Source organism: Miniopterus schreibersii (genome assembly GCF_964146895.1).
Source record: "Miniopterus schreibersii genome assembly, chromosome: 19".
NCBI classification, from domain to species: domain Eukaryota; kingdom Metazoa; phylum Chordata; class Mammalia; order Chiroptera; family Miniopteridae; genus Miniopterus; species Miniopterus schreibersii.
Window position 1 is genome coordinate 29,132,398 of NC_138119.1, and position 72,089 is coordinate 29,204,486.

Here is a 72,089-nt window from a genome sequence, read left to right on the forward strand (position 1 = left end):
AGATTTGTCTGGGGTCTAAAGATAAAAGGAGGGGTGCTGTGTAATTTTATGATGCTCTTGCCTAATATCGGGAGGCAGTGGTGGGATCCCACCTCTCCGCTCCTGTCTCTCCCCCACCGCACTCCTTTCCCACCACTCTCCAGGGGAGGCAGGCCAGTTCTGCCGCAGTGTTTCGCGTCTCTTCCCGTTGGCGAGGAGTCTGTGAATTGGCTCTGAGCAGCCTGAGATCCTCGCCGACCGAGGAGTCCAGGGCTGTTTGGAAGAGTCCGGTGTCTCTTCCTTCAAGGAATTTGACAAGTCTCAGCCCCTCCAGCACTGATGTAGCAAGGGATGGCTAGGGGTGTTGGATCTGGAACATGAATAAAGAGGAGGGATCGACTTCGGTGCAGCTGGGGAGATGAAGAGGAGCGGGCCAAGTCCCTCAAGATGTGTTGGCTAGAGTCTGGCCAGCGCCGGCTGCAGGGCTGGAACCAGATGGGGCTGCTGGCCATGCTCAGGAGCCTCTGCTCTCATGTGAGCCGTGTGCATCCCTGGCCCGGCTCTGGGTGACCGCCGCTCCCATTCATAGCCCTGCCTTTGCCCAGATTGGGATAACCAGGGTGGGAAGCAAACTGGCAGTTGGTTTTGCTCCTTGTGACGCAGTTGTCCCTGTCACCTCTGATGTTTCCAGAACTCGGATCGGTGCTTCCCTGTTTGATTTTCCTATTTGTGTTCCTCACCTAGTTCCCTTCTCCCTGCTCACCAGCCTGGCTCCTACTGACACGACACGGGGCATTATGTGTCGCAAGTCAGGCTGGCAGAACAGTTGACACCTCCTGGGGGGGGGGGGCGGGCCAGGCATATCTGGCACTTTTTTCTTGACCTTTGGATCCTTGTGGTCTGGAAGCCAGGAGGCAGGGTGGGGCCTTCCCATCTGGGTCCAGCAGAGGTTAACAGAGCTGGTGGCGCTAGAGCTGTGGTGCTGTGGCTTGGCCAGCGGGCGTTGGGGGCGGGGCCCTGCCAGGGGACCTGATTGGTCAGCACCTTCTCGATTCCATTGAATTCTGGTCTGGTCAGGGCTGTGAATTGTTTAATGCATGTCTTGGCTCTGTCCCCTGGCACCAGTGCCCCTGAGGCTGCAGCCACAGCTTTCAAGAGGATCTGTACCTTGTGCCGGTCACTTTTTTGGGCACGTTGCCTCCCTGTGAGATATGTAAGAGATACTGCCCTTCTCCCCTAGCTGGCTGTTCGTGAGAGGCCCTCAGTTTGCTTTGCTTTTCTGGATTTGGAGTGCCTGTCTCCTTCCACGGAGCCGTCTGTGGGCTAATAAAGCAAGGGAACACCTCCAGGCCCCAAGGCCTGTACAGAACCTGATGCAATCATGTTGAGCCTGAGCAGGGGAGGAGTGGGGGGCGAGGAGGGAGAAAGCCTCGTGGGGAGATGGCTGTGCATTGTCTGACCACAGGATTAAGGCCAGGAGGGTGTATCCAATGTTCAACCAGGACTGCCTGCTGTGGCCTAGAACAGATGTGTGTGTGCGTGGAGCCCAGACCAGGGTCTGCGATGAGGCACACAGGCATGAGAGGGGCACCAGACTTCTTGGTCTTGGCCTGCAGTCCCTGCAAAGGGAAAATGACCTCTGTCAAGAGTCCCCGTTTGCTTATCTGACTTCACTGTCAGAACCACCATCTGACATAGACGTCAGTTCCCTTTTATGGTTAAAGAAACTGTGACTATTAAGTCACATAACCAAGGTCACACACTTGGTAAATGGGGTTCTTGAGATTTAAACCCAGGCACTTCCAAAGCCTATACTTGTTTTTCTCCCTCTTGGGCTGACCTGGACATTTCGGGGACTAAGACCCTCAGAGGACAGGCAGCCAAGAGAACTCATGTGAATCAGAGTGAAAGGCCAGGCACCCAAGGGGACTTTGCAGTTACTGGATCGGCTGTGCCACGTCCCTTTTTGGGGAGGCAGGGTACAGGACGGTTCTTTGGGGTATCCACGGACAGGCGGGGCTGAGCAGGCAAATACATGCCCTCCACAAATCTGGATTTGGCCTCTGCTATGTGCCAGGGGCTCAACTAGGTGCTGGGGAGGCAGAACTCAGTCACATTCTAGTGTGGGAAAGGCCATAAATAATAATAAATAGAGTGAAAGGGTATATAAAATCATGGAAAAGGACACCCACGCATAAGAAAGGGGAGTGCACATATTGGTCAAGGAGGGAATTTAAGACCCTGAAGAACCTCAGCCACATGGGGAAGCTCTAGTCATCGGGCCTCCAGAGAGTTAGAATTGATATGGATGCCAACCCCTCTCTTTTTCTAACACCTAGAAAAAGCATCCAAGGTCCCCATAGCTTAGAGGAACTTGCAGTAAGTCGGGGACCAAGGTGGCCGTAGACATCAGGCCTTTGGCCTCCAGCAGACTCGGGGTTTTTTCCATTAGCCATGGCTGCTCTTGGCTCCTGTCTCCCACCCTCGGCAGGCACCAGCTGATGTCTCTCCCTCGGCCTGGTCACCATGCCCCTCTTGTCCACACAGCCCAGGAACGCTCAGGTTAAGGCCTTGCAGAGTCACTGGTAAAATATGTGCCTGGGGGAGGCAGAACCCTGTGCTCAGCCTCTCCTGCCAGAGCACGTGATTCAGAGATTGTTGCGACAGGGAAGGGGCAGGCAGAGGGGAAGGGGCGAGAAGCCACCTTGTGTTACAGATGCTTGGACGAGTGTTGTTTTGAGAGGTTGAGGCAGGTTGGCGGCCGGAGACGTGGGAGGGATATTTCTAGCGCGTGCGGCTCCTGGGCTCGGGACTTGTTTACACGGTAGAAGTGGAGCAGCGGCCGGCCCACATGAGTCCGGCCACGTGAGTGCTTCTTCCCTCCTTGCCCGTGGTCACTCCTGCCCCCCACCCAATCACCGAGACTGCCACCTGCTGCCAGGGATCTGGTATTGCACAGGACACAGCGTGGGTCCTGGTGGAGTGGGGTCTGGGAAAGTGGGCTGACGTTACTTGTGTGGAAGAGTCAGCAGGCCTCGGCTCCCGGGTGAAAACTCGCTCACTTTGCCTTTTTGGGACTTACTTTCATTATGGAGAAAATGGGGGGGGGGTGTTGATAAAGAATCTTTTAGGAGGTTTCTGCCGACTCTGACATGGGGGTTCCCTGGATGTTCGTGGAGGAAAACTAGACCTGAGTTACAGAAGAGGGGAGGGATCTTGAAGACCTGCAGTCAGCTGCAATCCTGTTGCCATCTATTAGGGCAGGTGGGTGGAGACAATTCTCAAGGACCTCCTGCCCTAGAAGTGAGTGGGAAGAGGCTGGAGATTACGTAAAGGTGGCTGATGAGGATCGTCCAGGTGACAGAGGTCGTGGATGCTGGCTCCCAAGAGGCTTGTCTAGAGATGGGCCAGTGTGTGGGCTGCTGGGGGCCGGCTGTGCTGCTGGGGGTGACTGAGATGCCGTGCTCTAGATACACTGTCCTGTCTGGCCCTGCGTCCCGGAGAGGAAATGGGACTGCAGGTTTTGTGTCCTGTACCTTCCCTGACACGTCTGTTCAGGGCCTGTGCCCCTTGCTGTCAGGAAGTTTTCCTTTATATTTAGCCTCTTTTTTTCATGTGGTTTAAGCCCTTCTATTTAAAACGAGAGAGCGAGAAGAAAAAAAAACAAAAACAAAAATATCTCAGAGCCACCAGTTCCATTTTGTCTTTTTAGTCTTGAGTCACAATTCAAAGGTGCAAAAATAACACGCGTGCAGGAAAGCCCAGGGCCCAGGTCTTCCAGGCTGTTGAGCAAGGCCAGCCTGAGGCCAGGAGGGCTGGGACCTGGGACTAACTTCTGCAGGGCAGCCTCCATCCCCAGTGTCCACTCCTTCTCCAGGGCTGCTGGGTAGGAGCCCCTGGGGTCAAGGATGCACATTGTGAAGCCCACTAACCAGAACGCAGAGCCATAAAAATAGCTACATTTCTCCAAGACACTGCCTGCTTAGTAGACCCTTACCTGGGCTTCATCGCTGTGAGCCCACCACCCTTTCTCCAGGAATGATGGAGTGAGCAGGGATTTGGGCTGGGACTCTGGCAGGAGAGAGATTGATCAGCAACCATCATCTCACACGCACCATATGATGTTCACAGTTCTTTTCACATTTTCCAGCTCATTTGGTCCCCACACAACCCTGTGAGGGTGTCCCCTGTAGTTGATGAAACTGAGCCAGAGAGTCCTGCCAAGATCTAATCGCTGGTACCTGCTTAATTTGGGTCACCCACCCAGGTCCCCTGATTCCAGTTGTCATTTCCTTGGATTTCTGTTGTGTGCTTCCACTGACGAGTGGGGCAGGCGGCAGGGATGGGCGGCGGGTCTCAGGCAGCTGCCTTGATCTCTGTAGGCTATAGGTCCCTTCTCAGAATATCGGGGGTCTCCCGTTCTCTGGTTCTCTCAACAACTTGAAAACTGGCTGGCGCCTCTCGGCTGGGAAGCCAGCCACTCGCCCTGCGTTTCTGGTGAGCTTTCTAATGCATCACAGCGTCTGACACAGCTGTACTGCACTTGTGCGCATCTAGTCAGTCCTGTTTCCGCTAAGTAGCCCTCTTATAAAGGAGGCCTTGTTGTGGGACCTTTGAGACTTTTTTCCGACAGATTTGTGACGTATGCCCAGAGCTTTGCCCAGCACGTGCACGCGCTGTGTGTGGTACCTGTTCGCTGGAAGACGGACGCACAGTGCTGCTGGAAGAATTGGCTGATGTACAGTGTAAAGTGAGATAGTCAGTGTTTGCTTCATGATTGACTTGAAGAGGCAGACCTTACCCGTGGAGAGGAAGGCGGGTCAGAGAATTCTTGGGCATCAGTGTTCCCTGAATAGTGAGTATGGCCCCCCATTCTTTATAGGGGGGCTGAGGCGAGCAGGGAACAGCACGTCTTCTTGGCCCGGTGGCCCTCTGCGTGATCCTCAGTTGAATAGCCAGAGTTTGTATGAAGGGGAAGAGAAGTGTTTTATCTTCATTTATATTACCTGTAGCCAGGATGGTTCAGGTTTCATCTGCCCGTGTTCCTTGAGGAAGGCTTAGGATTGGACAGGGCAACATGCATGTTTTTGTGCAGGTCCATCCATCTCTCCATCTGTAACCCCTGAACCCAGCCTCAGCTTGTAGAGAAGCCCTGTGATGGGGAATCCACTGGGTTGCTTTGGTGGGCCGAAACCTTCTCTAAGGTTACGTGTGGAGGTTCCTCCCCTTGATCCCAGTTTTTTTTCTGTCCACCTAGAGGAGGGAAGGATGGCTGAACCTGCACAGAGAGGGTGATTTAGGCTAGACTTCAGGGAGAACCGGCTGAGGCCCTTTGCTGAGGGCTTCCAAGGAACGACGAGTCCTCATTATCTGAGGGGGAGACTGGATGTCCTTCCAGCCCGGGGTCTGTGGGACTCTGAGGCTGCCTGGAGCAGCATGAGGTTTGGGTGCCAGGATCCAGAGTGCACTCTGTGCTCTGTGACTTCACTCTCTGTCTTTCCTTCCTGCCTTAGAGACAAGGCTAAGCTGCGGGGGGCAGGAGGGAGGGTTGGACCTGAAGCTCTCACCTGGTTCCCCCTTGCAGAGACAACTTCTGGAACTGACCTAAAAAAAGGACACCGGCATGTTGCTCCCCCCCCCCCCCGGAAAAAGAGCCCTGAGCTGCTCTCAGCCTGTCTCTGTAGCACCCACCCTGAGTTCCTGCAGCCCTAGGGACCTTTGCTAGGCATTGGAGATGTGGGGGGTGGGACAGGAGGCAGGGCCAGACATGTTTGCTGGGAAGAAAGTAGGAGGCAGAAGAGGAATATCTCCGGCAGATCCACCACTCAGGGGGCCACTGGCATTACCTGCTATGCCGAAGGCACAGGTGTGTGTTCAGATGTGCATATTATTTAGAGGAAACCCAAAGTCTGAAATAAACCAGTTAGTGGCTAAATGAAGTTTGTATTAGGTACAAACCATACATCCTCCTTCGTCGTTACTCCTGCAGATTCAGCTTCGAATGTCCTGACAGGTGGGGGCGTTTCCGTGGGCCCTCCTGTCTGTAAGATATGCTTATTTTATGTTGACTTTTTGTCTCCTTTGTTTTCTGTGTTCACTCTCACTTGTTTGTTAAGTAAATGTGAATATTTGTCCAGGCATTTGTGTTATTTGGGGGCGGGGGGTGAGTACAGTTCTTCTTGTGTCTCTGACGTCATTGGATGTATTACTGTTATTTTGAATGTGAACAGACCACAAGCTCACTGCAGAGATGAGCCGTCTCTGAGCCAGGGTGGTGCCTGGGGACCGTCCCCTTCCCCACCTAGCCACCCGAACCCCTGAGGACATGAGAATCAGGGGTGTCTTTGCCCACAGCAGGCCATCTTTTTGGGGTGGGGGTTGCTCAAGCAGGAATCCCCCAGACACTTTAGCTGTTTCTTCTTTTCAGCTTGAGCCTTGCAAGTCTGAGACCACGTGTCCCCCTGCCCGGTGAGGAGGGGACAGGGCCAGAGGGGACGGGAACACCAGCTCTTGGCCACCGGCCCCTCAAGACAGGTGGACTCTGTGTTCAAAAAGGAACTCATTTAATCTTTTGGCCCTAATGGAAGTTATTTGTATTTTTTCTCTCTCTTTTCCCTCCTCTCTCTCCTTCACCCCCCCCCCCCCCAGGCCTCCAAAAGAATTTAATCTGCTGGACAACAAACAATACTGTTATAAAACTTGGAAAACAGGAGGGCGAGGCCTCCCCGACAAGGAGAAGGGCATGCCGGGTAATAGTGAGGGAGCCTGCCAGGCCATGATGGAGCCGGGCAAGAGCCCAGTTGGCTGCGTACCTGGGCGCCTGCCCCTGCCTAGCCCACCAGCCATGCCATCCCCAGTCCAGAGGGGAAGGAACTGAAACAAAAGTGGGGGCAGAGAAGCGCTCGAAAAGGGGAAGTTGTATGTGTTCCCCGTTCTCTGATCTGATGGGAATGCACTAGACTGTGAAACTTCCTCCACCCCCCCACCCCTCCCTCCCTCCCTCTCCTCCCTCCCTCCCTCCCTCTCCTCCCTCCCTCCCTCCCCTCCCTCCCCTCCCTCCCCTCCTTCTCCTGCCTCCTCCTACCACTCACTGTTCCAGGTTCTGAGACTGGCAGACAGAGGCCCTGATAACAGAATGAGGCTGGCCTAGCAATGTAGGCACAGCTACCAGCCCGGCCAGCTTCAAGGGAAGCCGGAGAGGAAGGTGCTCCAAGTTGGCTTTGGACTCTGGACCTACCCTCTGTCTGCCCAGCCTCCCTCCCTCCAACTAGAGAAGTGGAACCATGTCACAGTGTGTGCCCCCGTCCATGTGCTCAGCCAGGTGTGTGCCCAGGTACTGGGTAGAACCGCCACTCGGAGGTTAGTGGATACGTCCGGGCTTCCTGGTGCTCCCCAGAGATGCTCCCGGGAGGATGTCTGACGTGTGGAGAGGCTGTGCTCTCCCTCCAAGAGCAGTGGGGCCCGTGCTTCCAGGGCCGGGGCATGCCGAGGGAGGGCCTCGTGGGGACAGGAATGTGCTCCCAGCAGCAGGCCTGAGGTGCTGTGAGTGGGGCGCCCGCGGGACACTGTGTCTGCTAGTTAATTACTCTGCCTGGGGGGGGGGGGAGGCTGGGGCCTGGGGCCTCTCTCCCTTGACCTCCAGAGTTAGATTTTACCTGAGACTGAAGTTTCACTTCTCAGTCCATCTTCACTGAGTCAGGGAGATAATTTGGTGGTTTTTCTTTGGATCCACCTTGGTTTGGACCTGGGAACTGTGTGGTGGGCATTGTGTTTGTGTAGCGGACCGTAGGCACGCGCCCTTTTCCTCCTGTGGAGAGTAGTAGCTCAGGGCTGTGCCCATCCTGCTCGGCTGGGGCTAAGCTGTTCTTTGGGGGCATGGAGATGTCCGTGCTCCGGCCCTCACTCCGTCCCTCCTCTTTCCCTTTGCTCCCCACTGCCTCCTACTGCCTCTCACGCCCACTGCACCCGAAGGGCAGGGTAGCCATGGGGCACCCTCCCCTCCAGCCCGCCAGCCCGCCCACCCCAGGGTTTCCTGCCCTGTACTGAGTGGGAGATTTCCAGACCCAGGATCCTGCTGCTGGTGTCGAGGGAAGGACAGAGGACCTGACTGTGTGGGCAGCCGCTGCCTGGGAACACAGGCTTCCATACCCCGGCCTCAGGGGAAACCAGAATTGCTGATGCTGGGCCCCCATACGCTGAGGAGGCTGAGACTTCCAGCCCTGACACCTCAGTGGGCATCTGAGGGGCTCAGTGGTCCTGGAGCATGTTATTCCTACTCTGGGATCTGGGGCCTGGAAGTGTGGTGGTCCCTGGCTGCTTAGCCCTCTTTTGGGGGACAAGCTGCCCAAAAGAGAGAGCCATCTCCATGTTCCCCTCCACCTCAGGCTCCCATACTTCTGTCCTTCATTTTATTGCCCTTTCCTCTGATTCATTAACCACAGCTAGTTGGCACAAGCCTCACCCTGACAGCTCAAGACAAAATGTCCAGGACACTGGGCCTGGGCTAGAGCAGGGAGTGACAGGAAGCTGGGCTGGGCCTCTCGGTTCATACACAATGGCCTGGGACTGTCTGGAGGGCAGAAAGTTCCTCTTTTTCAGAAGGGCCTTCCCCAGGCCCCTCTCTCACCAGGAGGGCTCTTCCTCCCCGCCAGGAGCCCTGAAACCAGCATTCCCAGTGTTAGGAAGAAGCCCGATCTGGGCTCTGCTTCCGGCACCCCTCCCCCGCTCTGGCTGGAACTTGCGTCAGTCACGTAAGTAGCTGTGACTCAGCACCCAGCCCCGTTGGGAGGGAGAAACTGCTGCCTCCAAAGAACCTTCTCAGCGTTCTGGATCTGGACGTGTCGTGGTCGCGCAGAACGAACCAGCCGCGTTAGGTTCCTGGGGCTGAACACCGTTTGTTCCGTGGGTTTGGTTACGGATGTCATAAACAAGGATGCCTCTCTTTCCCATTTCCCTCCCATGTTATTTTTTGGGCACCATGCTGGGCGTACAACTTTTAGGACTAAAAGACACAGCATCTTTTTATAGAATGAAGGAGAAACGTTCCTTGCAGTCAGTCCCCAGACTGTTCTGTAACCGACAGCCATGAACTGTATTTAACTCTCAGATGTGTGTGTTTGGCCTGGATAGTTGTTGTTGTTGTTGAAGTGTCTGATTCTGCATGCCTCTAGCAAAGTGTAGCCTCCCTGGTCACTCTGCTGTCGCCGTTTCTCTGTCTTAGGTTTCCTGTCGAGCCCTGGGATCGCGTGAAGGTGGCCAGTCTGCGCTGACCTTCTCAGAGGAACGCTGAGGCCCCTGCCAGGGAGGTTCTCACAGTCGGGGCCCAGCAGGAAGTAAAGGCGCTGGGTTCAGATTCACTGTGTGGTGACCTTTCCTCCACATAGGTCCCTGCCCAGGCTGAGGAGTGTCCTGGGTGTGGGGGAGGTGTGGGTACAGAAAAACCCGCACAGAATGTGGGCACAGAATGTGGACACAGAAATGCACCGGGGCTGCCGTTGGCTCCCGAAGCCCCCTTTCTGTACGGTGGCACCTCCCAGGGTGACAAACCCACTCTGGGGAGGTGCTTTCCTTCCCAAGCAGCCCGCCCAGCCCTTTTCCACTGGCCGGTGTGTTTGAGGCCATGACGCCAATGTGGGAGGATCCTGCAACCCGCAGGTGACAGCAGAGCCCTCAGCAGGGTGGGGCTTCCCTGGGCTACCTTCTTACAGACCTAGGTGTTGCTCAAGCTGGGTGCCAGGGAGGGCAAGCCCCCTCCAGCCCTCATCAGACCTCCGGCGATATCCGACTAGGGAACAAAAACAGCAGCTTGTTTCAGGTGAGTCATTGCTCAGCAGACTTGGAGAGCGAAGCCTGGTTCTGCTGGGAAAGTTGAGACCTGAACAGACAGTTTTATCCAATAGGATTGGAAGGGCAGAAGGTTTGGTACTAAGATCGCTTGCTTTCTTCTTCTTTCAGCGTGTTCACAGTGATACCTTGTTAATGACGTTTTTCTCTCTTCTTCCAGAGAACTAAGGGTATTTTAGAATTGAGAAGTTGGGAGCCCAAGCTCTGGCTGTGTCCCCTAGTTCCTCAGTGACCGTGCCCCTGTGCTGGGTGCAGCCCTCCTCTGAGCTCCTGGCTGGCGTTGCCTGGGCAGCAGGGGGGACATGAATTAATCACCCTGATGATCAAATGACAGAAGCGTGTTCTGAAGGAACAGAACCAGATGCTGGGAGATGGTGACTTAGCCGAAAGCTGGGCTGAGGGCAGGGTGCGGGTGCTTTCCTGAGGAAGAGATCTGAAGGAAGACCAGCGGGGTTCTGGGGGAGAGGGGTTTTGGGGGGGTGGGGGCGTGGACAAGTGGTAGCAGCGGGAGAGTGGATGGAGAACGTTCCAGAAAGGGGACAGCATGTGCAGAGGCAGGGTGCTGCCGGGATCACTGAAGGATATCTGTGTGACAAAATCCTAGGGAAGGGTCTTACGGGGGCTGGCGATTGGAAATTGCTAAGAAAGAAGCGTGTGGCTGAGGTAAAAAGCAGGAAAGCTGAGAATTACCAAACGTAGATCTCTTCATTTTATAAGCTGCAGACCCCATGGTAATGACTGTCATTTAACACTCACTCCTGGCCTCAAAACCCCAGCCGTTTCGGTTAACAGGCCCCGCTGCTGACGGCGAGTGTCCTCCGAGCACTGCGGTCAGAGCCGGCCCCAGCGCCCCGGCCTGTGGCCGAGGCCTTGCCGAGCCCCACAGGCCGCGCAGCCCGGTGCTGGTGTCAGAACCGCTCGTGAGTCATCACAGAATTATGGGGAGGTTCGTCTCCAGCGGTCCCCGCTCCCACAGCCATGCCACCCGCCAGGGTGCAGGAGAGCAGAGCAAGCTGCCCCACCACCGGCCCTCGCCGCACCGGCGCGCTCCTGCCTCCACCTGGGTTTAACACGTAGTCAGTGACACCCCACTTCCATGTAGAAACAGTGCCGTGAAATCTCCTCCTGCACCCCCAGTCTCCCCATCTTGCTATAATTAAGTTCAGCAACAGAAAGAGCTGATAATCCAGCTATGGAGCAGGCGGCAGAGGGGCAGGGACAGACGTTAGGGTTAGATCTGGGATCTACACCATTAGTCATGTGACTGGACAGGTTAGTGAACCACATTAAGGACCATTTCTTCTGCAAAAACGGGAATAATACCTCCTCCGGATGACTGTTGTGAGCATTAAACAGTCCAACTCAGTGTTCAGACGTTACCTCCTTTTCCTCCCCAGAACCTAGAGGCCTAAAGGACTGGTAGGGAACCCGAAAGAGACCCGTTCTACCGTGTCTCCTCTTTCTCAGGGTTATGGCCTCAGAAGAAAGAGAGACATGTTTTCTTAGCTTCAGACACCCAGAGGAGATGGGAAATCTAACTTAAACACAGTTTGAAAATCTTATTTTCAGGCAAATGTTGAAAACAACACAAAACACAACTCAATTCTTGTGTTAAGAGGATTACTCAGTGCAATTTCAGGACACCAGATTTTTGTGTCGCCCCAGAGGTTAAATAAGGTTGCCGATGTCGTGACACTTACTAATGCCTGGGAAGGTGGAGCCCGTGTTTTTCTCGATTCGGGCGCAGGGATGGAAGGGTTGCCCTGGCCCAGGTGAAAGTCTCCTTTGTGGAGCCGCTGGAGCCCCACAGGCAGACGGGGGGCTCGTTTCCTGTGTAGCATCTCACCAATGCAGGGAGTACTAATGTAGACATGCATTTTAATAATAACTTTGGCTATTTTATCTCATCGTGTGAATAATAATTTGTAGGGACTAGTGGAATTAAATTAACGCAGAGCTGATGGATTTTGTACTCTGCGTCTGTGTGACGCGTCAGCTGTGACTTCCGTCCTCCTTGAGCATGACCGTGGACACTCCTCTCTGCCTGTCAGATGGATCGTGATCTTGCTTGACGCCACGAGTGGAACTGCAAGGAGACATTCTCCTCGGCTCGGAGGCTGCGTCTTCTGATTGCACATCTCCCTTTCTTCAGTGAGACCCTCTTCTTCTGGAAGCTGGTTTCACATGGTGGCTTAGATTTTTCCATCTTTGTATCTAGCACCATTTGAAATCAGTGTTTTAGGAGTAAGAATTGCAGCACAGCAAAGGGCCGACGACAGGAGCTGTTGCTCTGGGGACTGGCTCCTACTCCTGCCACCCGAGCCGGGTCACGACACAGGCAACGTGAAAAGCAAAGCACAGCCTTGAGTATGTTGGGTTTGGGGGTAACGGTGTGGGGGAGGGGATTGTGATTGAAGACACTCAGAGGTTTGAGCAGGGGCAGAGGTGGTGATCCTTTCTGTGGATAGGTAGCCACAGCCCCCTGATGGCAGGGCCTTTGAGTGCGGCGATGGGCCCTGCTGGATTGGGTTCTTGGTTGTATAGGGCAGGGGAGAGGTCTGTGCACCTGGCGAAAGTTTTGTCCACAGCAGCACTGTCCACCTGCTCCCAGTTCCGGGGACACTCAGCTGCATTTGCAGCACGGCTGATAGCAGACCTGCCACCGGCACTGTCGAGGTGCGGGACCCCCAGGAGCACCACTGGACCCATCTCTTACACAGGCTGACCGATTTCTCCTGGTGTTCAGAGTCTGTTTTTGTCTAGCACCATTTGAAATCGGTTATGATGTAGGGGGAAAAGCAGCAGCCTCAAAGCCTCGTGCCAAGTCTGCTCAGCAACAGCCTGTGGTTTCCTGGAAGATGGATGGGCAGAGAGTGGGGAAGGAAGGTCACACTCTTTCCTGCTAACTTCTTTAACTGCATTTATGATACTTTATTGCCTAGATAGGAGATGATTGAATGGATTTTTAAAAACAGACCAGTGTAATTCATGGGAGGTCCTTCGTTGCATTTTACTGAAATGTGGTCGTGCTGTAAATTTTACGAATTGGTTGCTTGTTGACTTACCTTTCTCTTAAGAAGAGACTATTCATGCATCTGAACTTAATAAATACATTATATTCAATTGATCACGTCTTTGTTTTTCATTATTTTCCACTCATAGTTCTGCCATGGTGAGAAGTGGGGACCTGAAGAGTTGATTTCCTGTGCAAATCTTACCTGCATTATAAAGCATTCGAGCGGCTTACAGTAAAAACTAAGCCCATTAAGACAAAAATGGAATTCTAGGAGCCAAGAAATAAAAATGAGAGAAAAGACGGAAATGATCGCCTGGGGCTAGGGAGGCTACTTCTGGTGGGGAAACCGACCTGGTTGGTGCCAGGCAGGCAGTGCTCCTTCACCTGCCCTTAGAGGGAGCAGCCTGGTGATGCCAGTTGCAGTATAAGCTGTGCAGCAGGTCTTCTCTTGGTTCTCAGTTTCTATTCACCCTTAAGACGGAACGAGTTCCGCAAAGGTATTCAGAAGTCAGCCCGACCTGGCATTCCAGGGGGCGAGACGTGGGATCTTCAGGTGGCAGGGCTGTGGTCCCTTCCTGGATGAGCTTTCTGCCTGGCCAGCTGGGAAGGACCTGCAGCACTTCATGCCAGCGGCTGTCGGTATGTGGCAGCGACTCCTGATGGCTGCCCTGCCCGCTGGTGTGAGGTGGGGGGGTGACGCATCTGCTGGGAATACGCCCCTGTGTGGGCCGCCCCCTGCCTGCAGCTCCTGTGCTGTTGCAGGCTGTCGATCGAAGGTGCCATGTTCTAATCCCCAGGGTGTGGCGGTGGGAATAGTTAAAACCCTGAATTGTTTTAGTCTCTTCTCTGCTGAGGTAGGCTGCAGCCGTACCTATGGGGCTAAGAGCTTGGGGCCAGTTGTAACAAATTGAACAAATTTTGCTCAGTGTACTGTGTCCCAAGCTCCAGCCTAGGTACTGGAAAAAAAAGAGAGACATGGATTCTGTGGTCAGGTTGCTCTGATTCCAGTCCCCAGGTGACTAAGTAGAAAAAGTTCGAATTAGTGAGCAGAATGTTTCTTTTGGACACATCTTGAACCTGGTTTTCGAGGCCTTGCTTTCCAACTAGGGAGAAAATGCCTTGTCAGCTGGGGTCCCGCTTAGCTGGGTTGTGCCACACGGTTAGCTGTAGGCGTGTGAGTGGGAGGGCGTATTGGACGGAAGGAGCACTCAGCCTCCCGCAGGTTGTCCTGGCGGTATTCCCATCTGTGGGAATAAATGCTGATGAGTTCTTAAGAAGCCTGAGACAGCAAATCTGAACACAATTAGGTGAAATAATGTGTCGAGTCTCGAACCTGGTAATTCTGCAGGGAGGTGGTGGCCCAGGCCTCATTGAGAAGCTGGCATATCGTTTCAGGGGGTTACTAGGCAGACTAGCGTGTCCATATTTTGGGGGACTTAAGAGTTTTCCCGAACACAAGGAAAGTTGTATTTTGGGTTTATTCTAATGAGACAGCACCACCCTCCCTTCTGATTAGATTCTCAAAGGAGCCTTTACATTAGTGACTCTTAGCCTCCAGCCTTACAGGTTCTGGCTTAACTCTTCTAGGAATGGGACCTGGGCGTTACTTTCTGCTGTTTGTTTTAAACTCATCCCATGTGATTTTGATGCGTGGCCAGGGCTGAGAACCACTCATCTGTGCTCTTGCTTCTAAAAGGCTTTGCTACTCAAAGTGTTTTCTGAGGACCCATGGCACTGGTGGTTCATTTCCTGTGGCTGTGGTAACAGATCACAGGAAACTGGGCATCTTAGTCTCTTCGGGCCTCTATAAAAAACACTACAGACTGGGCAACCAGTAAACAACAGGAATTTATTGCACACAGCTCTAGAGGCTGGGAAGTCTAAGATCGAGGCGCTGGCAGTGTTGGTATCTAGTGAGAGCCAGCTTTCTGCTTCATGGACGGTGCCTTCTAGCTGTAAGTTCACATGACGGGGGTGAGGGGACTTTTTGGGTTTCTTTTATGGAGGCACTGATCCCATTCATGAAGCCTCAGCCCTCATGTCCTAATAGCTTCCCAGTGGCCCCACCTCCTACTACCATCAGCTTGGGGGTTAGGATTTAACAGAGGAATTTTGGAGGGACTCAAACATTCACACAGTGTCTCAAAACAACACACATTCATTCTTTTAGTTCTGGTCTTAAGTCTGAAATCAGTTTCACTGGGTGGAAATCAAGGTTTTGGCAGGACCACGGTCCCACCAGAGGGACTAGGAGAGAATCCGTTTCCTTGCATTTTCTAGCTTCTAGAGCTGCGATTTTTTGGTTTGTGGCTCCTTCCACCATCCTCCAGGCCAGCAGCACTTTGCCTGAGTGGCCACATTGCCTTCTGCTGTAGTCAAAACTCCCTCTTCCTCTTAAAAGGAGATTGTGATTACATTTAGGGCCCCACCTGGATAATACAGGGTACTCTCCACATCCAAGATCTCATCTTCAAAAACCCTTTGCCGTGCAGGTAACATCACAGGTCCCAGGTATTAGTACCCCAATATCTGTGAGGCCATGGTACAGCCTGCCACACACAGCAGAATGTGGAACTCCCAGGAATGCAAACACTGGGCCCTGCCTGAGACCTACTGAATCAGAACCTGCATTTTATCAAGATAACCTTGTGATTCACCTACACACGAAAACTTCAGAAGCTGGATTCTATGGGATCCAACAGAAAGATTCATAATTGAGTGCCATGTCAAGTGCAAATTGAAGGAGTATTTTCCTAGGAGCATTTTCAGGTGGCGGTAGGTGATCAGAGACCAATCATTTTCCCGAAAACCATAAATAACTGCTCATCCGAGGGACAGTAGTCTCCAAAATTCTCAAGGAAGCAACAAGCTGTAAGTTCCAGGGGAGCAGAGCTGTTTCCAATATTTGGGACAAGGCTTGCCACTGCAACATACAATAATTCCGTTTTTTTTAAAGCTACGTAAAAGTAATGTAACCATAAGTGGCTCCTCCTGCTAATATCAGTGATACTACCCCTATGCAGGTTTTCTTGGGTTAGCAAGTCAGGAATCAGGGTGCATAGTGCTCTCGGTGTGATCTGTTCTGAAGATAATTTTTTCACTTTCTGCTGGTATGTAAAGGAGAGGGAAGGAAAGTAGTTTACTGACCACAAACCCCAGTGTTGTACTTCCTCCATATTAAGCAATAAGGGACAGAGTTTAGACATTTAAAAAATTTTAATTTCACAGAAGGAAACCAGAAAAGAGCTAGTTAACACTACATCCAAAAGGAAATGACAAAGGGCTTCTGGTAATTAATGACTGAAACCTCTGAATAAAGAATTTAAAGGGCTAAGGGGTTGTCAAACACACTAACTGTCCACACGAGGGCAGCAGTGCTACGATTTACAAAAACAAAAAACAAAACAGTTTCATTTTAGTGTAACCTTTCATGGATGAACCTGGAAATGAAAGCAATGTAGGTTAGAAGAAAAAATGAGTTCAGTCACTCAATTTTGCATGATTTCAGGAAGTCAGTACACTAGGGTTAAATCCTGTTCCTGAGTACAAATATGCAAATTCTTAAAATATGTAAAAAAGTTTATTCTGAGTTACAAGATTAGGGGCCAGGCATTACTCAATTTTAGAACACCAGAGCTGCCTACTTTCCTTAAACCTAGAATCTACTTCACCAATGCAAATGCGAATTCCTCCTGTCCCAGGTCTTTTCAGCATTTTTGCAGACAACTTTTGTTGTTAGTCACCTTGAATGTTCTCCCTATATATTTTATACCAATATACAAATATAAAAAATAACCTCAAGTTAAAGCCACATAAAATTTGATAAAATGCTTTATTTATAGTCAAGCTAGTTTTCATCCAGTGTTGGTATTAGAAAGATTGCTTCTTGTATATTTAAACCACAGATAATCTTGTTTGGTTAGCTAGGCAACAAGACCTTATTTCAAGTCTTAGGCATTTTCTGATTTCTTTAATACGCTGATTTAATAAAAACTCAAATATCTTAAGTAAATATAAGCCTTTACCTCCTGTCTCTGTAAGTTTCTATGTACAAATGGACTGTGGGCTTGTCACTAAAGCGGAGGTTTTCAACCTTAGCTGCATATTAGCACTTGGGGAGCTTTAAAAAAGTCCCTCTGCTCAGGCGACAATTATGTTGGAAGATTGGGTGAAAGCTCCCCCCCCCCGCCCCGTGACTGCAGTGTATGGCCATGGTTGAGACACACTGAGTCTGATTTCAGAGGTTTAACAATCTGATTTAATGCCAGGAGTAAGAATGTTTTGCATAAGTAAAAAAAAATCCTAATGGTTACACAAATCAAATTTCATAATTTCATTGTTGGACTTGGGATTTTACTTACTTAGCCATGTCCATGCATTAAACTGACGTGGAAGATATGTCTTCTGGCAGACACGTGTCTACAGATACTCAGATGTGATCATTCAAGCTGGGTAATATGACACCAGAGCAGAAACTGGGAAAAGCTTCATGGAATGGGCATGATGCGCCGGCCATGCAAGATGCCCTGGATCTAACAGGATTACAGGCGGTCCAGGCACCAGTGGACCAGGAACACTGCCCAGTGCAGACGGTCCGGCTTGACTGGGAGTAGGCAACTTGAAAAAATGCAGCAGAAAGAGGTGCCCTGGGAAGAAAACTTGGGATTTAATGGTAGAAAGTCTTCACGCATCGTGCTGAGGAACCTGGACTTCATGCTGCAGGTGATGTGCTGTCCCTGAACACCTGGGAGCAAGAGGCACGCGATGGGCTGGGGGTGAAGCCAGGGTCTGGATCAGGCTGGAGGGGAGGGGCAGGAGCCACCACGGTGGCAGTGCAATGGTTAGAGAAGACGGGCCCGATTAGAAACACACTCTGACTTGAAATAAAACACACTGGAAATAAACACATGGCCACAAATTAAACTTGATCCATCCTACATTTTATTTTACCAGATTTGGAGAACACGTTTCTCAGAAAATGAACAAAAAGGTCTGCACACATGGGGCTTCCCATTTCGCTACAAATACATTCTTCCTGTTTTAAGAGTTAATTCAAATATGCTTCCTTCTCAGGTTTCTACAGAAAACTTGTTTCGCCATATATTTCAGTAACTGAGAAATTATTTGACAGCATATTTATACTTACGTATCAATCTCATATATATTACATTGAAAAAAAAGTAAATTTGAAGCAGAAACTATTATAAAAGTAAATATATTTTGGTAAGTATAACAGTCTTTGGTTGAAAAATGCCCGTCGCCAGAGATTACAAAGGGAAGGAACACTTTCCAGAGTAAAATAGTATTTACTCTGGTTCACTCTGATCTTCCAAACATGTCCTCCTCAGGGCAACATTTCTTTAGCCCAATTTGTGCTACTAAAAGTTTAAAAGCCCCAAACCTTTAAGAATAAATGAGGCCTGGCCGGACGTGGCTCAGAGGTTGAGCATTGACCTAGGATCCAGATCGGGGTTCGATTCCCGGTCAGGGCCCATGCCAGGGTTGAGGGCTAGGCAGCCGATCAATGGCTCTCATCATTGATGTTTTTCTCTCTCTCCCCCTCCTTTCCCCTCTCTGAAATCAATAACGTTAAAAAAAAAAAAAAAAAAAAAAGCAGCAGCCCCTCTTGTGCCCGCTTGCTCATTTGGAAGAGGCCCTGCCAGCTGCAGGGACTCCGAGCGGGAGGGACCTGCTCCACCTGAGCATGCAGTGCTCCCTGAGCTGATTTTTCCTCCCTTCACGGGGCCACCCACCCACACAAAGTTAAGCTGCCTTTTCTGAAATACGTGGCTTAGCGGTTACCTTGCCTTTTAGCAGGTGAGGGGAGACCCCCGCAGACTAATTCTGATACCACTTGGGGCTACCTGATGAATTGACTCCCTACAAAACCGCCTACCGTCAGGTGACTTGTTTGAGTGAGAGCTTTCTGTTCCAGCAGGGAGGGAACCCCCAGGCCAGAGTTCACAGTGGATTCTGTCTCCCAAAGAGGGGGATTCTCCCTAAGAAAACTACAAGCCACAGTGTTCACTCTGCACCGAGCCGGCGCTGTTAGGCGTGTTAGCGCCTTCTAACCTTTTACAGAAGTATGCAACCCACTCCAAATTGCCATGGACTCTTAGACACTAACTTGACAGCTTCTCTAAATCACCAAGAAGTTACAAATAATTTTTTAAAATGGAATTTTACCCTATTTACTGTAAGAGTATTTTCCAATAATATATACATATTTAATAAATCTGTATTGATTTCAGAGAGAGCAAGGGAGAGAGAAACATCAATGATGAGAGAGTCATTGATCAGCTGCCTCCTGCTCGACCCCTACTGAGGATCGAGCCTGCAACCCGGGCATGTGCCCTGACCGGGAATCGAACCCCGATTGCGTAGATGCTGGTCCATGCTCAACCGCTGGGCCACACAGGCCTGCCCCAATAATATTTTTGGTTAAGGAAGTCAAACTTGCTCAAACTCCCAGGTTTCAGCAATCTTGTTTTTAATTTTTAAAGACTGTAGTATACACATATTTGTACTGACTTTTTACAATAAACTATAATACACATAGTAGAGTTGTTGAAAGCATGAAATCTTAAGAGTTGGTATTAGCTTTGGAAAAAAAGATTTCCAAATCCCATTTTTTACAAATGAAATGTCTCATTTTGAACTGTATTTCTCCAAATTTTTAGATTTTATAGAAGTCATCATTTCCCCACCTTCTATCCCTGTGTTGTATTATTTATTCCATGCAAACAAGAAATAGAGCCACTGCATATAAAGTACTTGGTAAATATTTCATGATTTATCTTTAGGGACAATGGGAAAGACTGGAGAGAAACGTGTTCTCCTAATAGCGCAGTTTTAAATCTCCCTCTGAGAAGAAACTTTTAAAAAGGACACTGTGTTGCCTGGCCGGGCGTGGTTCAGCAGTTAAGCATCGACCTGGGGAGTTCGATTCCCAGTCAGGGCACGTGCCCGGGTTGCGGGCTCGACCCCCAGCAGGGGGCATGCAGGAGGCAGTTGACCAATGACTCTCTCATTATTGATGTTTCTCTCTCTCTCTCCCTCTCCCTTCCTCTCTGAAATCAATAAAGATTAAAAAAAAAAAAAGAAAAAGGACACTGTGTTGACTTGCTCTTTAAGGGAAAACAGGAAGGTGCTCATGCCCAGATTTGTATCCATTTCAAAGAGGGATCACAGGATAATGACCTCATTCATGTGACACTGCGATGTTAGCATTACGTCTTAGCAGTTGCATTCATGACAGTGAAAGAAACAGAACACCTGTATAGATCTTCTTGCCCCTTTCGTTTCACTGAGCTATGACATGCAACACTGAGTTTATGGTGCTCAGCATAGTGATTTGCCGTGTATAGTTTGGAATGATGAGCATAATAATTTTAGTTAACATCCTTCAAGTCACACAGCTACATTATTTTTTCTTCTGATTAGATATTTTAAGATCGATTCTTTTAGAAACTTGCCAACATGCAATAGTTTTACTAGTTATAATCACGGTGCTGTGCAATACATCCCAATACATGCTTTTAACTGTTAAGTTTGTAGCTTTTGACCACCTTCATCCAATTCCCTCACCCCACCACCCGCCTCTAACACCCACAAATCTTTTTTTACATTTTTTATAGAGCCTACATATAAGTGTCTATATATAACTTAGTATCAAAATGCTCTGAGTCAATTCATGTTTTGCAAAGGTCAGGATTTTCTTGACATTTCATGACTAATATTTCACTGCACATGTATACACCTTCCTTCGCCACTGCTCCACCGATGACCACAGGGTTGTTCCAATGTCCTGGTTCCTGTAAATGGGGCTGCAATAAACAGGGAGGGGGAGATATCTCTTCCACATAGCAATTTCACTTATGGAGCCCCTAAGTGGAACTGCTGGATCACAGGGGGGGCTCTATTTTTAATTTTTCAGGGCCTCCATACTGTTTTGCAGAGTAGCCATACAAATTTAACGTAGATCTTGACATTTTAACAAAATTAAAGAAAAAGGGGCGGCAGCAGCTTTTGAAAGCCACTCAGAGTGCTGGCTCTGCCGGAGTGCTTGATTTACTCCAGCCTGGGCTGTACTGAGCAGGAAGCTCCGATTTCCTAAAGGGAGATAAAGAGACAGCATCAGAAAAAAACATAAAAGTGCAGAGAAGTGAAATTCAGAAGTTTACTTAGAAAATGGACAATTAAACTGTATTAAGAGTCCCTGATCTAAGAACTAGATAATTCTGTTCAAATAATTTCAAATGTTCAACTCTCCTCACTTTAGAAACCCTTCTTCTATCCCTGTGCTGTATTATTTATTCCATGTAAACAAGAAATAGAGCCGCTGCATATAAAGTACTTGGTAAATATTTCATGATTTATCTTTAGGGACAATGGGAAAGATCGGAGAGAAATGTGTTCTCCTAATACCACAGTTTCAAATCTACCTCTGAGATGAAACTTAAAAAGGTGATGATTCCAACAGAGTTTGTGTTTAAATAAAGCCTTTACACATACTGTCAATGAAATCATCAGTTCAAGTAAGGGATGCTCCTACATAATTAAAGTTCATATCAAACTATTATTGTAGCAGTATCTTTGTAAAATCTCTTATTCTCTAGTCCAGCACTGTCCAAAAATTTGTGAGTCATTTGGGTAATTTTAAATTTTCTAGAAGCCACATTAAAAAAGTAAAATAAATAGGCAGTGTTAATTTTAATATATTTTAGTTGACCCAATGCAGGGAAAATATTAACATTTGCCATGATTTTGCATTTTTTGGACTATGAAATCTGGTGAGTATTTACACTTCCAGCACATCTTGCACTGGACTAGCTACAGTTGAGTCCTTGGTAGCCACACATGGCCATTGACTTTTGAATTGAAAACTGCAGCCTCAGTGAACTGACCACAGCATACGGACTAAAGCGGAACTTGCCCAGCCGGCTTTCCAGAATGCTCGGCACTGCCATCCCTTCAGGGGCTCCTACCCAGTGAGTGCCAGAGCTACAGGTTAGATCTGCAACTTGAGTAGTTCTCTTGGTGGGAGCCCACCACCGCGAGCCACCACTGTTACTGGACGGCTTGTGACAGCAACTTCCTGCGGACTATTGTGGGTAGTGAGGCAATGCTTAGGCCTGTCGCTGAATTTCCCAACACAGCTTTAGTTTTCTGTGCTTCAGAGTCCATTTTTTTTCTGTAATGAATTTCTGTAAAATTCTTCAAATAGAATTTGAAGCATAATTCCAGTATTTAAAAAAGATAAAAAGGGTCAACAAATTTCTAAAAATATTTACTTCAGCCTGGCCAGCGTGGCTCTGGTTGAGCATGGACCTAGGATCCAGGAGATCTCAGTTCGATTCCCTGTCAGGGCACGGGCCTAGGTTGAGGGTTCGATTCCTAGTGTGGGGCGTGCAGGAGGCAGCCGATCAATGACTCTGTCATCATTGATGTTTCTACCTCTCTCTCCTCATTTCCTCTCCGAAATCAATGTGGACATATTTTTAAAAACAAACAAAAAGCCAAGAACATTTCCTTCATATAACAACAAAGCTATTTGATAAAATTCTGAAACCCAATTACTAATCAGTTATTTTGCATTAGCTTCGGCATTCATTAAATTAATTTCAACTGTTTAGAGACACTGTGAAGCTCATGACAGTCCGAAAACTACTTTCCCGGCTGGCTGTAGCCTCAGAGGAATCCTGAAACCAAGGAGAGGGGGCTGGGAGGCCCAAGCTGCCGTTCTAGTTGGGATGTCATGTCTTCCCCTTTGCCCTGGGATCAAGGCCACCACGTTTTTACCAAATTGCCCTTCCCACTGGGCTCTGTGGAGTCTGCTCCCAAGCTCTTGACTGTAACCTAGGGTTGCGCCTCACATGACGGGCTGGGACACATATCTCCCTCTTCCCCGCCATGCACATTCTGGGACACTTCCAGTTCATTTCATTCGGACAGAAGTGGAGGGGGTCAAAGGGCTTAAGGCAATGCAATTCGAAGTTTTCAAAATCTAAGAAGCTTTTGCTGGTTTTTCTTTATATGATAAAATATATTCTGGTCAAGACAAAGAATAAATGCCTTTACAGGGTTAATATTTATAAGTTGAAAATAAACAAATTTACAAGATTAAGTGAAATGTATTTTGGATTCTGTAAAAGAACTTTTTTCCTCCCTGCGCTTAACGTGAACAGATTCTATGGTTATTTGCCACCAGGCTAAAAAATCCCTGCACTTTTAGAACTACAGCCGCTAGAAGGTAGAGGGCAAGGGAACATTACTCTGCTGAGCCGCCCTGAGCCAAAGCCCGTCAGTCCACATTAGTTTACATTGAAACTGGAATGGTATAAAATTCGGTAACTTAGCCAAGGAAACTGGAATCTAAGTGTCCTCTTTGATGTTTGCTGTCATATCTTAGCTGAGGTTACTAACATCTACATATTCACTGAACATTTTTAAAAGAAAGGACAGCTGAAAAGAAACCCAGGAAGCAGATACCTTTTAGTGATAAAAGCAAACCTTTCTCTCATCTCTTCTTCTCATAGAGAAAGGAACTTTACTTCTTTGTGGCTCTCACCAGTTAGGTAGGTGCTGAACAGAGGAAGGGAAAGGGGCTGAATAAAATAGTGACAACAAACCAAAAGGAAGTGTGTGTGGCGTAATCCCTGGGATGAAATCAATGACAGGGCAGGATGGGAGGAAAGCTGTCAGCTGGGCTCAGATATTATGACTTTTCTGATTCTAGGAACTGGAAAGAGGAATGTTGTGCAAGAGGCGACTTTAAGTTCGAATCTTATAGATCATCCAGCAGGTAGATGAGTGGATTCTGAATTCCTGTGCAATCTGTTCATCTCGGAAACATTTAGCCTCAAGTCAATCATGCAAAGTCTTTCACAGAATAACAGATCGGGGGGGAGAAATGGCCCTGGTCTCCAGCACCTAAGACTGAGGGGAGACACAGAGCGTGTATATTTAATGCATGTAATGCTGCCTTAGAAATCCGCTGTATGACAAGTCGCACATTTGCAGATGCATCCTGACGTCTGCACTGAGGGAGGATCTCTGTAAAACTGGTTATAAGACCTCCCGTTTTCCTGGGATGGGTCTAAATCTCGTCAGGTGTGCTCTCTCCACTAACTACAAAATCTTTGTTTCTTAGTAGATTTCTGTTTAAAACATTTGAAGAGTTTGTTGAATGCTCCAGAATTTGAGAACCAACTAGAAAAATGTTCAAGTTCATTTGATCCTGCTGTTTTTTCAGTCCCATGTCACTATACTGCCAACCACCTGACCTGGCCACTACAGACAGTAAATCCAAGAGACTTTGTGACTTAATCCTTTAAGTAGGTGACTTAAAATTACAAAGTTACTGCATCAGTCATAACTAACCTAAAGTTCAAAACAGGTTTATGTGATAACAAATAATAAATATCCTTAATAAAAAAATCCAGAAAATGATTTAGTCACATTATTAAAATACATAAGTTACGTAGAGAATTCTAATGAACTTGGAAAATTCCCACTTATCCTGGAATGGTATCACTGGAATAAAAAAAATGCATCCGTGAAAAAAGTACTCACGACAAATAAGTGAAAACAATGAAGAAAAAAGGCATGTGGTTTCTGGAAGCACACAGTTAGGACACGCAAAACGGGACTGCAGCAGCAGCGAACGACAGGGCAAGGGCTGTGGGCTCCAAGACGAGAAAATGTGAAGAATTAGCTAAGAAAGGAAACTGGGAGGGCACAGGAAGGAGCATGTGGATGGGGCCCCTCTCAGCCCGGTCTGGGATCTATTCTGTCAGTATTCTTAGCTGAGAGCTAAGAAACAGAAAAATGTACCAGAATACTTTAATTTGTGGCCATTTTCATCATAATTTAAATGATGTTTAATGATGTTAAAAATGACTACTTATACTATTTTGTACTTTGGTGGTGGTGTTTGTCCGCTTTCTTTAGCCAATGGCTGAGGGACAGTTTTATTTTGACAGCAGTCTCCTTATATGTAATAATTTTTGGCGACATTCTCCCACACAGACTCCCCGTCACGTGCTCTGTAGGGAATGACATGAGGGCCTCCAGCGTCTCCTGCCTCCATGTGCCCTCTACCACACGCTGCCTAGCACATTCCAGCAGTCATTTCCCCGGGGAGTCCGAGGTATAATCAAATCTTACATGTATGCGGACAGCCTTTCCGTTTGTTTTGCTACGCTACGTCTCATTCTTTTCATCGTTACGTTTCATTTCATTTCTCCATTTCAATTTCAATTCACTATTACCCCAAACCCCTCCCCCTGGCAACCCTTAGCTTATTCCCTGTGTCTATGGATGTGTGTCTGTTTTCTGCTTTCATCTGTTTTTAGATTCCACACATAAATGAAATCGCAGGGTATTTTGACTTTGTCTGACATATGTCACTTAGCATAACACCCTCTAGGCCCACCCACATTGTTGCAAATGGCAAGATTTCATTCTTTCTGTTTTTTCTTATTGCTGAGTAATAGTTCACTGTATATATGTACCACATTTTCTTTATTCACTCATCTATCAATGGACACCTAGGTTGCTTCCATATCTTGGCTGTTATAAATAATTCTGCAATGAATATAATAAGGTTGCATATATCTTTTCAAATTAGCAATTTCGTTTTCTCTGGACAAATACCCAGAAGTGGAGTTGCTGGATCATATTTTTAAATTCTCGAGCAGTGTCCACACTGCTTTCCGTGGTGGCTGTGCCAGCTGACGACCCCACCGGCAGAGCCAGCATCGGCGTCCTCAGCAGCACTCGTTTAACAGCCATTCTGACAGGTGAGGTGACGTCTCATCGTGGTCCTAATTGGCATTTCCCTGATGACCTGTGATGTTGAGCACCTTTTCACATGTCTGTCAGCCATCTGTATGTCCTCTTTGGAGAGATGTCTATTAAAGCCCCCTGCCCATTTTTAAATGGGAGAGTTTGGGGCTTTTGGTGTTAAGTTACATGAGTTCCTTATGTATTTTGGATGTCATTAGCAAATCTCCTTTCCCATTCAGTAGGCTGTTTTCCTGATGATTTCCTTACTGTGCAAAAACTTTTTAGTTTGATGTAGTCCCATTTGTTTATTTTAGCTTTTGTTTCCCTTTCCCGAGACCTATCCAAACAGATATTGCTAAGGCTGACGTCAAAGAGCTTCCTACTTATGTTTTCTTCTAGGAGTTTTATGGGATCAGATCTTACATTTAAGTCTTTAATCCATTTTGATTTTTTTTAGCTGTTTTTGCAGTTCCTCTCTCTTCCTTTCTACTTTTGCTGTCTTCCCTTGTGCGTTGAGTTTTCTTTAGTGTTTTGCTTGGGTTCTTTTCCCTTTAGTCTTTGTGTATCTTTTGTAGGTTTTTGGCTTGTGGTTACCATGAGATTTATATATATCATTCTTTACCTTTAGCAGTCTATTTTAAGCCGAAAGGCATTTAAGATCGACTATATCCTTAAAGGACTGTATTTTTAATATCCCCTTCAGAGCTTTATATCTTTGATGTCATATTTTAGATCTTTTTCTTTTGCTTATCTCCCAATTATTGAAATTTGAGTTGAGTTTGATACTTTCGTCTTTTGACCTTTGTCGTAGCTTTTTAAATGTCTGATCTGCTGCATTTATTAAGTAATGGCTTTATCTGTGAGTGATTTTTCTTTACCGTATTTTCTTATTCTGGTTATGGCCTTCCCTTTTCTGCTTACAGAAAACTCTTTCACATTTCTGATAAAGCTGGTTTAATGGAGATGAACTCCTCTAGTTGTTGCTTCCCCAGGAAATTCTTAATCTCTCCTTCAACTATGAATGATAATCTTGCCAGGTAAATTATTCTAGACTGTAGGTTCCTTTCTTACAGCACAAGCTTCTGGCTGGTAAAGTTGCTGGTGAGAAATCAGCTTATAATCAATTACTCTCATCATTGATGTTTCTCTCTCTCTCCCTGCCTCTCTCTGAAATCAATAAAATCATATTTAAAAATTTTTAAAAATCAGCTTATACTTTCTGGGGTTTCTATTGTGTAAAGCTAGTTGTTTTCCTCTGCTTCCTTCAAAACTGTTTCTTTTTAACATTTGCCATTTTAATTACAATATGTCTTGGTGCGGGTCTCTTGGAGTCACCAGTTTGGAACTCTCTTTGCAAACTGGACCTGGATGTCTGTTTCCTTTTTCCCCTGAAAACTTAAGAACGTTTTCAGCTACTATTTGTTCAAGTAAAGTTTCTGTACCATTCTTCTTTTTTCTCTGAGATCCTTATAATGCAAATGTTAGTGCATTTGATGTCCCTTTAACTATCCTCATTTTTAAAAATCTCTTCTTTTTGCTGTTCTTATTGATTTCCACTAGTCTTACAGGTCACTGATTCATTTTTCTTTATTAGCTAATCTGCTGGTTATTTTTCATTTCAGTTACTGTATTCTTCAGCTCTGCTTGGTTCTTTATTATACTTTCTCTTTGCTGAAGTTCCCCCTAAGTTCCTCTATCCCATTCTCAAGTTTGACCAGCGTCCTTATGACTATTTCCTTAAATTTTCTATCAGGCAGATTACTTATCTCCACTTCATTAGGGTTTCTTTTGAGACTTTTTTGTCTCTTCATTTGAGAGATATTCTTTTGTTTTCATTGTGTCACTTCCTATGTTCGTTAATATGGGTTAGACAAAATAGCCATCTCTCCCAGTCTTTGCAAAGTGGCCTTGTGTAGAAGTGGCCTCTGTGTAGGCTGTGTGTGCCAGGTGGTTTTTGGAGAGGTGCTTAGAGCCATGCAGATGCCTACAGTGTCTGAGGCATGTGCCTACTGAGCCCAAGAGGCTCCAGGTGGGGAGACCAGCCGTGTGCCCTATTGATCCTGTTTCCTCCCTTTGGGGCTTAAATTGGCTCAGATAGTAATTCTGAAAATGAGCTGTAGCAAACCTGCAGGTAGGCGAGAGCACCTAGATTGAGCTCCTGCCCACCCTCTCAAGGTGCAGAGGGACTTGTACAGCGGTGCTCACTGGCAGCTCCAATCTCAGGGAATTCCATATTGCTCTTGCAGCTCTTCTTCTCTACCAGGTCTCGCTCTCCTTTTTTGTATAAAAAGTGGTCTTCTGTAGAAGTGACCTCTGTGTAGCTTGTGAGTGCTGGGTAGTTTTGGCAGGCTAGTTGGAGCCAGGCAGGCACCTGGGGCTCTAGACTGCCAGGCTGGAAGAGCTCTGGTCAGGGACACCTTGTTCATCCCTGCTGTTTCCCATCTCCCTATTTGGTCTCCTACTTCTGTTTGTTTTGCAGAAACTGTTCAATCAGCCCTCAGTTGCCTATCAGGAGTTACTGCTCTTTATATAGGTACGTATTTTGATGTGCTTGTGGGAAGAGGGGAGTTTAGCGTCCGCCTATGCCGAGGCATCCTGGACCTCCTCGCTATTTTGTACTTCGGCATGAAGTCTGTAGAAGGGCAGTCGTGTTCCCAAATCACCATAAATACAAGGTTACATCAAATCCATTTTGTGCTAAGTTTTAACAGCAGTTTGGGATTGTCTGTGCATAGTGTCCTGCTTCCAGAGTTACCCCTACAAACAGAGGAGAAACTGCATGCATTTTACAGTTTTGAAAAGGAGTTTCTAATGCAAACCACAGCCAGTATGTGGGAAGGCAGGGCGCGAAGACTGTGAACATTAAACAGTGCAAAGAACAGAACATAAATCTTTCATTTTTAAAAAGCAAAGCAAGGTAAAACTAAGTATTATCCCACATACTTTTTAGAAGTCTTTGGGAGTCTTTAAAAAGCTAATTATCTTAAGCAGGACAAAAATTTGCCTATAAACTTCATTGTATTTCCTCAAATTTAAAATATATTGGCACATCGATAATAGTCTTCACCCTTGTTACTCAAACTGTAGTCCAGGCCCAGCAACATCATCGCTTGGAGCTCAGAAGAAATGGAATCTCAGATCAGTTATGGGACCGAACCTGTAATCCGGAGCTACCACGCTCAGATACTTCTTCAGCTTTAAAAGACCCACTAAGTGACAGCAAGAGTGTTTGATTCAAAGTCGTTTAAGAACCTTTAAGTATTTTGATGCAGCGATGTTTTAAACAAAGAAGAAAGATACCAAGCTGTATTGTTTTGCTTTCTTTAGAAGTTATTTCTACGTGAATCTTTTGGAACTGTAATAGGATTCCACTGAGAGCATTTCCTACTCAGACTGCTGTGTCTGTGTAATTAAAAACATATTGCTGCATCTGCATAGCATGTGTTCTACAAATATAAGATTTAGGATTCAAATTAAGGCATTGTGGGTATTTTTAAAACAATAATATAAAAGAAGGTGGAGCTCTTTATGAGTGTACAATGTACTTTTATCACATGGTCCAAACCCAATGATTAATATAAAAGAAAAATATACCATAAAACTATGAATATCAAAAGTCTTAAAATTATTGGTTTGAACCGTGGCCAGGTGGCTCAGTTAGTTGGAGCGTCATTCTGTACACCAAAAGGTTGCGGGTTTGATTCCTAGATGGATGTTTCTCTCTCACATGGATGCTTCTCTCTCTCTAAAAATCAGTAAACAGCCCTGGCCAGTTTGGCTCAGTGGTCAGTTTTGGCCCGCAGACTGAAGGTTTCCTGGTTCGATTCTGACCAAGGGCATGTACCTCGGTTGCAGGCTCGGCCCCAATCAGGACATGAGCAGGAGGCAACTAATCCATGTGTCTCTCTCACGTTGGTATGTTTTTTTCCTCTCTCCCCCTCCCTTTCTCTCTCTCTGAGAAAGCAATGGAAAAAATATCCTCAGGTAAGAATTAAAAAAATTATTGTTTGATTTCAAAGCCATTTCCAAAGTAATCAGGAAGACCAAATAACTAAAAATCAGAAATTTCAAAGCACCTAATCTTGGTCTATGCCCCAGGATTTATTCTAAGTCTTTCATTAAATTATAAGCTATTTCATTAGAATTTAAGTTTGATGTTTAAAAATCCTAATACCTTATAAGAATTTGCACATTTTTTATTTTTCCAAGTTTCCCATCTTTTTTCATTTTTATAAATAAAAGGACAGATAAAGTTAATGAGGTGCCTTATAAATCTTACCCCTCTCAGCAAGTTTAACCCCATCAGTTTTCCTGTAACCTAGTAAATTAAGAGAACATAAGAGGGAAATCAAATAGTGTTGCTTTTAATTCCCCAGTTGTATAAATAAAAACTCTAATGAAAAAAATCAAATTGAGTATTTGACTGAAGACATCTACAAAGCTTCTTACAACTACTTAAGTAATAAAAACAAATGGAAAATTTTCATCAAAAAATTCCAGTGAATATACCTGTCAAGATTTCCACAGTGAACAATTTGAAATTTAATCCTGGCCACCAGCCCAATTTAGAATGTAGGGTGTACCTAGGGTAGGGAGGGCCCCATCATGGTCCATGATTTGTTGCAGAACTTAAACTCCAAATCACACAGAAATTTTTCTTACAGACATAATAGCTGAAGCAACTCTACAAAGATTTCTCTTGTTACAATAATAGCAAAAGTAGCTGCAAATATTTCTAGTAAAGAAATGCAATTCTGATGGCACAAAACACGTAGGCACATTGGAAAAAATGCATGCAATAGAGTGTAAACAAAAGCTGCACAACAGTACGTCAAGAGTGAGAGACACCAATATGGTTAAGAAATATGCTGCAATTTACCCTTTCTTCTTCTTCTTGTGATAGAACAGGGCACCGACCAAAACTGCCACCAAAACACCTATAAAATGCAAAAAACAAGTGAAATATAACTAAACACTAATCTCCAAGATTAAAAAGCTAGCAGGAGAAATTCATGTTGGTTACATTTCAGTGGCCAGAAAATGCTGTTTTATCTAAGCACATGAACATTTTCTGCCATTTTTTGCCCACTGAAATGTAACCAACATGAATTTCTTCTGCTAGATTTTGAATCTTGGAGATTAGTTTTCAGTTTCATTTCATGTGCCTACATTACATGTACCTTACATGACTTGTGCCATCAGAATCGCTACTTTTACTGTCACTGTAACTAGAGAAATCTGTGTAGAGTTGCTTCAGCTATTATGTCTGTAAGAAAAATTTCTGTGTGATTTGGCGTTTAAGTTCTGCATTCATATTCCATCTGGACTCTTCACTGTCTAAATGCAATTCCATGGAATCACTTAAACAGTTCACAGTAAGTCAGAGAAGGGTCCTTTCCCAATTTAGAAAAATACCCAAAGCAGATTTGGGATGCAAACTCATATGACTTATCATTTTGGAAAAAATATGTATTATTTAGGATTTGTTACTAAGTGGATATATAGAATATAAATGAATATATAGTCACCAACACAAGGTGGTATATATCATATAAAAGGTGAGGTGTTTCTAGCCTGGCTTACTTAATTTCAATTTGAAAAACTGTAGAAACTGAAAAACCATTTAACAAATAATGCTCTTTCTTACATTAGTATTTTGATGTAAGCGGTATCCACGTTGGGGCACTTACCTACAACAACAATACTAATTGCGGCAATGGGTCCAGGACCTGAGAAAAAAGATAACCAGTTTGAAGATAACTGAGCCCATGTGGGTCTCCAGGTGGCAATTACATTTTAGTCAATTAGATCATCTATAAACTACAGCAAAGGAAAAGTTTATCAGTCCAGTTTAGTGTGACTGCTAGTGTGCCCAGGGCATTTTGATCACAGAACCCTTCTAATCTGATTCCAGACTTAGGGTCTAACATTGTTTTGTGCTGTAGGCACCACACTAGGTTATTAGTAAACATTATTATTAAAACAATTAGAATTCACTAGATTAGTGGAAAATCGTTTTAAACATGTATTATAGTTGATTTAGTTCAGTATTCAGTCTGTGATTTCTTATGACTTCATTACAAAATTAATTTATATTTTTTCACCAACAGTGGTGGGTCTGTGGAATCTATTAACGAAGATCTATTAATCTATTACACAAATGTAATATGCAGAATCTTCACAAACAATACCTTACCATCAATCCTCCCTCACGCACGCCCACCCCCAAATTAAGACACACCAAGCAGACTCTAAAAATGCAAAATAAACACCAGGGCACATGGATAAAATTATGCTTAGAAACTTAAACATGCACTTTTGACTATCCAAAAAGCAATAAATAATACTACAAAACCTTAATTTAATTAAATCTTAATTACATTTCTATGAGTCAAAGTATACAATGTCATGTTTACCTCTGCTCTTTTCACTTCATAAAAAATGGTCAAGTGTTTAATGAATTAAGATGGCTTTGGATTTACTGGCACAGTGACAGTTTGACCACAGTGTTAAGAGGAAAACCATAACAGGCCTAAGGTGCATTTCATGAAAAGAATAACCTTACTGAACTAGTCTAATGCAAAGAAAAGTAATACACATTTCATTCATTCACCAAGAACTCTTTATATTTCATTTAAATGACACAACTATACTTTATCATTTTCTTGAACATAGTTGTGTAAACTATGTGAACCTACATAAAGTGTGATACACCAACCTGTTCTGGAAAAAAAAAAAATTTCACCCAACTTATAGTACTTTAAGGCTTGTGTATACAAGGTATGGATAGAAAGAAAACTTTCCTACCAACTGCCATTGCAAAATGACACTATCACGTGGAAAGCAAGTTATATTCTATGAATTTTAACCTATAAATAAACACGGCATTTGAGATAGTTACCTCACCTTACAAGGAATCCTAATTTGGGGCACCTCTTAAAAACTATTATCTACATGTGTCTACACATACTACTGCTTACATTTGTCATGGTATCTGCACTGTTAAAATTAACAAATGTTAATTCTCACACATTTGTGACAGACTGTACCTTCACAAACTACAGGTAATTGAAATGTTGTATTTCCATGTAGGACTTTAAGGTCTCATAATGCAAGAGCATTACTAACAAAATACCTAGTTTTCCAGATGGTGTCTCATCACTGGGAGGGGGACCTCCTGGAAAAAAGAAACAAAAATGTAAATAAGTTAAAAAAAAAAGAAGACAATAATAAAGATTAAAGACCTCTAAATTACAGGTTTAGAATTTTTACCTTTGAATGAAAATTCTTATAATTTTATTTTCCTTATATAAGTTATATTAATGTTTCTATTTAAAAGTATTATCAAAAAATACTATAAATTTATATTCAATCTCATCAGAATTCTTCTTCCTGTTCAGTAACATTTCCTATGACAATATTCTGTGGTACAGCAATCAAATTTATCATTAGACTAATGTCAAAATTAGCCTATGGATTGATGTGATTCTACATAAAATTAAAAGACATAGGAAGGCCCGGCCGGGCGTGGCTCAGCGGTTGAGCGTCAACCTAGGATCCAGGCGATCGGGGTTCGATTCCCAGTCAGGGCACATGCCCGGGTTGCGGGCTCGATCCCCAGTCGGGGGCGTGCAGGAGGCAGCCGATCAATGACTCTCTCATCACTGATGTTTCTATCTCTCTCTCTCTACCTCTCCTTTCCTCTCTCTGAAATCAATAAAGACATATTTTAAAAAAATAATAATATAAATAAAAAAATAAAAGACATAGGAAGGCTTAAAAAAGATTTAGGCCTGGCTGAGTGTGGCTCAGCGGTTGAGCATCGACCTAGGATCCAGGAGATTGAGGTTCGATTCCTGGTCAGGGCACATGCCCGGGTTGCAGACTTGATCCCCAATGACTCTCTCATCATTGCTGTTTCTGTCTCTCTCTCTTTCTCACTCTCCTTTCGTCTCTCTGAAATCAATAAAGATATATTAAAAAAAGAAAAGAAAACCAATGGCCAGCTTTAAAAAAAAAAAAAAAAAGATTTAGAAGTTGACTTCTACATAATAAAGTAGAAGGAAACTTCTACATAATAAAGGCCATTTATGAAAAACCCATAGCTAATATCATACTCAATGGCAAATGACCCAGTTTTTCCCTTAAGATCAGGAACAAGATAGGATGCCTACATTTCCTACTTCTATTGGACATCATATTGGAAGTTTTAGTTGGAGCAATAAAGCAAGAAAAAGAAATAATTAGCATCCAAATCGGGAAGGAAGAACTAAAATGATCTCCGTTGCAGGTGACACGATCTTTTACATAGAAAACTCTAAAGATTACACACACACACACACACACACACACACACACAAAACTGTTAGGACTAAGAAATACATTCAGCAAAGTTGCAGGCTATCTAATCTACACCCCCAAATCAGTTGCATTTCTATACACTAAGAATGAACACTCCAAAAAGGAAATTATGAAAACAATTCCATTTACAATAGCATCAAAAATAAAATACTTAGGAGGAAACTTAACCAAGGAGGTGAAAGACTCCTACGCTGGAAACGACAAAATATTGTTGAAAGAAATAGAAGATGATATAAATAATGATAGAAAGATATGCTGTGTTAATAGTATGAAAAGTAATCTATAGGTTACATGTAACCCCTATCACCATCTTGAATATGCATTTTCCAGAAAAATCCAACTTATAATTCATGACATCCAAGGATCTAGAAATAGCCAAGACAATCCTGAAAAAACAAAACCACAGCATAGTTGAGAGGACTCAAGCTTCCTGATTTAAAACTTACTAAAAAGCTACAATAATCAAAACACCGACATAAAGACAGACATAGAGATCAAATGAATAGAAGCCCAGAAATAAACCCTCACATATATGGTCAAATGTCACAAGGATGCTAAGAATGTCTAATGGGAAAAGAACAGTCCTTTCAATAAGTGGTTCTTACAAAACTGGCTATCTACATGCAAAAGAATAAATTTGGTCTCTTGGCCTTTTGCCATATACAAAAGTTAATTCAAAATGGTTGAAAGAGTTAAGCATAAGAGGTAAAACTATAAAACTCTTAGAAGAAAACATGAGGACAAGCTTCATGATGTTGGATCTGGCAATATGACACCAAAAACATAGGCAACAAAAGAAAAAAAACAGATATACTGGACTTCATCAAAATTAAAAACTTTTGTTTATCAAAAGACACTATCAATAGAGTGAAAAAACAACCCAAGAATGGGAGGAAACATCTGTAAATTATATAACTGAAAAGGGATTAATATCCAAAATACATAATGAACTCCTAAACCTCAATTACAACAAGAGCAACAAAACCCAAATCAAAAAATTAGCAAAGGCACTGAATAGACATTTCCCCCAAAGATGCTATACAGAACATCAATAAGCACATAAAAATATGATCACTAATCATTAGGAAATGCTAACAAAAATGACAATGAGATACTACTTCATACACATTAGGATGGCTAGTATCAAAAAACAGAAAATAACAAGGTTGGTAGAGTGGAAAAATTGGAACCTTTGTGTACTGCCAGTGGGAATGTAAAACTTATGATAAAAATTAGCATTTCAAAACAGTTGGAGAGAGGACAACTTATTCAACAAATGGGGATGGATGGAGTGGAAAGGAACCCTATCTTATTCCATATACTATAAGTATTTCAGATATACCAACAATTTAAATGCAAAGAATGCAATCAAAACACATGGTTGAAATGTTTATATAATTTGACAGTGAGGAAAACCTAAAGCTTTTATAAGAAAGACACAGCACCCATAGCCATTAAGGAAATGATCGATATAGGTAACTACCTATTAATGTAAAGCTTCTGTACATATAAATGACCATTGATAGAGTAAAACCGGGCATACATTAAAGTCATCATTAAAAGGATCAGAATAAATCTAAATACAACCCCAATCTAAGATGGTAAGTGTAAAAAGTGAGTTTTACAAAAATATGAACAGCATTATGCCATTTTTGTTTAGGATAAAAGAAAAAATTGCCATAATCTGTAGATTTACATTTATAGGATATTGATGTATAGAAACAGATACAATGGACTAGAGAAAGAGAAGACTATCCTTCACTCTCTAATGTTTGAAATTTTAGAAATTTATATTCGTATACTACTTATGTAATTAAAAGTTACATACAGCAATCTGTATCCAATAGTATATAAATCTTAAAAAGAAACTGACTAGTAAAAATAAGGCAAAAAAACCCCCAACAACCTAGAAAAAAAAACCCTTTATAAATTAAAGCCCTTTTAACGTTTTAATTTATAATGAGTTCTGATAAATCAACACAATAATTCAGAAACCTAATAGACAAGTAAACAAAGGACATGAATAAATATGCAGGCCAAAAAGCTTATCTCATCTGATAATTAAAGAAATGCAAATTAACATATGACATCATTTTCCACCCAGCACATTATAAACTTCTTAACAACATAAGAAGAAGGAAAAAGAGCTTTTGAACCTGGACTAAATGTACCTGGAGGCTTGGTTGGATGAATAGGCTTGACACCTGGAAAATAAATTTGATTCCATTCACCAGCCTTATCAATACATTATGGATTTAATTTTGATTTTTAAAAAATGTTAATTAGCCATTAAAATAAAATAATACACATGCTTTCTGAACTTTGCAATTCTACTTCTGGGCATTTAACCTAAATATATATTTACAAAAACACATAAGAATGTTTGCAGAACAATCTTCACTATAGCTTTGTATTTTACAACGGAAATCACAGAAGGTAATTAATCATAGAGGTTAAAAAATGTGTTCAGAATAAACATGGATCTTTATTATTTTTTAAATATGTTTTTATTGATTTTTAGAGAGGGAGAGAAAGGAAGGGAGAGGGAGAGAGAGAAACATCGATGTGAAAGAGACATCAATCTGTTGCCTCCCTCAAGCACTCCTACTGGAGATGGAGCCTGAAACCTGGGCATGTGCCCTGACCAGGAACAGGACCAGCAACCTTTTCGGTGCTCAGGACACTCAACCAACTGAGGCCACACTGGCCAGGGCTAAACATATGTATCTTAAAAAAATACCATTCCAGGAGTATTGTGCTGCAGTACATAATTTCTTTCCTTTTCTATTCCCTTAGTGTTTCCTGGTATCTGTCATATTAGCAGAATTAGATCTACCTTATCACCATTACATGTTACTACTGATTCTTTCTTTAACTGGTAACAAAATATATTTTAAAGGCCCATGAAGAATTATGACTTTTTATATTTAAAAAACTCCTATAGTTTATTTATAAACTTTTCTTACAATTTGCTCCTCTTCTTTCAAATGCTAAATTGTATCACAGTGTTTTATAAACCCTTTATGAACTCTCATGGTCAACTCTTTCAAAAGGGCATATGGATACACACAGTATCCCACAGTGCAAATACCCACTAGGACCATGTGAGTAAACACAGATGGGTCAATGAGTATAAACGTCACATGCAATCTTATGTGTCAGTCCACCAAAAATCCTCTTCTCACCCCCACCCCAAACCTCACAGCACTCAACTAAGGTACTCAAGGAGGCTACCAGGTACCAGGTACACAGGGATTATAAAAAGGTGTTCTAATTACCATGTTACATGCACAGCTCCCCTCAATCCTTTAAAGTCTTAGAACAACAGAATATATACAAGCAAGTTAGAAGCCAGCGACTGAGATTGGATTTCAACACCCTCATTAAACAATAGGACATGAAAGCACAAGGACAGGATGCTCCATGAGTGAGCAGAACCAAACTAGGGCCCAAGTGAGGTGAGCCCAAGCTCATGATCTTCCCACTATTCCTCTTGCCTGTTGCTTCTGCTGAAACCAAAGAGAAGCCAGAGCCAGCAGCACTGAAATGAGGAAGGCAGTTCCCTCCACCACATGGCAATGATCTCTCAAGTCTTCAGCAGAGCGGTTGAGGAGTCCATGCAAGAAGCCCTCCGCTGCATTTCTATAAGTAATGACTTCTGCCTTTAAAGGAAAATGTCAGTAAAACCCTGGCTGGGTGGCTCAGTTGGTTGGAACATTGTCTCCTACACCAGAAGACTGTGAGTTTGATTCCCAGTCAGGAGGCAACCAATCCAACCAATGGACATTTGTCTTTCTCTCTCTTTTTCTTTCTCTCTCTCAAATCATTAAACATACCCTCAGGTGAGGATTAAAAAAACACACAACCCAGTAAAGACAAAAAGAATAATTGTATGAGGTGGGGCTGGGGGCACTAGGACTATGGGTCTTGTTCTAGAAACAGCAGAAATTTACCAGTTCACATTGTACTATATAAAAAGAAAAAAACTGTTTGCAGTCCAGGAAATGAAAGTTGAGTCGTGAATCAGTCTTGGTGACACCTTTACAGGGAAGATACCCCATAAAGGTGTCACCAGATCACTTTTTAAATGAATACAACAGCAACGTTGATGACAGGAAACAAACACATTAAGAAACAGAAGCCATGGACCTTCTTGCTCCCTAACTTAACTGGAGGGATGCTGTAAGTCATATAGCTTCCTTTAAGAACCTCCTATGTGCCAGACACTGTGCTAAATGCTTTCATGCATCCCACTTAAAGGTTCCTACCAGCCAGTGAGGAAGGTATTAAATAATTTTACATATAAGTAAACACATTAAAGTTTACATAAATTGCCAAGTTAATGAAGCTGTTTATATGTGAGGACTGTGGCAAGTTAAGAATGGCTGTAAATATGTTCTTCCTCCTTTCATTACTAAAAATGGTGAATGGGTGTAACTCACCAGATATTTAAAGGATTTTGAAAAAATATCCAAGAACTGAAATTATTTCAAAAAAAAGAATCACCAGAAATTTAAAATATTTTGAAAAATATAAGCAGGAAGTTACTAAACCTGAGACACTGGAAATTGGAAGTTCTGTGCTGGGAGGTGACACTGGAAAAGAAAATAACACACAGGAGATCAAATACTTGGGAGTTATTGCCGGCATTGCACCAAAAATGTCTAAAGGGATAAGCAGGATGGTACTAAACCTGAATGAGTCAAACTCGGAAGTTTGGTACTGGCAGAAGGAGTCAACACTGGAAAACAAAAGAATGTCGACTGGATTAACCACTGAGGAACCTGACTTATTTAGATGAAACTATCCATGCTTCAATTTTCTTAAAAATGGTTGCTATCTAGTTTTGCACATAAAAAAGTAGAAGAAAAGCTTATACACCTGTGTGATATATGTAAGGAGCTAACCCTATGAAAATATACAAAATAGCAAAAGCAGAATTCTTTGTGACTTTTACATGTGTTAAGACATAAATACTAAAACTTCAATTACTCTGTATCATTTATATTTGAAATCAAAGAAAAACCATCTAAACAAAAAAAGAAAGTAAAAGACATCCTTTGTACCTTTAACACAGGTTGGCGTCTTAGGCTCCCAAGTACTATTAGCTTCACAGACAACTACGCTGCTGCCTTCAAGGGAAAAACCCTCATTGCATGCAAGTACAACCAGTGCTTTGTAGGAATATTTTTTGTCAAATCCTGTCGCCACGTATCCATCTTTGGGTACTGGATTTGGACATCTGACCACTGAAAAGTGAAGAAATTTCAGAATTAATGGACAGCTGCTGTAGCCTAGGAGAGAAAAACTGGTGCAAAACAGTAATTTTCCCTGGGAACAAAGAGACAAGGAATGGAAGGCAGGATATTAACTTTTTTAAAAAGACTTTATTTGTTCATTTTAATTACAGGTAAATAGATTTCATGAAATCCAATAATCTTTTTCCACCTGGAACAGACTGTCATTATAGTTCATTGGCTTTCCTACATTTTTCCCCCCATTACTGACAAGTTTTGAGAAAGGTCTAACTACCAATACAGCTTCCTAGTGAGTTCAAACACACTTTTGATACTCTAGCTCTAGGGGTTTGTTAAAATTTCATGCAGACACTGATTACAGTACCCTACTTTTGTAGAAAGGCAGGAGAGACTCTTGTGATAAGAAAATACTTCAGCTCAAATTTAAAAGTTGGAAAGAAGCTAGCTATACAAAGATGCAGAAAGTTCTCAGGTCCCAACAACATACAAGAACTGGGATGTTCAAGAAATAGAAAGGCAAATGGAGTCAGGGCTGTGTTTTCCATACATTTTGGACTCCAACCCAGGAATCAAAAACCACATTTTCCATTGTAAACCAGTATACAATCCCACAGGCCTGAGATAGTTAAAAGTTAACACTTAGACTTCATTCTAGTGTACTCTGGTATTTCGCATTCTACTCTACTTCTCAAGAAGTAAAATGTTGGTCATGACCTTCTAGATTGATTTCAGGATCCAGTAATGGGTTTGGCAGAATTTGGAAAAACAAAAAACAAAAAACACTGGCTAGCAGTAAGTACAAGAGGACATCTTATCAAATTAAACCAGAAAAGTGCTCTTCCTCCTTGCATGTGGATCTGAATTTCCATCTGGTATCTTTTCCCTTCAGCCTAGAGAATTTCCTTTAGCAATTCTTGTAGTGCAAGTAGGGTAGTGTCAATTCTCTTACTTTAGTTTATCTTGAAATGTTTTTATTTATTATACCTTCACTTTTAAAAGATTTCTCCTGAAAAGGTGAAGGGATTGAGAAGTACAAATTGGCAGTTACAAAATCGCCACAGGGATGTAAAGTACAGCAGAGGGGATATAGTCAGTAATATTGTAATAACCACGTACAGTGTCCGGTAAGAGAGGGAGCAAAACTTATCAGGGGTGATCACTTTGTAAATTATATAAATGTCTAACCACGATGTGGTACTCCTGAAACTAATATAATATTAAATGTCATCTGTAAAAAAAATTGTAAATACAATATTTCTCCTTAACAGAGATTTCTAGGTTTCCTGTTTTATTTTTCTTTCAGCACTTTAGTAGATGTTATTGTCTCCTTGTCTCAACAGTTCCTTAAGAAAGTCAGCTGTCATTCTTACTTAGAGGGGTGGGGCAAATGTAGTATGTTTGTTTCCACCCCCTCTCATTGTCTGGTTTTTTTTGTTTGTTTTTTTTTGCAGACGTTTGACCATGGTATGTTTGCTTTAGTAGGGGTTTCTTGGTAATTTTTTAAACTCTATTTATCCTACTAGGGTCACTGAATTTCCTGGACTTGTGGGGTTGTTGTTTGGATCAAATGTGGATAATTTTCAGCCAATATTTATTCAAACAACTGCCTATACTGTCACCTTTCCTCTCTTTCTAAAACTCCATCAACATGTATATTTGACCATTTGCTATTCCCCAGGTTGTCAATCTTCCTCTTTCTAAAAATATTTCTTTCAAATCATTTGCTTGGTTTCTATTTTCCTCACTTTGGATTCACTGATCTATTCTATGTTGTGCTAAACTGCTGTTAATCACAGTAATGATTTTTGTAAGTTAGGTTTATTGGACATAACTTATATACAGTAAAACTCAACCTTTTAAGTGTAGAGTTGAATGAGGCTTGATCAATGCAAATACTATGTAATTACCACGGCAATAAATTCATAGAAAAGTTCCATTACCTCCAACATTCCCTCATGCCACTTCGTAATCAACCCTCCCCATCCCCACCCATCCCCATCCCCCAACCAGCCAACCACTGATCTGTTTTCTATCCGTTTCTCTTCCAGAATGTCATAATGGGATCACAGCCTCTGAGTACAGCCTGTTTCACTTAGCATAATGCATATGAATCATTCCTGTCCTTGCAAGATCAGATGCTCAGTCCTTTACTGTGGAATATTATCCCATTATATGGATGTACCACGGTTGTTCAGCCATTCGAATACCAACTGAAAAATAGGTGGCTGTTTCCACTCTGGGAGGATTATGACTAAGGCTGCTATGTATACTCTCATGTAGGGTTCTATGTGAACATGTTTTCATTTACTTGGATTGCTGAGTTGTATGAAAAGTCAATGTTTAACTTTAAAAGAAGTCACCAAATGTTTTCCTAAATAGACATACCACTGTGCATTCTTAACTTGCAATGTTTGAGAGTTCTAATTACTCCGTATCTTTGTGAGTAATGGTATTGTTACCTTTTTTATTTTTATGTGTTTATTTGTATATCACTGTGGTTTTAAATTTTATTTAAGTGATTACTAATGCTATTGAGTACTTTTTCATGTCCTTTTCTGCCATCAATATAACTTCTTTTGGTGGAAGAGGTCTATTCAAATATTTTGCCTGTTTTTTAAAAATGAGATGTTTTCTTATTTGAGAGATCTTTACATATCGTAGATATGTGCTTTGGAAATATTTTCTTCCAGTCTATGACTCATTTGTTTATTGTTATAACTGTTTTATGAGAGCAAAATTTTGAGTTTTTAAGAATTTTTTTTCTTTAAAGGATCGTGCTTTTAGGGTTGTATTTAAGAAATCTTTGTCTAGGTCACAAATGCTTTCTATGTGTTCCAGTAAAAGTCTTATTTTTTTAAGTTTTTAAAAAGTTTTTTAATAGTTAAGTCTACGATGCTTTGAGTAAATATATATGGTGCAAAAATGGGTTGAGGTCTTTTTTTTGCATATGGATATCAAATTGTGTCTGTACTTTTACCATTTTTCCACTGAATCATTTGTACACCTGTGATAAATCAACTGCACACAGTTGAAAGGGTCTATTCTGGAGTCGCTCTTCTGTTCCACACTGTCTTAATTATATGCTTTATTTATGTTTTTTATATAATAAGTCTTGATACCAGGTAGAATGAGTCCTCTGACTTTTTCAAAATTTTAACGATTATACTTCTGTTGTCTTTTCATATAAATTTTAGAATCATTTTGTCAGTTTATAGAAAAAGTTCTACTGGGATTTTTAATGAGATTGTGCCAAAATTATAGATTACGGAAAACTGACATCTTTACTATAATTCAGCCTTCCCACCCATACCACTGTATTTCTATTAAGGCCTATTAATTTCTTTTATAAGTGTTTAGTTGTTTTTACCATTCAAATCTTGCACCTGTGTTATAAAAGTTACTTTCAAATATTATATGCAGTTTGGAACTGTTGTAAATATTATATAAAAAATTTCAATTTCTAATGATTTATTGCTAGTATATAGACATACAATTGATTTCTGTACATTGATCTTAAGCTTGCAACCTGGCTAAAACTTCAGGCTTTTGAATTTTCTGCATAGACAATCATGTCACAGTGAACATAATCTACTTTATTTCTTTCTCCCCAACATATATGTGTATTTCTATTTCTTGCCTTACTGTACTGGGCAGGCACCAATGCAGTACTGAATAGAGTAGAGACAGTAGACACCCTATCTTGTTCCTGCCTTAGGGGGAAATAAATCAGTCATTTACCAATAAGTAAAATGTTAGCTATGTGATTTTGGTAAGAGCCATTTATCAGGGACAGACAGCTCTATTCTTATTACACTGAGAAGTTTTATAATGAAAAGATGATGAATTCTGTCAAATGCTTTTTTTCACATTAAGATGACCATGTATTTTTTTTCTTCTTTATATCTCCTGATACGGTAAGTTACACTGATTAATTTTTAAATTTAAATCAACCTTGCATGCATGGAATAAATTCTCTTTGACGATTTATGATAGGCCTTGATCTGTTAATATTTTGTTGAGAAGTTTGGTTCTCTGTCCATTATATTGTTTTTGATGTCCCTGAAATGTGTCTGTCTGGTTTTAGTATCAGAGCAATGCAATTCTCATGAACCGAAGGGAGATGTGTCTTTTTCTGGAACCTGTGCAGAGCTGCTGCTATTTACTCCTGAAATTTTGATAGCTTCCCCAGGGAGAACAGTTCTCTTTATGAGGTTTCCTTTGTCAAAATTATAGGTATAAAGTTGATTGTGTTGTTCCCTTAAATACCTGTAGGATATATTTAGTGATAGCTTCTTTTTCATTCTTAATATTGATCATTTGCATTTTCTTTTTCTCTTGTCAGAATGGTTAAAACATTTTAATGATCTTCTCCAAGAACTATGTGCTAGTTTCATTAATTCTCTCTACTTTTCTCTTTTCAATTTCATTGATTTCTATATTCTGTTCTTCTGTTTCCTTGTTTGGAGTAAAGTTTGCTCTTCTCTTTTAGGTTCATAAGGTAGAAGCTTAGATGACGGATTTGAGACGTTTCCCCTTTTTTTATTTCATGCTATTGATAGCCTCCTAAGCAATGCTTTTGCTGTATCCCACAAATTTTGATATGTTCCATTTCCATTTTTATTCAGTTCACAACACTATCTAATTTTGCTTGTGAAGTCGTCTTTGCATCATGGGTTAGAAGTGTCTTGCGTAACTTTCATGTATTGGGGGATTTTATAGATATCTTTATTTTGATTTCTACACTGTGATCAGAAAAGGTACAGTAAATAATTTCAATATTTTGAAATTTGTTAAAACTTATCTTAATGCCTAGGATATGTAATTAGAGAATGCTGCATTTGCACTTGACAAGAGTAATTATTTTGGTGTTATTCAGTGGTTTCTTTCTTTCGAGAGTCAAATACCCTCCAGAGCCTCCCTGTTTTATGTCACGCTATAATGCCTTAAACATTGTTTTTAAAGAACAGGCATATGTCAAAGATATAGCAGGTCTGATATCAAACCACAGCAATAAAATGAGTATCACAATAAAGCAAGGCATAATCTTTTTGCTGGTGAGGGTCTTGCCTTCAATTTTTAAAAACTCAACACCTGTGAAATGCAATAAAGCAAAGTGCAATTAAACAGGGTATGCCTGTACGTTTTTCCCAGAGTTTATCAATCTTATTGGTGAGGTCAGTCTTTTATAATTACTCTACCATTTTTTCTAGCCAGAACGTCTTACAATACAAAATAAACCTGTTATTTTTAAACCAACGTGTGTTGAGCTTTTTGATATCCCAACTCATGCATCTACACAGTAATTTACAATGTATAAATTATAATGCCAAGAATATGTGTGGTGAAGGGTGTGGAACTCTACAACTAAAATTAGTTTTGAGTCAATGCTACCTTTTAAAAATTAAATTAGAAACCAATTTAACAGGGTGAGCAAGCACATGTGGCTATTTTGTTTACTTGTTAGTAAAGTATTTACAAAGTATTTCCATAGTATTTACAAATGAAGAAGTAGAGAAAAATATTATTACCTTTACACTCAGGAGGGTCACTGCTCCATTTGTCATGCCCAGTACAAACCAGCTCACTCTTTCCAATAAGTGAGAATTCATCTGGTCCACCTGAACGAATACAGCTATAAACTACTACATCATTATATTCAAACACTTCCTTGTGGCTATAGCTGTATTGTCCATTTTGTATTTTTTTAGGTGGTTTACACAAAATCTCTTAAAAGGAGAAAAAAAAGGACAGGGAAGGCAAGAGAAAAAGTAAAAGATTAAAACAGCATTAGGAACATCCTATGAACTGCCTTCAATAAATTCATTCACATATGATATCTACAATCTAGTTGCAAATCCGATATCCATTTGAAACAAAGTTCCTATGAAAAAATGTATTATCTTTTTAATCCTTAAGAGTGTAACAGTGAAGTTTGCCAAATGTACAAATGGTATGTTTACGCAGCCAGAATCCTGAGGTCGTCATTTAGGACACATATTGATGAGATTTGCGAACATGTAAAACAATGACACTATTCTCACTATTTGGAAAATTTTGGTTTTTCATAAAAAGTATGTTGCATATATTAATATGTATTGTGCTTACTGTTCTTAATAATGAATAATTATTTTTTAAACTTTTCAGTTTTAATTCCAATATAATGAGTAGCAACAGCCATATCCCACTTGAAGAAAAGCTCTGTGGGGTCTTATTAAATTTAAAAGCATAAAGTCAAGCCAAGGCCAAAAGTTTGAGAACTACTACTCTAAATTCTAAAGACAGAATATACTTACTTTCACAGTTCGGGGGGTCAGCACTCCACTCCACACTATTTCCATCTCCAGCAATGATACAAGATATAGTGTCTGACCCAAGTAGGTAATAACTAAATAAAAAGAAAAAAAAAGATTACCTTTTTTTTTTTTACCAGTTAACACAATGCACATAATAATGAAGAAAAATTTTATATGGTTGTTTTTCTGCACTACAGTAGTTTGAGGGAGAAGTTTCTTAAATAGCCTATAATGAAAGTACTAACTAAATCTATAAGGAAATAGAGTTTCTGCATTTGAGCACACACTGACCTAGAGCAAATTGTCTATATATATGCTGGTCAGTCTGGCCTCTTTGCTACCTGCAGCAGGCACATCAACATTCACTTTTGTGCCCTAGTTCATGCCATTCTGCCCAGTCAGGACAAGTAAACAAAACAGCCACATGTGCTCGCTCACCCTGTTAAATTGGTTTCTAATTTAATTTTTAAAAGGTAGCACTGACTCAAAACTAATTTTAGTTGTAGAGTTCCCCACCCTTCACCACACATATTCTTGGCATTATAATTTATACATTGTGAATTACTGTGTAGATGCATGAGTTGGATATCAAAAAGCTGAACACACATTGGTTTAAAAATAACAGGTTTACTTTGTACTGCAAGAAGTGCTGGTTAGGGGAGAAGTAAAATTATCAATGTTTGCAGACAGTATGACCTCACATGTATAAAATTCTGAAGATTACACACACACACACAAACCCTGTTAGAACTAATAAATGAATTCAGTAAATTAGCAGGACACAAAATTAATATTAAAAAATCAGTTGCATTTTATAGTGTATCAGTTTCCTCTATATTGCACATTTTTCATAAATTTCCCAAATACATACTATTAAAAGAGCCCTATGGAACAAAGGCTACTATTAAGTGCTCAGTACACCTGGTAGAGATCTTCCCTCCTTTAAAGCAGTCACAAAAATAAGGCTTTCCACTACGAGATCTTTTTTTTCTACATTGCTTCTCTACCATTCTCATGCACTGAATTGCCCTCAGGTGTATTCACTAAGAGATCTTGATCAAAGTTAAGGTCCAGGCTAACCAGGTCAATTTTTGACTGGTTAACACCTCACAGTTATCTCAACATAAGTTTATTTTTGGCTGGCAAATTTACCCCCCCATTTCTAAAAGCCCTCAAAGTTGCCCATTTTAAACAGGGTGCAATCTGTTGTCAAGGATAAAGCCATGATTACTACATTTTTAATGACTACAGTAGGATTATTACTTATAGTAGTGTTCAATTCTGCTTTACTTCAATCGAAATTTTTTCTATTCCATGCACATCTTTTCAGTCTCCATAAAAAGCCCAAGAGTTCACTGGCTATAAGTACAGCTTGTCACACACACAGCAAAACGAAATCAACATTATGTTTCCATACTTAGAAGTAAAGCAAAAATAGAACTAGTAACATTTACCTAGTTCCTCTACTTACCCCTGGTCACAAGTATACTGAAGCTCTGAACCAAATTCAAAAGATCCACTGAAGCGACCATTTTGGGGCTCTCCTGGTTGTGGACATAATCTTCCTGAAAGAAAAATTTTTGAAATTCGTTGTTTTATACAAATTTCAAAACAGATCTGAATCAAAACCAAAATCCTACATTTCTCTACTAAATTCATGGGAGTACTATTTTCTTTCTTTAACTATTAAAAGGCCAAACTTAAGATTCACATTTACCAAAACAACCAACTGCCAAGAAAAAGATTCTCTGGAAATTTTTCAAAGCCTGAAAAAATACACTGCTGTCTAAAATCCACATCCACATGAGAAAACCATCATTTTACAATAAAATGGAATAAAATATGGAATAAAATGTGTGAAATCTTTAGGGCAATAAAAACAAAAAGTTTAGTGTACTTACTTGTACAAGCCTCCCGGAGAGTTGTCCATGTGTTATTAGGATGACAAACAGCAGAGAGGGGATGAAAAGGAGGAGTACGCCTGTATCCTAGGCGACACTCATATTCTATTTGGTACCCATGATTATAAGGGGGTGAAGGCTGTCCACCCTTGGGTTTCATAGATTCATACTTCGGTGGGTCATCACAGTCAGCATCTGGGCATAACAGAATAAGAACATGAAAATACATTATTTTCTCTTTTTCACCAGCCCCAGAATAAGGCCTGAGAGCAGGCAGGGAGTACAGAATGAATGGAAAGGTCCTTGGCAAGATTTGAAGTGACCGTGCCAGGCTTTTACAGGACAATGTGCTGTGTCTGCTTCAAGTAATATTCTATTAGCTTTTGCTTTCTTTGGGAATAAGCTGAATATTCTTTCAACAGTAAATTGAAGAGACAGCATCACGATTTTTGGTTTTAAAGTATATTTGTAGGTATGCATCCTTCCCACTTAAAAAAAAAATTATCTTTAGTGTTGAAAGTATTACAGATGTCCCTTTTTTCCCCCCACTGATCCCCTCCCCCTGCACCCGTCCCTCCCCCCAGGCCTTCACCACACTATTATCTGTGTCCATGGGTTTTGCATTTATGCAAATAAATTCTTTGATTAATCTCTCCCCATCCACTCCCCCACCCCCGCCTTCCCTCTGAGATTCATCAGTCTGTTCCATGCTTCTATGTCTCTGGATCTATTTTGTTCCTCAGTCTGTTTTGTTTATTAGATTCTACATGTGAGTGAGATCATGTAAAACTGAATCAGGAAGAATCTGAAAACCCAAATAGGCCAATAGCAACTGATGAAATCGAAGCAGTAACAAAAAACTCCCAGCAAACAAGAGCCCTGGTCTGGATGGCTTCACAGGGCAGCTTGCTAATTCTTTAAGTTGTAGGGTTCGATGATTTACGAAAAATTTTTCTTGCTTTTTGAGGCCTGTAGTGCTATGAACTTACTCTCAGGACTGCTTTTGCTATGTCCCGTAGATTTTGATTGTTGTGTGTTCATTTTCATTTGTTTCCAGGAACTTTTTGATTTCTTTTTTATCTTTATTGATTTCAGAGAGAGGGAGGGAGAGGGAGAGAGAGCAAGAGAAACATCTATGATGAGACAGTCATCACTGATTGGCTGCCTCCTGCACGCCCCCGACCAGGAATTGAGCCTGCAACCCGGGCATGTGCCCTGACCGGGAATCGAACTGCAATCTCCTGGATCTTAGGTCGATGTTCAGCCACTGAGCCACGTCTGGCCGGCTGATTTCTTTCTTACTGATTTTATTGGTAACCCATTCATTGTTTAATAACATGCTATTCAGTCTCCATGTGTTTGAATGTTTTTGAGTGGTTTTACTGTAGATTTCTAATTTCATGCCATTGTGATCCGAGATGCTTAATGTGATTTCAATCTCCTTGAACTTGTAGAGGCTTGTTTTGTGTCTTAACATGTGGTCTGTCTTTGAGAATGACCCATGTGCACTTGAGAGGAATGTACATTCTGCAGCTTTGGGGTAAAATGTTCTATAAATGTCAATTAAATTTATCTGATCTAGTGTGCGATTTAGAGTCAGTTTCTGTGTTGAAGTCGGTGGGGTGTTAAAGTCCCTGACTATGACTGTGTTGCTGTTGATCTCTCCCTTAAAGTCCTGAAGGCTATTATTGATAGGCCCTTATTTATCGCCATTTTAATTCTTTATGCCTATGTTTCTCTCTCTATTTCTTCTTATTACAGGAGTCCTTTTAACATTTATTGCAATGCTGGATTGATGGTAAAAAACTCAGTTAGCCTTTTTTTGTCTGGGAAGCTCTTTATTTCACCATCTAGTCTGAATGATAGCCTGCTGGATAGAGTAGTCTTGGTTTCAGATCCTTGCTTTTCATTACCTTGAATACTTCATGCCATTCCCTTCCGGCCTGTAGAATTTCTGATGAGAAATCAGCTGACAGCCTTATGGGAGCTTCTTCGTAGGTAACAGTTTGCTTTTCTCTGGCTGCCTGTAAGATTCTCTCTTTGTCTTGAATTTTTGGCATTTTAATTATGATGTGTCTGAGTGTGGGCCTCTTTGGGTTCTTGCTTGGGACTCTCTGTGCCTCCTGAACTTGTGTGACTTTTTCTTTGACAGGGTTGGGAAGTTTCCTGCCATTATTTCTTCAAACAAATTCTCTATCTCTTGCTTATTCTCTTCCCCTTCTGACACTCCTATAATGCAAATATTGTTACGTTTCATGTTGTCCCACAGCTCCCTTAAACTGTCCTCCTGTTTTCAATTGTTTTTTCCTTTTGGATCTCTGATTGAGTGATTTTTTCTACCCTGTCTTCTAATTTGCTGATCTGATCCTCAGCTTCCTCTAATCTGTTTATTCCTTCCAATGTATTCTTTATTTCTGCTATGTCATATTTAATTTCCTTCATAGTTTCCATATCTTTTCTCAGCATCCTCACAATCAGTATTCTGAACTCTATATCTGATAGCTTGCTTATCTCCGTTTCATTTAGCTCTTTTTCTGGAGACTTCTCTCGTTCTTTCATTTGGGGCTTTTTTTTTTGTCTCCCCATTTTGGTTCCCTATTTAGGTTTGTTTCTATGTATTAGGTGGATCTGCTAGGACTCCCAGACTTTTTGGAGGGTTTCTGGTACAGGCCAATGTCAGATGCTCTCTGTGACTGGCCCTGAGTACCCTGTTTAGAACTATCAACAACCCACAGCTTGTACTTCTCTTCGCTGGACTGGTTTGTTGTTCCCTCTGCTGGGGCAAGGTGTGTTTGGACCCCATTTTTTTCTGAGTTCATTTCACACTCACCTCTCCCCTAAGAAGACTTTACAGCCCTCGATCAGATTGCTCTTCCACAAACTGATGACTTATCACTTCAGGCTCAGTCTCCTCTCAGGAGGCAAGTCCCTAAAGGTCAGGGATCAATCACACACCTTCTTTTCTACTACACTCTGTACCCAGTGGATGCTCAAGAAATGCTGTGGTTAGAGGTAATTATTATTTAAGCATAGTGGATGTCATAGGTCAAAATAAATATGGACTAAACTATTTCAAAATATAAGACTTCATTTCATATTAGTGAAATGAGTGTTTTATAAGTGAATAGAGCCATTTAAAATCAAGTTTTATTTGAATAGCCTTACATGAAAAAATTTCTACTGTCTTGACATTACTTTAAATACACAATTGATCCTAGAACAATGCAGCAGTTTGGCCCCCACGCAGTTGAAAATCCACATATGACTTTTGAATTCCCTAAAACATTACTTAAGTAGAGTGTTTCCTCTGTATCAGTGAGGGATCAGTTTCTGGATACCCCATGGATACAAAAATCCCTGAATGCTCAAGTCATGTATATAAAGTGGTGGAGAACCATACATACAGAATGCCCTCTGCATTGTCAGATTCCCAACTGCAGATGGAAAATTCTGTTGGTTGTTTCCACAGATGTGAAACCCAGATACAGGAAGACACTACATATTTATAGAAAAAAATGTGAGTGTAAGTGAACGTGAGTAGTTCAAACCAATGTTGTTCAAGGGTCAACAGTGATTTAATCTTCCTTCACTAGTCAATGGATCATGTATGACCTCAGAAGTTCCCTGAGGTAGCTGTTTGGGTTGTGTATCCAATATATCCCTATAGTAAAGCTACTATATTGCTATGGTTTTAGAATTTTTTACCTCTGATTTTTTTGGAAGGGGGTAGTTTTCACTCCCTTGAATAGTGTCATTTGTACTTGAGCAATTTGCATTTCTTTAAATTATCTGTGGGCTTGAAAACCTAACAAATCTGTTAGAACAATTACATAAAATAATGTAATGGAGGCACATCAAGTAAAGTCCTAAGGAGATAAAAGCATGTAGAGGCCTCTCTTATAAGGGTAAGGACCTAAGGAGAAAGGAGATCTATTTTGCTCCCTAAGAAAACTTTCCTCTCTTACTCCCTGAATCTTCGTCTTACTTAAGATTGAGAGACCAGCCAAGAGAAATCTAAACAAGTGAAATTTTACTCTTTTTTCATATCATGTTCTAAATTCTAAAACTCTGTACATATACACAGTCCAACATTTCATTCCCATCATGTCCTGAAATCCACCTACTGGGCATATGTTTTCAACATTTCCCCTATGCTGACCTTGTTACCTGAATGTTTCTTAACTGCCCAAGAAAGCAAAAGGCAAACCAAAATCCCTAGTAATTAAAAGCATTGTTTAAAAGGAGGGTTAGTATACAGGTGAGTTTTATTAATAACATTACATTTACTGAAAACCCTGAGTTAGATATTGTCACTTTCAATAGGAAAACAAACATGAGCTAGAAATTCTATATAATTCATCCAGACACAAATGCATAACATCATTTTAGAATTTCCTTGAACCACCAAGAAAGAAATCACATAACAGCATGCCCGTGATTAAATTATACAGGGATCCTTTGTTTTATACATTCAATCTCAGTAACTATCCTCAAAGCTGATAAAAAAGTTTCCTACTCTGACATACACAGATAGTCTCCATATGGAAAAGTCAGTAAGATAGTTTAATCCATTCAACTAATTTGAAGTATTTTTTCCCACTAACATGCAACATGAAAGACATGCTTCCACCAATACGCAGAATATACATTTTCGTTTGGCAACCAGTTGATCACAAGCTATATACACTGTAATAACTGTGCCCAATACCACACTTTTTAATAAGCACATTTCTTCACTTGCTCAGAACACTGAATTTTTTTCCAATGAGGATGTTAAAACTAATTATTCTTAGACCCAGAAAAATTACACCTTGACTTCATTTTCTAGGTAGTTTACAATATAATTATTACTTGGCTGTAAGGATACACTTTATTTATTTAATATATCTTTATTGATTTCAGAGAGAGGAAAGGAGAGGGAGAGAGAGATAGAAACATCAATGATGAGAGAGTCATTGATCGAGCCCACAACCTGGGCATGTGTCCTGACCAGGAATCGAACCCTGATCGCCTGGATCCTAGGTCGACGCTCAACCGCTGAGCCACGCCCGGTCGAGCAGGATACACTTTAAAACAGATGACATTAAGTAATATGATGGGCTGTGTTCAGAAAGCTCCCCAATGTTCCAGATGAGTTTCGGGAAAATGAAATAGCTTTCTGCTATGGATCAAGAGAACTACTCACCTTCTCTACATTTGCCAAAATTGGGTAAGCACTCTCTACCTGCTTGCAAAAGTTAAAATCACTTTCTAACATGAGTACACACACCCTTGCCCAGATTGATGCCTTCAGGAAATCATGGTCTCTGACCAAACTGGAACCCCAATAAAACCTGACAGTCCTGCTCCTTTTCCCACTGTCTACACAACCTATTTTTAAACTTTCCTCCCCAAAATGCAGACACTGGCATCTACACCTGTCTATTTTATTTTGCATGACCTCATTTCTAGGCCTATAAAAATCACTAAATTACCTTCCAAGTCATTAAACGGCTTCCTTATTTTCCAATGAATCCTAACACTTTCTTCCTCATTAGTTTTAGCTGTCCTGTCTATCACATCTGGAGTTGTTGGTCACTCTGTCTTTGCTCCTTTCTGCCTGAAAAGCTCTCTTTGGTTTCCAGGACAGCACAACCACCCTGGTTCTCAGCTTGTCCTCTGACTGCTCCTCCTCCTCTGCCTGATCGGGAAATGTGGCATTCCTAAAGGGTAGTTCTAGGAACTCTTGTTATTTCATTCCGTAGACATCCCTGGGTGGGCAGATGTAGTCTCATGACTTCATTTCCCTTGAAAAAAGTAGCCTTCCAATTCCCTGCATCTCTGGCTGAGGTGCCAAGTACGTACATTCAATTGTCACCCCACACAGCTCCACTTAGGAAGTGCCATGCTGTCTCAAATGACATAATCAAAGTGCTCCTTTGATTCTCCACAGGCACAGCAAGCAAACTAAACTGTTTCCACAGCTGAGTGCCTGGTCATGCATCTAGTTCTAGCCTTTACTCCTACAGCCACGACCATTTATCTGCACTGCAATCAGAGTCTCTGCATAGGTCTCCTCACCTACCTTGGCACTATTCATTCAATTGGTTTTTCACATGGCTACCAGGGTAATATTGCTATGACACAGTGACCAAGGACCTCTCAAGTCATATAGTTTTCAATGGATCCCCAGTGCCCTCCAGATAATGTCTAAAGCTCCTTAAGCAAGGCTAACAGATTTAAAATCAGTCACTATCTGGATCCTGCTTTCTTTTGCACACTGTTCTCAAGCCACAGTCAATCCCTTGTGGTGCCCATTAAATTACTTGCATCACGTTAGCAGTTGAGGCCTCCATGCACCATTTTACTCCGGCTGTGATCACAGACCTGTCATTCTCCCCATCCACTCACCCTTCAGTTTCACCTTAGATGCCAATTCTTCCTTGAGGCTCTTGACGTCTCTCACTTAAAATACTGAGTTAAGTGTCCTCATGTTACCCCAATTTTCTCTATAGCATTTTTAATATTGTAATTGTCTGTTTATTGTTTATGCTCCCTATGAGACTGTCACCTACTTGAGGACCTTGTCTCACTCATCACTGCATTTCTGGTACCTAAAGTCAGTGCTGAATGAGCACAGTTATCAGTTCTGTACACTCTTAGATTACAATTCAATTCTTTATTGTTCAACCAGTTTGTTCCAAAGATATCTGCAAATCATAATTTCTTTCTTCAGTTTTTGCCTGTATTCAAGTTTTTTTATTGGTTTCGTTATAGATATTTTCCTTTACTAGAATTTTACATTTTTTTATGTCAACATATTTATGCTTAGATAAACACATTTTCCATTACTGCTATTATTAGAAATGGTATTTTAATATTATCAAAGGTGGACTGTAGGGCAGCACAGTTTCCAGTAGAAGTAGCCTGGTTCCAAAAGGAATCAGTCTGAAGGCCATCATCACAGTTGCAGTGGAACAGTCTGATTTCAAGAGTCAGACTAAAGTACCAACTGAGTCCTCTCAGACAAAACAAGGCCTTAACCAGACAAGGATGACGCCTTAAATTAGATCTAGAGGAAACTCCTTTGATTAAGGCTGACTTCTCGTGTTTCAGGAATGGTTCTTATTTAAATGGCAAATATTGTGCTGGATATGCAGTATCAACACCCTTTGATGTAACTGAAGTGGCATCTTTGCCTTTGGCTACTATAGCCCAACAAGCTCATACAGGCCTGCACCTAGCCAAGGGCATAACCCTTGATATTTCTACTGATAGTAGAGATGCCTTCGGAGTAGTTCAGGATTTGGAACGTTGTGGAAGCAACATGGCTTTCTTACTTCCAGCTGAAATAAAATTTAAAATGGTCCATAGGTTCAGAAGTCATTGGATGTTATACTTTTACCTGCTGCTTTAGCTATTATTAAGACCCAGGGCGCTCTAAACTTGATTTTCTGGAAGCTAAAGGGAAATCGCCTTGCTGACACTTCTGCAAGGAATGTAGTTCTTAAAAGGAAGTAACAGCAGTCAAACCTCTGGTATGGTCTAAGGGATATTTCCTCAAATGACAGCTCAGAAAAACTGGCTAAAGTCCCAAAAACTGGCCTCAGGAAAGGAAAAAACTAAACTGGAAATTCAACAATTGTTGGTTTGATAAACTGAAGACGCTCTGGTCTGGGCCAAATAACAACCCAGTCCAACGAGAGGCTCTAAAATTTCTACTCCTAATTACTGTACAGGCAATAAACCATTGGTCCACTGACAAAATAACATTTATGTATCAATATTGGTGGGGAACTATTAAGGCCACAAAAAGTACCTGCTTGTCCCACCTGTTCAAAGTACAAGCCAGGAAATCCTGGTCCAACTGCTCCCGGACGTTTTAAATTGCCTAATGGACCATTTGTAGTCTAGCAAATGGATTTCATACAGCTTTCCCATCTCATAGACATAAGTGTATTTTAGTCATGGTCTGTATGTTTTCTCAGTAGACTAAAGCTTTCCCAGCAGACACACTACTGCCTCTGCTGCGCCTAAAGTCCGTGTGAAAAGATCACCCTTACCGAGAGGACCTCCATAACCCACAGGGATAGGGGAATGCATTTTACCAGTCAGGTGCTCTGACAGGTTTGTGCTGAATGGCCAGTTTGACAACATTTTCACTGCGCTGACCACGCTCAATCCTCAGGTTTAGTCAAATGCACTAACAGCATTAAGACTCAACTGACAAAATTTGCAGAAATCCTCTAAATACCTTGGCCAAAAGCACTGCCATTGGTCCTTCTAAATCTCAGATCCACCTCCTTTGGAACTGAATGTCACTCTCTGATAGTCACAGAGAGCCCAATGCACCGGGCCCCTCCTCTTTTGATTGACAACAGATAGAAGGAAATATACTTAAATATTATAAAGGCCTAAGTGCTTCTATCAAAATTACCCAGGTCTGGTAAAGCAGTCTTTTCAGAGCGCACTCCAGGGAAATGAAGACCTTGAACAACACACTGTGCATCCTGGCACTTCATCTATTGGAAAAGACACCTCCAGAAAGACTCTTTGCAACCTCGCTTCAAAGGCCCCTATCAGGTCCTGCTAACTGACCCTTTTGCTGCCAAACTCCAGGCAACAGACTCCTGGATCCACATGACACATATTAAAAAAAGCACCTAATCCTGACTAAAAATGCACACCATCTGGTGACCAGAAGGTGAAAATGTCACAAAACTGATGCAGAGTACACCTGAGGAGACAGCTTCCCCAAGATGTTCAGACCAGGCCAGTTAGACTGACCATGGATTCTTATCCAATTCATAGTCCCTGAATTTGTAACCTATGGACTGGGCTGTATTATTGATAAGACATTTTGTTCCAGTTTCTTTTAAGATAATAATACTGTTTACTTGCTTCGTGTTTTATTTCTGCAATGTGTCTTCCCAAAGCTCTTGTTTAATTCTTTTAGTTCTGAGTATGCCTTTGGGAATTCACTAGTCTAAGATACAAACTTGAGATGGGCAATTCCTGAGAGATCTCCCTCTCCCACCCACCCACCCACCCCTCAAATGTTATCACAATAGGTTTACAATCTGTACATTTTCCTCCGACAGGACACTCATGAAAGGTCCTTCCTGACATCAAGGGACAAAAGGCCACTGAATCCAAAAAACCTGACTCTTGATGAGCAATGATTTCGGAGAAAAGTCTTCATTAAAAGGGGGGGCGGGCATATGAGAATTAATAAATGGAAACCTCATTTAAAATGAATCAGGAAGCTAGAAAACTTTCACACACACACCCTCCTTGCCTATTAACTCAGCCAATGAGAGACTTCCATAACTGAGCCAATAAAAAGTCACTATACCTCAAACTTTCAGCTCCCCTCCTTTCTTTCTCTGGACTTGTTTTTGGTTTACCTTTAGACCACATGTCCCGAAATGCGATTCTTTGTTGTTCCCAAATAAACCAATTTTACTGGACAAGTACCTGGCTGTCTATTTGTTTATGGAAAATATAACAATTTTCCTCCTAGAGGCAGGAGGAATTTTTTTTCCTGAGCTTTTAAGACCCAGCTGAATATTATATTTAACTTCCTGCTACTTAATATTTATACAAGAGTATTGATACTGAGGCAAAAAATTAAGCATTTGAAACCACAAGGGTAACAGGACACACAAGATCTCTGTATTCAAGTGGGGAGAGAACAGAAAACATAGTTTTGGAAGGGTAACTACAAGTTAGGGATGATTTGAACTGAGAGAGAGAGAGAGTCTCCCTGAGACAGAGTGGTCACAGAAAGTCCCTATGAAGGTCCCTCAAACATCACAACTGAGTTTGAAGGATATGAAGGAGCCGATTATCTAAGAGGCAGGAGGACAATGTTCCTTGACTGGGGGACAGCAAGTGCAAAAGTCCCAAACTGGCAGAGTTTGGCACAAAAGTTTTCCCTTCCACCAGTCATTTGTTAAATACTGACAGAGAATCACGCTCAGCACCTGTCTTGGGTTACAAGATTAGTATTACAGCCCAGGCAGGTGTGGCTCAGTTGGTTGTCATCCCACACACCAAAAGCTCGCTGGTTCGATTACCAGCCAGGGCACATACCCAGGTTTCGGGTTCGATTCCCAGTCTTGGTGAGTATGGGAGGCAACCAACTGATGTTCCTCTCTCTCTTTCCCTCTCCCTTCCCCTCTCTCTAAAATCAATAAAATTGTTTGTTTGTTTTTTTAAAAAAAGACTAGTATTATGGTTTGTCAGTCCCAATAAATTTTAGCAAATATTTATTGATTGCCTACTGTGTGCCAGGAACTGGGGAATCTAACGGTGAGCAATTAACAGTCCCTGCTTATGTTCACGTGTGTGCGGGTGCAGGTGCAGGTGCAAACAGAATGAAATAAGGATCCTGAAAATAGGCATAGTTTGTTATTGCTCACCAGTGTATCCCCAGAACCAGCACAGGACCTGGCACATACAAGGCAAACATTTATTGAATGACTTCTGCTAAGGATAGAATACAAATTGTATATGTAACAGGATGCATATAAAGACAGTTGGAAATATAGCAAAGTATTAAATGGCTGTCCTCTGTGTATATTTTATACAATAAGCATGTCTTTTTTAGCATATAAAGTACATATTCCACTCAGTGAAAAACGAAACTAATTTAGTAAGTGTGCCTTCAGCTTTAGTTTATGACCTGTAGAGGAAAACCACGTTAACATTTTTTATTGTATCTCTTAGGATACGAATTTCTCACTAGATTTGCCTATCAACGTTTTTTGTTACATTGGATATCCCCTCAAGTATGTCTCAATCTAACTGAAAAAAAAAAAAAAAAAAAACACAGAAAACAATGCCAAAAGGACGTTTGGGAATTGAACAGGATACTGCGTACACTGGGTTCCGGGAACAAGAAGACTGCCCCAGGGGCCGCAACAGCCGGCAAGGCAACGCTAAGACGAATTTGGGGGGCCAGGAGCGAGTTAACCACGCGGCGCCCCCTGCGGCGGGCCAGCGGGCGCCCCGGGCCGCGCGGAGGCCGGAGCTGCAGCCCGCTCCCCCGCCCCGCACTCGGCGGGGCTGCCCCGGCTACTTCCGTAAAGCACACGCGATAACGTCCAGCCCGACGCCCTGGGGCACCAACCCCCACTCACCAAGGCATCACCCCACCCAGAAAACGCAGCGAAGCCTCCCCAGGGGCACCGCGCCGACCGCGGCAACATCCGGGCGCACAGGGCGCAGGAGGGCGCGCCCTCACCTTCAGTCCCCAAACACCCGCCGCGCCCGGCGCCCCGCAAGGCTCAGTGCCGACCACCAAGCACCCTCACCGCTGGCACTTCAGGGTCCCCACTCCCCTGGATCCGCGCACAGCGCAACCCTGGAAGCTCTGGCCACGCGGTCACCCAACGCCGCACCTGCCGGGCCCCCCAGGTTCCGGGCGTCCTACCCCGCCCACCAAGCCAACCTCCCTCGGTCCTCGGATCGGGTCTGCAGGCTCCCCAGCCCGCTCGGGGAGCTCACAGCGCCTCCAGGCCCCTACCGGTCAGTGAGGGTAACAGGAGCACCAGGGCCACCGAGAGGATCCCAGCGAAGCACCGAGGAGGAAAGAGACTCTCGAGGCGGCGCGGCGCGGCCGCCCGAGGACCGAAAGCCGCCCTCATCTTCCGGAACATCAGCGAGGATCCCGAGCGCCGGGGAACTTCTCACAGCTTCGGGGCCGCTACCGGCCCGAAAAGGCACTGAATTTGAGGCTGAGCTGCAAATGGGCGGGCCTGCCTACTCTCAAACCAGCGGTGACGTGAGCCGGGCGGGGCCTGGGCGCGCGGGGCGGAGCCTTGGGGCGGAGCCTTAGGGCGGGAGGGGCGGGGCGTGGGCTGGCCCGGGTCCCACCCGCGGGGGTCAGAGGGCAGTTGCGCTCCGCCGTTCCCGCCACCCTTCCGCCCTTCCGGGGCGGGGCGGGGCGGGGCGGCGCGGCCTAGGTTTACTGGAAAGGGCGGCCCCCGCCGCGTCCCGAAGCGGGCAGCTGCCCCCGACTCGGGAAGGGCGGAGAGGGAACGAGGGCTGCCGCGGTCACCGTCGCGCCTCCCCGGAACCCTGGCCGGAAGAGGAAAGCGCACCGACCAGGAAAGAGACGCCCGAGCCCGACACTGGGTCGCCTGGGGCCAGCGCCCCTCAGGGCTCCCCTTTTGTCCTGGGGCCTCCAGACGGTCGGTGGTGCCAGGGCCCTCGCCCAACACTTGGCAGCAGGCAGGCATCACTAGGGACAGGGCCTGAGGGTCCCGCGGCTGCAGGCCTGCTAGGTAGGCTTCAGAAGCGCCAGGGCGGTTTGGCCACTGCGCCCGACCCCAGAGTACAGGACTCTGCCCCGAGGGGACCCCTGGGGAGGTAAACTAATACCTGGTTATACGCGTATGGGGCCTTCCCTTGAGCGACTAAATGTATTGAAGAGGAAATATACGAGAATGAAAAAGGTCAGGACAAGGGTGTATTAATGCGGAATTCTTGGAAGTGATAAATGACGTATTGTCCCGGGGACGCAGACAATAGTGTGCGGAAGGCCTGGGGCGGGGAGTGGGCGGAAGCAGTCGGGGTGGGGGGGTAACATTCGTAATATTTTCAACAAGCAAAGATAAAATTTAAAAAAATAATAGGGAGAATTTTTCTGATGAAACAGCCACTCGGTGCTAGAAATATCAGCATGAGTAACATTTATTTGTAGAATTGTGAATAAACCTGTATGATTAATCGAACAAAAAAAGCTAACATGACCGGAGTTAAAAGAACAAACAAAAAGAGTTGACATTTTCTTCTATTACTGTAGTTGCAAAGAATAAAAACATCAAACAATGTGCGTAAACATTGGCGGGACCAGCCCCCACAAAAGTTTAGTTTTTAACATTTTTTTGTGTGTTTTTGAAGTTTTTAAATGGACATGACTTTTAAAGCAGGAGTTCCATTTAGCGTTCCTCCCACAGAGATCATCAGATCTATGAGCAAAGATATATAATTTTGGGGGGAAATATAAGCTCTTAAATGTCTAACAGAAGTATAAGGAATTTTTTCTAGGTGGCTTATGGGATGGGATTCTAAGCATGAAGCAAGAAGTGTAAAAAAATATCAGTGTGAGAAACTCCTATTCGTAAGTGGAAAAAGCAGATTCCAAATCAGTATGTCCTTTTTGTATTCCTTTTATAAAACAAAAGTAGTTTATTGATATGCACAAAAAGAGATTAGTGGGAAATATACAAAAAATAACTAATAGTTGATAGGATTGTGCATATTTAATTTTTTGTTTTCTATATTGACCCAGGTTACATTTGGAGTCAGGTAAAGAAAAAATTTTAATAACCCAACTCATATAACAACATCTACTTTGTTCATAGAATGGTGATAGAAACTATCAGAGAGAGGTAAGGAATGGGAGGATGGTGAGGAAATGGAAGCTCTCAGTACAAACCTCAAATGCAACTTCTGGAATGACAAACTTTATATGTATTTAAACAGTTCTGCATCTGAGATGTACTAACGACTTTCAGGATTCAGCACATCATGGAGTTTCCTCTTCCTCTCAGACCAACACAATGTTTGGATTCTTAGCTGAGCACGTAAGACATTAAGTGTGGGTGGGATGTATAAAATAAAGACCTGAGAATCTTAGATTATTAAATACAGACACTCCATGAGGACACTTACTTGAAGGAAGTATAATTAAGGCAACAAATAGGAAACTCGATAAGGGGGAATTATCATTTGCCTTCATTATTACAGTTGTAAAAGTGTGATATAACAGAAATGTTCTGTGGCTCAATGTTGGCACTTATTTGTGAAAACAGAGAATCTATTCTCTACAGCCATCTGTACACCATGTTCTATGTCAATTATATCTTGGTAAAGTTGGAAAAAAAACTTTCCCGCTATTTCTAGGCTTGGAAGTAAGGTTGTTTTGTTATGTTTTGTTTTGTTTTGTTTGTTTTGTTTTGTTTTGTTTTGATGAGAAAATTTGACAGGGAAAAAATATGGCTTGTGTTTGGTTTCCTAGTCATAGGTACTAGATTAGATTCAACGATTGGGGATTTATTTGAACTTTCCTCCTATCAGTGAAATTTCTATACCTGGGAATCGTCAAACCATCTTTAATATCATTGACAGTATTCTTGTTGATTTCTTTAGCTTGTTTGGAGTTCACCCAACTGAGGCTCCATTTGATATGTCCTGAACCTTGTTCCCTATTTTTCCAGACTAGCTCCATGAAGGAGGGGTTAGAGTTTTCTTGCTGTTTCTCCAGTGCCCAGATAGTTCTACTCCTGTAGTAGGTGCATAATAAATATGTATTGTTATTAAACATAGGTGTTGCTGTCAAGTGATTTAACATGCTTCTGCCCATTCTCCATGAGCATGGATTTTAGCAAATGCTGGAAAATGCCTGAGAGATTTTCATTGTAATAATAATTAGACAGTAAGTACAGAGCTGGATTTGTCTCTGAATGGAATGAACTACAACTGTCTGCACAGAAAACCCTCCTATACCAGGCAAGTAAGCTGACCCTTGAGGTGGAGCTAATGTCTGTCCCTTAGCCTTGAGATCACTTGAGTGATGGGGTTCACAAGAGAGTACTGACAGGGAACTGCCTAAGGTTCTGACAGGAATAGAACTGCAGAGAGTGAAGGATTTGAGTGAAGTAGGGGAGTAAACACTAGTGGCTCGTCCAGATTTCCAGTAAAGATGTTGTCAGACTGCCAGAAGAAAATAAGGAGAGAATGGAAAATATGGATGTTTGTAGACCAGGTTTTGAGCTGTGTGGTAGATCTCCTTTAAGGCTTTATGAATGGAGGTAAGTGTGTGTGGACATCATTAAACAGAGGCCAACTTCTTTAAAATAAAACACTGTTAGCTGATTCTTTGCCTCCTAAATTAGTATATTTTACCTGATGCTTTTCAGAGGGGGGGTAGCAGCATGAATGGACCTGTGAATGCTCTCAGGAAATGCCTTCCACTGTCCTGGTGAATTCCACGTTAGGTGTTTATGAAAACCTGGAAGAAAAGGCTACGCAGAGGATACACCATCTTTTGTTGTTGGTGGTGTCCCTGGGAGCTAGGCTACCTCTATTTGCACCTGGTAAGACCTGCCGGCCAGTAGCTGTTACCAGCAAAAGCATTACTGCGTATGCCACACCCAAAGCAGGTGTTCTGAAGCCAGTCAAATACAGGCAGGAGGGATTTCTCAGAAGGAATATATTTTCATTTTATTTCCTGTTGCCTTTTGGTGGCTTGAAAAAGTAAATATATTACAAAACACATTCCATAAGTAGATTTGCAAAGATAAAACCTTTTATTTCTTTCTCATTATAATGGTGCAGATAGAATATTTCATTTAAGCTTCACTGTCTTAAATAACTTACATCTCACAGGTGTACAAAAAGGCAAATGAAACAAAGTTAGACTACTAGCTAAAGAAATAGATTCTAACAGCAATTGGCCCAGCCCTCTGAGATGCAGATGAAAAATGTAAGACTAGAGATTAACAGAATTGCTCAACAACACAAGCTAAGTTAGGCAATATGGCATTTTATGCATAGTTAGTATATGTAGCATTTCCCTAGGTAACTGATGTAATAGAAATAAAATCTAATGGAGTTCTTGCACTTAAAAAGTCACAGGCATCAGATATTTGTTAATCACAGTCCTCATTGACTTTATTCTGTGGGGGATGGGGGTGGAAACAACACAAGATTTTTTCTTGTGATGGCCAGTTACTAAGAAATTAGTGTCTAGTCCTTTAAAAGTTTGTTCTTCGGTAACCCAAGAAGTAATAGAGATTTCCTAAAGTTCCAACTAAGCAAAACCATTGAGCATTTTTTCATATATTCGTGGACTACTTACATTTCCTTTTTATTTCCTTTGACCATTTTGGGGGAAGTGAGGGAGGATTCTTCTTTGAATTTTTAACCCTTTGTGATATAAGTTGCATTTTTTTCTCCCAGTTTGTCAACTGACTTTACTTACACTGTTTTTTATTTTCTGTCTTGCATGATTTTAAGTTGAAATTCAACTTGGCATCCAGCTCACTCTTTATATTTCTCAAGGTAAATGTGACAGAATACACTTTTAAGCAACTATTAAAACCAGATTTACACAGAAGTTAGCAGTAGTCATATACAAATCTATTCTTAAATAGCCAGAAAGGTTCTGTTATTTTCTAGAGGTCATCAACACATGTCCCATAGTATCACACCAAATGAATTTTTTATTTATAAGGATGTGGATATTTTAGAGACTCTAGGGCTACATATTGAGAATGTGTCAATACATGTTTATTAATTTGATAAATTCTTAAAATTCATGCTTTCTTAGTTAATTTACCATATTCTAAATCCATTCAAAATTAAGCTAGTTGTTTTATAATAAAAATTATCCTTTTCTTTAAATTTTAGTATGATTTTTATAAATAACAGAGTACCAAGTACTTTTGAAATAGAGCTTAGGAAATATCCAAAGCTTAATTTTTTCCAGCTATTTCTCTGAAATAATCTTGACCCATTTTCCCTATAATCGTTTAATGCCCTTTTAATAAACAAAAATTATATTTTTTCTTTGAGAAAGTGAAAGCAAGTATAGTATATGTTTGACTCCAATCTGTCTAAAAGGAGTGGATTCTGTGTTATAAAAGAAAACTAAGGTATTAAAAAAGACATGTGTATATAAAAACAACCACCACCACCAAAACTAAAACTAAATAGAAGCAGAGTTATAGATGAAGAGAATAGACTGACAGTTGATAGAGGGGAGGGGATTTGGGGCTGGGTGAAAAACGGTGAAAGGATTAAGAAGTACAAATTGGTAATTACAGAGTAATCACAGAGATGTAAATTATAGCATAGGGAATATAGTCCATAATATCGTGATAACTACGTATAGGGCCAGGTGAGTACTTGAAACATCTGGGGTGGGGGGGAATGACCGCTTTGTAAAGTACATGATTGTCTACCCACTAAGAAACTAATATAGAATAATATTGAATTTAAACTGTAATTGAAAAATAAAAAATAAAACAGAAAGATGAAAAAAATTAGCAAAAAGTGAATTAAAATATTCACAGTGTTTCCTAGCCAGAGGCTCAGTTGGTTGAGCGTTGTCCCATACACCAATAGGCAGCTGGTCTGATCCCTGTTCAGGGCAGATACAGGAGGCAACTGATAGATGTTGAATGTTTCCTTGGGTGAGGATTTAAATATATGTTAGTGGTTATTGCTGGGAAGTATAATTATATGTGACTTATTTGTATTTCATATCTTACTCCTACATTTTCCAAATTCTCCTTAATGAGCCCATTCCATATTACAAACATTTGAAAATAAGAAAAATGACAAACTTGTAAACAGAAATCCTAGACAACACTCTCTTTAAGTAACTGAGACTATTTCTATGTCCTAAGTGCAGTCTTTTCCCCTGACTGGACAATGTGTGCTTTCAGCGCAAAGAAAGAAGGTGGAGTGACAGTGTCCAAACTACCAGGAGGGAGCTTCCTTAGGAATTGGGAGAGCTTCAGCCTCTTCACATGCGCGTGTTGGCATCTCTGTGAAGTCACTTGAAGGGTTTTATGAGTCTCAGATCTTACTTTGTTGAAATAAAAGGTCTCCTGTTGAACAAGCACTTTAATTTGAGGTGCTCTATGGCTTTATAGTCCTTTGTCAAGGAAGGACACTGAAATAAAAGGAATTTTTATTTAGATGGCAGCATGATCGACAACAGAACTACCCCAAATTTACATGCTGATAATCACAGTGCTAGCATTACACATAAATTACAAGTTCAGAAGAATGATTTTTGCCCTCTGTTGTGGTTGCTATGTAGGGCACAACACTGTATTGCATAAACTAAGATACTGAGTAGATAAGAGAGATTAATGATTAGCTGACCTTTCCTCATTGTTGCTTTCGTCAAAAATATTCTCAGAGGTGAGCAACTAAATAACAAGAGCCCTATTCCAGAAAACCTACAGACCCATTATATCACACAAAATCTTTCCTTCAGTCTCTTTTCTGAACCTGGCTGTGTCAGGGAAAGTAAACAGGATCTGGTAGTTTGGAGGAGGGTCAGCTTCAGGTAGCCTGTCCTCCTGCCCTTATAGCCAAGGTTGAAAGGAGGTATTGCATAGCCCAAAGTATCCAAATGCTTCCTGGGCCATGCTGAAGACTCTCCTGTTTGTTAAGGCCAGGAAAACTGTCCTTCCACCAAGGACACCCCTGATGAGGCCCCTCAGTTCACCTGACACCCTCAGTAATTATTGCCACCTGATCCCTTTCTAGCTCATAAAGTTTCCCAGCATCATCTGTCACATACATCATCATTGAGCATTCTTGTCTCCTTCAACACCTGTCTGTGTCTTTGAAGCCTGCCCCTTTACCAGTATCACCCCCCTCCACTACCATTGCACCTGTCCTGGGCACACAGGTTTTCAGCTTGGTACAGACTCGAACTCACTCCTTGTCCATGAGATGTTGCCACAAATGATTCATCTTCTTCTGTAGAACACCTGTGGTCAAAATTCCACTATTACAAGATAAATTTGACCCTGGCCTGTTTGGCTCAGTGGTTGAGCATCAACCCATGAACCAAGAGGTTGCTGGTTTAATTCCCAGCCAGGGCTGGTTTGATTCGGGGTTGCCGGCTTGATCCCCAGTGGGGGACATGCAGAAGGCAGCCTATTGATGTTTCTCTCTCTCTATCCCTCTTCCTTCCTTGCTCTTTAAAAACCAATGAACACATTATTTTAAAAAAATAGAGAAATTTGAGATAAATTCATTAAGGAATTTTATTAAAAAGTGGCTAACAGTCGATGTACAAAATTTGAGATTCACCTTAATGTAAAAGAGTGCGTCCAAAAAGTTGAGGATAAATGAAATTTTGATAAATTTATTCTTAAATATTTCCTGAATGCTTCTCATTTGATTAAGTCTATATTCAGAAATGTTTGGAGCCCACCCAGGTGCGGTTCAGCGGTTGAGCATTGACTTAGGATCCAGGAGATCAGGGTTCGACTCCCGGTCAGGGCACATGCCCGGGTTGCGGGCTGCAGCCGATCAATGACTCTCTCATCATTGATGTTTCTACCTCTCTCTCTTCCTCTCTCTGAAATCAATAAAGATATATTTGGGGGGGAAAAAGAGAAATGTTTGGAAATTTTAAAAGTGGCTTTTACTCTTAAGTTAATTTAGCATGGAGAGAAACCAAATAATAAACATAGGGCTTGCACTGTCCTCTGTTCACTTTAGGGTTTCTGACACGTATATAAATATAACATGCCAGGTTTAGATTAGTGCGCATTGATATAGAAAGAGGACAGAAAGAAAGGAAATTTACTTAAAAATGTGTTTTTTCTGCTTTCTACAGCAGTGGCTTAATCCCTTTCTAGGGCTTTTGGTGCTGTTGTTTCTGAAAATGCCCTGGGGATCTCATGGAGAGGAAATGTTAGGACTCCAAAGCATAACCAGAGTAATGAAGGGCCAAATGAATTGCTCTGTATGATTAAGAAAAATGAAAATATTTTGGTTGTGCGTGCCATGCAGCCTCTGGATCATTTTGGCTTCTATTCAACTCTGCTGCTGCAGGGTGAAAGCAGGCACAGACTGCAGGTAAATGAAGGGGTGTGGCTCTGTTCCAGTAAAACTTTATTTACAAAAACAGTTACTTTTCAGTGCAGTGATTTTTAATACTTCTCTGTTGTGTGCCACTTTGGGTTGTGGTGTAATTTCCCTTTTCACCCCAAGCCTTTAGCAAACAGCTGAACATTTACTGCACAACAGCTTGGGGTAGGGCTACGGAACAGGGGGAATGAAGGGATAAGACGTGGTAACAAGCCCAAGTGGAGGGGTACAGAAAGGAGGGAGCAGTCAGGGGTTCAGGTGAGGGACAGAATTCAGAGAAAGTGGGAAAGCAGGGGGAGAGGTCAAGTGAGGCCCGCAAGGACCCTTAAGGGATCCTGCACGTTGAAGGGAAGCAGGAGGAATTGGAGGGGCACCCAAGTGGCAAATGCTTGGGTTCCACAAGGGAAGAAAAGCTTGCTACTTTTCAAAGGTTCACAGCATCAATGCACAAAATAGAGGAATGCTTTGAAAACAGTGCCTGTGCGCAGCACTGATAGAGTCCTCACCCCAAATCACTGGAAACAAGTTATCCAAGAAAAGACACCACCACCAAAGGCCTTTCCACCTCCTGAAGTACTTTTGAAGGTCTTTGGCAGCAGTGATCTACCTGGTGCAATACCATATTTAAGTCCTGTTTCCACTTTCGATACTTAAGTTGTTGGAAACATTTTAAATTCAATTTGTGTGTTCGGTACCTGCCATGTTCCTGATTTGTTTGCAGACTTTGAGCATGATCACAGCTGCCTCCTTGGGGATGTAAAAACATATTCACTTCTTTAGATTTTTCATCTGTATTACTGCTAATTGGCAGGGGAGAAAAAGATGGAAAAATAACTTAATTATACACATTTTAGCTTTGAAAGAAGGTAGTCGGTAGCTTTCATTTTGAAATTTAGGGCCTAATTTGTCTCAGGTTTCAGAGATCTTTGTAAGGTCTCTAAACAGAAAAGTGTAACCAAGCCACAATTCTCAAGACTAAGTAAAAACTTGGATTAGAAAACAATACTGAAACCATTCTATATGTTGTGTCAGAACTTTAAACTGCTTATAGACAAGTGCCCATGCCTTAAAACAACACATTTCCCTATTAGTAAATAATAGAGGTTTTTAAATATTGTTACAACAAGATTGTGACGTTTAAGCTTCACAATGTAAAAGGCTTTGCACTGCAATCTTACACAGGGCTCCCCCCCAAAGTGAAGATACACGTTCCGTATTTTGTAAATACCTATAGTATGGAAGGTAGCAGTTGTTGTCAAGAAGGTTTATAAGAACTGACAGTTTAAGAGGTAGTCAATCACTTTTAAATGTCCTTAATAACAGTCATGTAGAAATAACAATTGCTAACATTCTGTGACATTCATCATAAGGGAGGCACTGTGTTAGGTGAGGTAGAAGCTATTGGTAGCCCTATTGTTCAGGTAAGGAAAAGACCTTTAGAGGGACTGAGCATCTTGCCCAGGGCTTCACAGCTAGTAGTGAGTGTGAGCAGGTCTTAGTGCCTGCAAAGCCCATGGTCTTATGTGATAAGCTACGCTGTGTCTCGGGGTTATTTAATGAGCACTTCATTTTACATGAATGAAATGCTAAGTCATACCAGTGTCTTTAGATTTCAAGTGTGCATTGATGTTAGGGATTTAAGAATGGAAGCGCAAAGAGCACATTCACTCCACCGCTTTCCGCTGCTTCCTCATTACCCAGGCATTACCCAGTCTTTACCCTCTCGTGGAAATAGGTGAGGGCACCGCTTGAGACAAAGACTGTGAGTCAGGGGCCAAAGTTTTGACAGGATAGGGAAGGGCAAACTTGAGATCCATGTATGGAGGAGTCAAGAGTTGTATAGCTCTGTGGGGTGGGCTCCCAAGGGGCAGTGACTAAGCAGTTAGGTGAGTAATGGCCGGAAAGTCATCTGGGATGAGGAGTGGTGCATGGGGTGTGAGGGAAAACAGCCTCAGTGAGCATATGTTGAATGGATGGCTATCTAGTTGGTTAATGGTGGTTAATGTGAATATAGGGTAAAGCAAGGGGGTTTTACAAAGTCGCTTTAATAGATTTGTCATTCCAAGTAGCCTACCAATGAAAACTTTAAAGCTTTATCTGACTATGGACAAGAAGGCTGTTTTGTAGAGAAATGGGAATGGATCAGAGGCAGAAACAAGAGGCAAGGACAAATAGGTTCTGAATGGAACAATCTAACAGTATTATTCCTCAGATACCAGTGCATGACTTACCCTGTTTCACATTTGTCAGAAATTACTGATATAGTAAATACACAGCGAAATAACAAATGTACAGATAACAGCATTTTTTTTTCCATTGGTGAAATGTTAAGCCAATGGATGTTAAATCACAGAAAGAACTTACAGATCTGTGTGAAAAGACAGGAAAGTTTTCACCGAACCTTAATATGGACAGAGGCCCTTACAGAAATATTACAATTTTCCTATAGGCTAATAACTCAGAATAATGTATAAAAGGAGAGATCGCATATTGTGCTACAGAAGGATATCGGCTCAAGATACTGGAGTAGCTAAAACGAATTCAACAAAATAGAGGTAGGGGAGTATGGAGGGAGGGGAAAGTAAATACTTCTGTTTTGTACTATACACAGTTCTGGATACTGAATTTCAGTGATACAGAATCAGATTCAGAAATGGTCAACTAAAATGATCAGTGGAATAGCTTGAATGGCTTCAAGATTTTGAGCCAGATAATTGGGACTAAAATTCTAACTCTTAACAACTTTCAACTGGTATGATTTTAAACTAGTTGCTGAATTTCTCTGAACCTCAGAGCCTTCTGTGCTTTGGGATAACAACATTATTGGGCTACCTACCTCTCAGAGTTGCTTTGACAACCAAAGAAGGCAATAAGTAGTAAAGTATTTTGTAAACAAATATACTAGCTGTTGCTATTCTCATTATTTGTCTTGACTACTGTACAACTGGAGGTCAAAATTCATTAAATAAAAATTATTGTTAGTGCTTATACCTGGTTCCTGCTCACAAGGAGCTCACTGTCAGGGGAGGCGGATGGTGAGGAGTGTAGGGGGGACCAAGAAGACAAGAGATACGTTAATAGAATATAGGAAAGCCCAATGGGGGGGCAAGGGAAGAAATACACAGAGTAATTAGATGTTGTGAATCTGGGAAGCTGAGGATTGAGGAGACATACGAAGTCATAAATGATGTGGTATGTGTCTAAAGCAGATTTGCTCACCAAGTTTAGTGTTAGCATATTAAAACAATGAGCACCCGGAACCCTGAGGTAAGCTGAGGACAGGTTAAAGATGTACTATTTAACTTGGCAGAGAGTTGTGACAGAATCCCCTGATGGAGGAGAGTGGCAGTTGTATGAATCACAACACAGCCGTTGGAAGATACCACTAGTTGTTACAACACTGCTTTTTGCAGGGAACTCTCTATATACCACCTCAGCCCATTTACTCGTATTTGCAGTGGGTATTTCCCCGCTAATATCGGTTTCTGGCCACTTAATTCTCGCTTCCTTCTCTAAACAAAGCATACAAAGCGTACAAAACTAATCTCATGTTTTGAAAAGCATTAGCGGTTTAAGCTGTGGTGCATTTACACTATGGACTACTACGCAGCTGTAAAGAAGACGGATCTCGTACCCTTTGGGACAGTGTGGGAGGACCTGGAGAGCATTATGCTAAGCGAAATAAGCCCGGCAGAGAAAGACAAGTACCACATGATCTCACTCACATGTGGAATCTAAAGAACAAAATAAACTGATGAACAAAACTGATCCAGTGACATAGAAGCATGGGACAGACCGAGGAATCTCAGAGGGAAGGCGCCGGTCGGTGGGTGGGTGGGTGGGTGGGTGTGGTGAAGGCCTGGGGTGGCGGGTAAAAGGGGTCAGTGAAGAAAAAAGGGGGGGGGGCATCTGCAATACTTTCAACAATAAAGATAAAGTTTTAAACATGAGACAAAGTGGAAAGAACACATACACACAGCTATGATCTCACTTTAAAACACTCCTCAATGAGGCTGACTCTGACCATCATATTTGAGATGCCATCTCCCCCACACCCACGTTCCCGATCTCTCTTACTCTACTCTATTCGTCCATCACCTTTAACATAAATAATTGTCTTGTTTACAGTCTTTCTCCCTCCACTAGAGTGCAAAGTCCATAAAATGCAGGGGTTTTTGCCTGACTTCACTGATACAGAACAAACCTTGGGACTCTTCCCGGCCCAGAGAGGTGCTCAGTAAATCTTTAGTAAGCCAAATGAGTGTGCTAAACACCACTTAAGATGTGACCACAAAATGAAACATGGGTAGCTTCTGAATTGCCTCCTGTGTCAGGGGTAGACTCAGCCTGCACCCTTCCCTTCCAGGCCTGGTTGGATCCTGTGTCTCCCACAAAGCAGACCATCTTGTTCTACACTGTTCCACCTCTGTCAGGTTTTCTGTGGCTCTGAGATAAACTGCTCTTCTGGCTAGACAACTCCTGAGGTCCTCTCCACTCTTCTATTCTGGGTCTCTCCCAGGACTTCCCGCTTCTTTACTGGGAAGAACTTTAAGCCCTGTGCTTCCCGCGAGGAAAACTTGAGCTCCAGATAAGAATAATCAGTCCTCCCAGTGCAGCCACTTCTCAGTTTATCAGCGTCCCCTCCACCCAGGCCTACCACAGAATCACTAATCAGCCCAAGGGACTTCCTTCTAAGAGAAGGGACTTCTGCATTCCGATTATTGAAGCTTAATACCTTCTTCCCCAAATCATAGTTATGCATTATTTCTAACACAAAAATGAGTGGCATTTTGTTAAAGTGAAACAGCTCAAAAGTAAGAGTTTAGAAATGTTTTGAAATCTTTCTGGATTAAACATATGTAATAGGTTTTATTAGATGTTTGGGAACTTTGTTCCCTGACCTTTCAAGTTAGAGGACCATGATCTTTTTCCCTGCCACATCCTAGGGTTGCCATTGGTCAGAGAGCGAATGGTTGGGCCATGGGCTTTGCAGAAAAGAATGCAGAAAAACAGGAAACAGGTTCTAAGAGACAAA

General features: G+C 42.3%; 1 protein-coding gene and 1 long non-coding RNA gene across 17 annotated transcripts; one reads left to right on the forward strand and one right to left on the reverse strand.

The window, feature by feature from the left end:
* Nucleotides 1-17,758: 17,758 nt before the first annotated feature.
* LOC308549182 lies at nucleotides 17,759-20,850 on the forward strand. The gene is made up of 2 exons (XR_013997725.1): nucleotides 17,759-18,321; nucleotides 19,792-20,850. It is a non-coding gene; the product is annotated as an uncharacterized lncRNA (long non-coding RNA).
* Nucleotides 20,307-59,225, reverse strand: LOC308549180 (membrane cofactor protein-like). 16 transcript variants are annotated; one of them, XM_081121572.1, is made up of 14 exons: nucleotides 58,950-59,209; nucleotides 47,441-47,635; nucleotides 47,011-47,104; nucleotides 45,540-45,631; nucleotides 44,775-44,972; nucleotides 39,055-39,237; nucleotides 38,682-38,729; nucleotides 38,542-38,583; nucleotides 36,160-36,192; nucleotides 32,763-32,804; nucleotides 31,318-31,356; nucleotides 30,507-30,564; nucleotides 23,330-23,422; nucleotides 20,795-20,950 (listed from the first exon to the last, which is right to left on the reverse strand). In XM_081121572.1, the coding sequence occupies exons 1-13, from the start codon at nucleotides 59,080-59,082 to the stop codon at nucleotides 23,371-23,373; spliced, it is 1,209 nt and encodes a 402-aa protein (XP_080977698.1). In that variant the 5' UTR covers nucleotides 59,083-59,209; the 3' UTR covers nucleotides 20,795-20,950; nucleotides 23,330-23,370. The 16 variants fall into 16 exon arrangements, with proteins under 16 accessions (XP_080977688.1, XP_080977691.1, XP_080977694.1 ...); XM_081121575.1 differs by lacking the exon at nucleotides 23,330-23,422 and adding an exon at nucleotides 29,907-29,945; XM_081121573.1 differs by lacking the exon at nucleotides 23,330-23,422 and adding an exon at nucleotides 29,907-29,945 and having other exon boundaries at nucleotides 36,145-36,192.
* Between the last annotated feature and the right edge of the window lie 12,864 nt (nucleotides 59,226-72,089).

What these genes read in the sequence shown, in the direction of transcription:
- LOC308549180 (XM_081121560.1), bottom strand. Translation starts at nt 59,082, where the DNA reads ATGTTCCGGAAGATGAGGGCGGCTTTCGGTCCTCGGGCGGCCGCGCCG. An exon ending in TCCAATTTCCAGTGTCTCAG is followed by an intron (nt 36,193 to 38,541) that starts GTTTAGTAACTT and finishes TTTATTTTCCAG; the next exon opens with GTGTCAAGCCTATTCATCCA. An exon ending in CACAAGAAGAAGAAGAAAGG is followed by an intron (nt 20,951 to 30,506) that starts GTAAATTGCAGC and finishes ATCTCCCTTTAG; the next exon opens with GAAATCGGAGCTTCCTGCTC.